Raw genomic sequence first — 67189 nt, forward strand, 5'->3', positions numbered from 1 at the left:
AAACATAAACATACACACACACACCAAACACACACACCAAACACATACATACACACCAAACATACACACACACATACATACACATATACACACCAAACATATACACACACACACACACACACGAGTTCTGCCTCCACTCCAGTCAGCAACCTGGGCTGGGCACAGGCAAGAGGGGCCGTCTCTGTGTGTGTGCTTGGGAGTGTCCCACACATATTTCACTGGGTGTGGGGAACAAGGTAACCTGGCCCCCTCAGCTCTGGGTGGGTCTGTGCCTGGCCCTGCTGACTTCTGCCCTGAGATGAAGCTGTAGACACAGCCTGTGGCATGTGTCTTCCTTGGGTCCCTGTTTGCACACCCAGCATCCCACCCAACCTGAAGAGAAGATGAAGAGGCCCAGTCAGCCCCCAAAATTTGGTGTTTCCAAGGTCGTTCAGGTGGACTGTGCAGCACCGCCCAAGGACTGCTAGGAGATGGAGTGTGGTGGAAATTCTGCACACCAGGGGGCTGGGAACCAAGTTCTGCTGTGGCCATAACCCTGTGGCCTTAATGACAAAGCACCTGCTAGGTGCCTCCCACGGCAGCAGGTGATCAGGCCAGAGGCACTGTTTGCCCACCAGGCCCTTTCTTCCACTTCTTCACGCCCAGCAGCCTAGAGACTACCTCCCATTTGGACTCCCCGGCCCTCAGGCTTTCAGGTGGCTTGGCCAATGGGATGGGCTGACAGGAGTCTGGGCAGTGGGGAGGAGCAAGAGGCCAGGGTAATTATTCCCCCAGCATCCTGCCTCTGAAGCTTCCGCCTTTAGCCACAGCCCCGCCGATCCTGAAGACTACTCTGTCCCTACCCCTAGAGCCCAGGACTGAAAACAGCTGTGCTTCACCACCCCTTGTTGGCGTTCTAGAACCCGCAGCTCTGTAAGTAGTCCCCTGGTTAAACTCTTCCAGCTGCAGCTTTCCCGGTGCATGCTGTCAGTTTCCTGCCAGGAGCTGAACTAATCTAGCACTTGACAAATGTTCCTTCATTAAATCCTGCCAGGTACCAGCTTGGGATCCGGCCGATGACACAGGGTGGCCCCTGCCACATGCCAGAATGTCCCTGCCCTTCTCTCCAGAGGCCCAGTCAGTGAGAGGAGGAGGAACTAGAGTCCAGGTCTCCTGCCTCCCAGAGCAGGGCTCCTGTCACTCCACTCCCTGGGGCTTCTTGGGCCTGCGATCTTGAGACAAGTCCGGTGGTGGAGAAGGCCTTGAGCAAGAGGGGCTTGAATCCTCTCTTCCTGGTGGCACCCATTCACTAGAGCAGCAGGTGTCCCAACAGCACCAACTAACCAGCGTGGGTGGAGGGGCCAGGACGGCAGGTTCCCAGGCACCTGCAGCATCGGTGAGTATGCAGCTCCTGGCTTCCCACGGGCGCCACCGTCAGCACTCGGGGGCTGTGTGTAACACTGCCTCCCCCTTTGCCAGCTTATAGGTGACAGAGGCTTCTGTAGTCACTCACCGCTGGGTAACTACTCCCTTTTTTGTCCTTCACACACTTTCGTAATCAATCCCTTATATTTAAATTCCTTCTATTGGAAACACCTAGAGTGGTTTCTCTTTTATTTTATTTTTTTTTGAGACAGGGTCTCTTTCTGCTGCCCAGGCCGGAGTGCAGTGGTGCAATTTCCAGCTCACTGAAACCTCCACCTCCCAGGTTCAAACAATTCTCCTGCCTCAGCCTCCCGAGCAGCTGGGATTACAGGTATGCACCACCACACCCAGCTAATTTTAGTATTTTTAGTAGAGATAAGCTGTTCTCGAACTCCTGACCTCAGTTGATCCACCTGCCTCAACCTCCCAAAGTGCTGGGATTACAGGCGTGAGCCACCAGGCCCAGCTGTTTTCGTTACTAGTCACTCACTGTTATCTCAACTCTGTCCTTAGACATAGCTCACTCTAAAACCAGAATGCATGTTAAAGACAAAGTAAGATTACTCACTACTGAATTCCATTGTTGTGATTTTTTTTTTTTTTTTTTTTTTTTTTGAGACAGAGTCTCCCTCTGTCGCCAGGCTGGAGTGCAGTGGCGTGATGTCAGCTCACTGCAACCTCTGCCTCCCAAGTTGAAGCAATTCTCCTGCCTCAGCCTCCTGAGTAGCTGGGACTACAGGTACATACCACTATTCCCGGCTTTTTGTATTTTTAGTAGCGATGGGGTTTCACTATATTGGCCAGGATGGTCTTGATCTCTTGACCTCGTGATCCTCCCTCCTCGGACTCCCAAAGTGCTGGGATTACAGGCATGGGCCACCACACCTGGCCTTTTTTTTTTTTTTTTTAAGAGACAGGGTCTCACTCTCACCCAGTCTGGAGTGGAGTGGCACAGTCTTTCACTGCAGCCTCAACCTCCTGGGCTCCAGCAATCCTCCCATGTCAGCCTCCCAAACAGCTGAGACTACAGGTGTGTGCCACCATGCCAAGCTAACTTTTTAAAGTTTTTTGTAAAGATGGGGTTTGGCCATGTTGCCCAGGCTTGCAATTTATAGAGCTCCAGCTGCTCTCATTTGTAGCGGCTTCTGATAAATTCCACACTATAGCCAGAAGATGGCAGCAAACCACCAGCTTCGCCCATTCACCTACAGCCCAGGACACCAGCCCAGGTTTCCAAAATCTGAGCTTCACATTCCTAGACCTGCAGAGGTACTCTTTGTGGTCACCTGGACAACTGGCAAACCATCCTATTTCTTTACACGTGCATATATCATCCAGATAACCCAAACTCTTACCAATAAAACCCCAACATCACAACCAGGGCATAAACTCTCTATCAAACATCATGGTGATATCCTTATCTTCAATTCTTGGTAAACATTTGGAATTGGATAAACTATCATCCCTAAGTAAGACAGAACACTTTTAAAGAGAGATCCATAAAACATCACCAGTCAGCTGACCTAGGCGGTTTGAGTGTATTTGTTCTTTGATGTGCCATCCTAAGGGAACCTGGTGGGGGAAACACATGCATCAGCAGCCAATGGTGCCCAGCAGAGCAGCCTACCACAGCCAGGTTCCCTGTAACCCCCAGCTCCACCCAGAGCCACCTGTTGGCACTGGCCAGTGGGATCCAGAGTCCTGACCATTTGCAAGGTTTCAGGCGGCTTCTAAGATTTCCAACATTCATCAGCATACATTCAGCTGTTATCTTAATTAGCACATGATTCTTTCAGTATCAGAAAATTAGTAAAAACACAGAACTCCTGGATCATCTAACCATTTGAATAATTACTCCAATTTTGAAGTTGGTGAAAGCGCTTTTAAATAAAGCAAATCACTCCATAAACGCCTTAAGGAGTCCCGGGTGGTAATGAGAAACAAAGGCCCTTTGTGTGTGAACAGGTTTGTGGAAAATGTAATAATGAAGGCACACTTTTGCAGTCTTGATTAAAAAAAATAGGAAAAGATTGATCAAACTGAATTACAAATGTTCTATGCTGAAATAGGGCCATGGCCCAGGTAAGTGATCACAAATTCTTGCTGGTTGAATCTCCATTCTTGGTTGTGGTTTGGAATGAAGACAGAATTTCCTCTTACTATGCCAGGTTTTTCTTCTTTATGTCTGTTATGATAACAATGTTCTGTGCCGGCCGAGCCATGACTCAGTGAGTGACTCAGAGCAGGTTCATTACTCACCCCTCCCATGGGCACGTGCCCAAGCATACAGGCACATGGCCTCCCTACCCCAGGAGGCTTCTGGAACAGAGGCATGGCTCTGTCGAGGTCTGTGATGTTGGCCAAGGCTGCTTCCCTCTGTGCCTGCTTGAATTCCACCCCAAACTGGATTTCCCATCTGCCCTGCTCCCTGAGATGGTCAAGATGGAGATCAATTCCACGGTTTGGCCAGAGCAGCCAATGGAGGAGAGTTAGGACCATTCTGGGTGGCTATGAAAACCTGGCCAGAGCATCCAAGCTCACATGCTCCCAAATGATGGCACCTGGCTGCTGACCTCACTGTGGTCCCCACATCCAGCAGAAATGGGAAAGGGACATTGGAGCCACTGCAAAGAATAGCAACTATGACCACCCCTGGCAGACAAGACCAACATGGCTCTTTAGGGACAAGGACCCTGTAGACAGCTTTATTTAGGGCCAAAAAGAGGCAGGGGATAGGAGTCCTCCTGGAATTCTATCAGTCTCTGCCTCTTAAACACTCATTGAAGACCCCTGAGGGGAGGACGGAGTGTGTGCCAGGTGGGAGGAAACACTGAGAGTCGCTGGGTTATGGAGAGTAAGCAGAGGGCCAAAGGGATGAGCCCTCTGAAGGCCTCAAGGCTGAAGGGCCCTCCTCTCATCTGCCAGGCATAGCTGCCACCCTATCTCATCTGTTCCATGGGGGGCTGGCCTTCTGCTGAGGCTGAGGGTGGTCTCGGTCAAGAGGATTATCAACCCCCTGCCCTACAGACCCAGCTAGCAACATGAGACCAGATAAGACAGTCTCCAAGCTTACCTCCAGCTACCAATTAGGAAAAACCATATAAGACAGCTTTCATGCAGGCAGTCAGTTTAGGAGCCGGCCCCAGGAGGCCCTGATTTGGAAATCAACACAGAAACCCTAAGTCCAGGAACAGGACTATGAAAAACGGTCCTTGAGACTCCCTCTGCCTACAGTTGCCTGTAATGATGTCATCCTTTCCTAGTCCCTTTCAAGACAAATAGAACATGAGCGGAGAAGTGAGGATACGCAAACTGCAGATAAAGTGGACCCCCTTGAAGAAACTGTAGACCCCTCTATCTCAGCCACCAACCCTGCCCCAGATGCGCTTCTTACTTCACAGAAGCTGTGACCCCCACAAGGCCCTGCTCAGGGGTCAAGGAGCGCCTCAGCCAGTCCTGCAGTCTGGGATATGATGGGGAGACCATGAGACTCTCCCAGGGTGCAGATACCACCTCCCCCTGGTACCTGCCAGGCATAGCTGCCACCCTCCTAGTAGCGAGGGGCTGGGCCAGGCTCACACATCAGATTCTGTGCAGTGTTTTGGCCTTTAATTAAGAGCTGGGTCAATGGAGCCACCACTCTCCCCAAGAGCCCCCTGCAGCAGATGGCCCTCACCATGGCTGTGAGGCAGGGCAGCCTGTGGCAGCCAGCCTTGCTGAGGGGTCCGTCTGCAGTGGCCTAGGAGAGGTGTTTATCTCTTAGACCTAGAATGTGGCAGCAGCAACAAGGCCAGAGGCAGCTCAACTGAGGTCAGGGATGGTAGAGGAGGCAGACAGGAAGCGTGGGGCGCTCCTCCTTCCTCTCTGAATCCCAGTGGGGCCAAGGCCAGTGTTCAGAAACAGTACAGTCTCCCCAGGGGCCTGGAGGCTCTTGCCACTCTCTGGAAGCCCTTAGTCCCCAACTCCCTGCAGACCGGTGTCACAGGGTTGCTGGGTTCGGGGAGCAGGCTGGGTACCACCCCATGAGCCTTGAGGCCCCGGGGCCTGGGAGGTGGGTCCAGCAGGCCTGAGGCCAGAGCCACCAGGAGACGGGGAGTCACCTTCCACTAACTCTGCTTGTCAGTCACTACAGGCACCTAAGAGGGTGGCCTCTCCCACAAGCTTCCAGGGCTGCCCCGGCCAGGCTGAGGCAATAGCAGGTTGTAGCTCCTGGGTCCCTATAGATCTGTGACCTTGTTTTCCACAGCAGCTGCGATCTGCTGGAGCCGATATCCCAGCTGCATCTTCTGGGCCGTACCATCCTCCTCCAGGGCAGTGATGATCTGAAACAGAGACAGATGCCATCAGGGGAGACTTCTCTGGCCAACATGTTTGCTGCAGAATTAAATAGGCCTCCTAAAACACTGTAGCACGAGTGGGGTAGTAGGCCAAAAAACCCAGCTAGTCGCTTCATGTACTTTCTGTGACCTTGGGGCCTCATCGGCGGGAGGGATAACAATATCAAAGCCACGTGGGGTTTCAGAATTAATAAGGTAGGAAATGAAGGACTTTACTCTGTGCCGAGCCCCTCAGAAGCCCTGCTGCAGCCATCCTGGCTCACCCCCCCACCAAGCAACAGCATTTCCCAAGTTCCTGTCTGCCAGGTGCCAGACGAGGGACAGAGACCCAAGAATGACCAGACACATGTGGTGGGAAAACAGACATTGATCAAACACGAATCACAAATTGGGGGCTACCACAAAGGGAACCGGTAGGAACTGGGAGGGCAGCAGCACTTGGGAAAACAGCCCTTGCCCACCATGTCTCCACAAAGGGACATGCCTGCATTATACCCTGCCTCCCCCACGCCCCATGCCATGGCCCACACCATGCCCAGGAAGGCTGTGGGCCCATGAGGCGGGTTCCTCATCTCTGAGCAGCAACAGCCATGTTACTGGTGCCACACAAACATCTAAGTGGACTATTCCAACAGGCACCCAGTAGGTTCACTGGCAGGTGCTCAGATCTTCAGGCCCAGCCCAAGGATCCTCCAAAAAGCTTCAGCACCTCCATGGTACCCTCACGGCCCTGGTCCTGTGCCTGGACTCTCCTCTTGGCAGCTCATGTGGCCAAGCCAGGCCTGCACCTGCATGTTGGCCATGCCCAACATGCTGCCAACTCAGCAGATACACACCTTCTCCAAGCCCTGGTAGGCCCCTCAGCCCCCACAACCATCAGCACTGTGCCTTGCCGCCCTGCTGGGGAACTGGAATAGGGAGTGGTGGGATGGGTGAGAGCACAGCCAATACCAGGAAGCCCACCTGGAGAACACTTCCCAAACCACAAGAGGCCCAGCCCTCCGCTATGCTGTCCCTGGGGGAGACCAAGGCCCCCACCGTGAGTCACAGGGCCAGGGCATGATTCTGCTCTGGTCTAACTCAAGCCTCCTGGGAGGCCTTGGGTCAGCCTCCCAGTTGGGGCCCAGGGCCTGCCCACCTGGTCATAGTATTTGTTGATGTACTTGTAGAGTTCATGCAGGGCCACTCGCGCCCCAAGGTCTCCGGAGTAGTTCTAAGGAAGAGGCCAAATGAGAGGTGAGAGAGATGAAGGCTGCAGCCAGCCACAGGAGGTGGCCCAGGACCCCAGGGAAGGGATGGGGGAGAAGGGGACCTCAGAGGTAGAGAAAGGGATGAGCCTTGCAGTGGGAAGCAGAGTCCCCTCCAAGGCCCAGGGACCCCGGGCCAGGCATTCCCAGCTGGGGACACAACAGGGCAGGGCAAGGGGGCCTCCTTACTAGGAAGACAGCCCAGGTCTACCTGCTTCAGCAAGGTCTGGGGTTTCTACTCTCACCCCCTCAAGGTTCTAGCCCAGGCTCTCTGCCACCAGGTGACTTCAGAGCCAAGTGGCACAGATGCTTCTTGCAGGCTGACAGCCTGGCATGATTCTACTCTGGTCTAACTCAAGCATTTCCTGAGGTCACTCTCAGGCCCCTCCGTGGGACCATCTCTGAGCCTCAACTTCCTCATCTGGTCGATGGAGTTGGTGTCACCTAACTTGTGGAGTTCTTGTGAGGATCAAATAAGACAATCAAAGCACCCCATGAAGGGCTTCACACACAACACCCCAAAAGCACAGCTGCTATGAGTATTGCGGTTGTCATCATCATCATTTCAGAAACATTGCTCATAAACTCCCTGCAGTTACACTTTTGGGCTGTTTTAGGAGTGGGAGGGGTAGAGGGGACACCTGTGCCACCAAGGGAGGCACAGCAGTGGGAAAATGCATGCAGGCATACCCAGGCAGGCCTGGGGCCAAATCCCAGCTACCTTGCAAGCGCCTGGCTGAGTCAGGGTACATGGCAGCTGCCAGAACAAGACACCTGCTTGCTCTGTGATGAGATGGTGGGGACCCTGGTCTTTCAGTGGCAGTTGGAACATTCTGCACTTATGTGTCCTGCCCCAACCAGCTCACAGGGCTGCTGAGGTTCCCAAGGGCTTCCCTGCAAAGGGGCAGTGTGAAGGGGGCAGGACCGTTGTGGCAGGAGGCCACACCTAAGAAGCAGAGGGAGGCCTTACCCAGGACAGCTCAGCCAGGACAGAGTTCATCTCTTGGTCGCTGGCTGGGACAGTCTGTCTGATGTCTGCATAGTACCTGCCAGAAAGCCAGGGCACAGCAGCTGCTGGGTAAACAAGCCCACCCCCCCCCGACCCCACCAAAGCCCACCCTCTGGGCCTCAGCTGCACACACCCTCCAACCTCTACCCATCTCGCCCTCCAGTACCTTTCCACCATCCGCTTGTACCGGGGGATGTCCCGTGCATACAGAAGTTTGTTGATCGGGGAGTCCTGGACACAGCAGGAGGACAGCAAAAGAGGAAGGAAGGAAGGAAGGAAGGATGAGGGCCCCTGTTCAGGTGACCAAGTGTCCTGGGTTTCTCAGCACTGCTTCCGTTCGGAAAATGAGGAAGCCCGAGTCCCAGAAAACCAGGACAGGTGGTCACCCTAGCCTACTTCCGTCCACAAGAGCCTCCTCTGCTCCCTCCCCTCCACCAATGTCCAGTCTCTGATGTCATTGGAAATCATTTCTCAGCTCCACATGACTCCGTCTAGATCCAGCAAAAGGTGAGTACGCAGGGCAAGAAGCATAAGGTTCACTCCCGGGATCATCATTTTAAAAATCAGCAAACTGAGACCCAGAACATTACCTACAGTATGGGAGTGAAATGGGTGGAGGGGACACCCGTGCCACCAAGAGAGGCACAGCAGTGGGAAGATGCAGCAGGCAGACCACCTTCCTTCCCGGTGGCTGAGCTCAGGTTTGAAGCAGGTCTGTCCAGTCAGTTCCCACCACTTTAACACACCCAGACACAGCCTCTACCACTGAACTGGGTTCAGTCCAGCAGCCATGGGCTCTGGGCAGCATACTTCTTTTTTCTGAGATGGAGTCTTGCTCTGTTGCCCAGGCCAGAGTGCAGTGGCACGATCTCGGCTCACTGCAATCTCCGCCTCCTAGGTTCGAGCGATTCTCCTGTCTCAGCCTCCTGAGTAACGGGGACTACAGGCGCCCACCACCACACCCGGCTAATATTTGTATTTTTAGTAGAGACGAGGTTTCACCATATTGGTTAAACTGGTCTCAAACTCCTAACCTCAGGTGATCTGCCTGCCTCGGCCTCCCAAAGTGCTGGGATTACAGGGCTTGAGCTGCTGCGCCCGGCTGGGCAGCATACTTCTATTCTCATGCCCTCTCTTCATCCTAGAGCTGCTGAGAAGGTGAGAAATATCTCGAGGTAACACTGTCCCCTGTGAGCAGGGACCCAAGACCAGTTCCTCCCATGACCTGAGTCAGGATTTTTGCCTTCTCGACAATTCCCCATGAGGGGACCCCTTGGCACTCCTGATTCAGGCTACTCCTGAGCTACCCAGGAGCCATTTGCTGTTCTGCTGGGAAAGGGTGGTACTGGGAAGATCTGGCAAAAGTTCCAGCCACCACATAGGGTCCAGCCTGGAGGTGGCCCTCCAGGTCCTGGTGTGGCACTTTGGTTCTTAGCTCATTATAGGCATAATGATGACAGCATGTGGAACAAAAATGGCTCCCAAAAGACAGTGCTTCCATTTTGGATAGAACTTTCCGTTTCTGTTTTTGGTTTGAGACAGGGTCTCGCGCTGTTACCCAGGCTGAAGTACAGTGAATGGCGCATTCATGGCTCACCGCAGCTTCAACCTCCCAGGCTCAAGCCATCCTCCTACCTCAGCCTCCCGAGTAGCTGGGACCACAGGTGCACACCACCACTCCTGGCTAATTTTCGTATTTTTTGTAGAGATGAGGTTTTGCCATGTGGCCCAGGCTGATCTCAAACTCCTGTGCTCCTCAGGTGGTCCACCCATCACAGCCTCCCAAAGTGCTGGGATTCTAGGCGTGAGCCACCGTACCCAGCTAATTTTGATTTTTCCCAGAGGGGTAAGGATGTATCTCTCAAGAGGTCCCAAGCCAACTGAGACCTGTGGGTCTAGGCTAAGCAGAGCCCCACTCACGGACCTGCAGAGTCACACGAGGGCCCTGCCCGCTGGGCGTCTGAGCAGACACCCTGGGGACCCCATATGTCAGGGGACTCCCGGCCTTGACTGCTATGACAACAGACTCCCAAACTCTGTGCTCCTGGATGGCTCAGACCACTCAGTCTCCTGTGCTTCCCAGCTCCCCTCCGCACACGTCCCTCAAACCATGACACCCCCTGGACTCTCTTCCCTACTTCCCCACTGGCAGGCAGACACCTCCAGCACCCTAAAAAATCAAACCCACCCAGCAGCCCGGAGCTGCTCCAGGATTGAATAATTCGTGTCTGTACCTGGAAACCCCACAAACACCAGACTCACCTCCTCCAAGTCTAAGCTTACCATAGCCAGAGGCCCAGGGATATGTGACCCCTTCTTCTTCCTCATCCCCCACATCCAACCTTCAGCTTCTGCCTGCCCTGCACCCTCCTGCTCAGCTTGAACCCAGCCACTGCTTGTCAGGAAGACAGCACAGCGCCCTCTCAGAACTCCCTCTCAGCTCATCCATGCACAGCAGCCACAACGTTCCACCAAACTCTCAGGCCTGTTCCCACACATTCTGTGGCTCCCACTGCCTCAGGAGTAATCCTGCCACAGCCAGCCACACCAGGCTGCACTTGCTGCCCACAACTTCACCTGTGAGTTGGCACACAATGCCCCCTCCTCTTGCTCATCCCTTAAGACTGAGGCATTGCCACCTTCCAGGGTGCCCCTAGGATGAAGCCTTGACCTGGGGATGTCAGACATCTCCCCCTTAACCTCTCCTTGAAATTCTCAGAAAAGCCTGGAATCTGAGTGCACACACAGCACTGTCCACCCTCACCCATCCCCCTCCGCGTCCATTCTAGACTCACTCACCCGGCCCAGCTTGTGGTCGGCCAGGGTGCAGGCGTCCATGAAGGTCTGTGCAATGACAAGGAGCACCGCATCCATGTTATCAGATGTCTGCACGTCGAACACAAACTGCGGGTTTTTTATTATATTGATCCAGAATCTCAGAGGCAAGCTGTGGGTAGGGCAAGCGTGGCCCATGAGTGTGCTGGGGAGGCAGAAGAGAAGACCCACACACACACCTCGAGCCCACCCGGCTCCACCCCACCTGTTGGTCTTCCAGATGTGGATGGTGTCCTGGTCGGAGATGCCATGCTGCTGGGCCTGCTCGTCCAGCAAGTCAAAGAAGTACTTAACAGCGAGCGGCACAGGTCGGCTGGTGCTGAGGATCACCTGGAACAGGTCATCCACGAACTTCTGCAGGGTGCCCTGCGGGAAGGGGAAGCAGGGAGGTGACATCAGCAAGGGGGCCTCAGCAGCAGCCCAGACTCAGACACCCCCAGTACTGTGCCTGCATGAGCCCCACACCACCCCCAAATCCCATGAGTGGCCCTGCTCCCCCTCAGCACAGGCCCCACCACCTTGGCAGCCCCCATCCCACCTTCATGGACAGCAGGCGGGTCAGGTAGATCTCAGGGATGGCCTTGGCGCGCTCACGCTCCCCACTCCGAAGGCTGCCCCTCCGAGGCCTGGGCGGCTCTGGCTCATCACTTGGCTTCACCAGGTGCCAGGGCCGGATGCCGCCCTCATCTACATCCTCCAGCATTGGGGTCCCTGTTCCAAGAGCCCACAGCTGTCACCCCTCCCCAGGTGCCACCTCCCCAGGCCCCCTGGATCTTGCCAGCTCTCCCAGGGGTGGGGGCACGTGGTTGAGGGCTTCCCTGGGCAAAAAGGAAATAGGCACAAGCCTGCCCTGAGGCCCAAAGGACCTTCCCCATGACTCAGGGCTGGGCACAGCAGGAGCAGAGGGCTGTGATGGGAGCGGTACTCACGCTCTCCAGGGACATAATCCTGGTTTTCCCGAAGCACATGCTTGGTGAGGCAGGGAACAAGGGCCACAGTTGCTCCATCTGGAACCTGCTGAGCACAGCTGGTGATCCCTCCACCAGTCCCTCCCCACAAGCCCCTCCTCCAGCTCCCACCCCTCCCACCTTGTAATGCTGCAGCGTGTTCAGGCGCCTCCACAGACCCTGGACCTCAGAAGTGACATCCTCGTCAGAAAGAATGAGGTGCCCGGCCACCCCAGACCGCCACTCTGCAAGGGCAAGGCAGGACTGGGTGCAAGGCTGGCAGGATACCCTTCCCACAGTGAAGCCCATCTCTTCCTCCACAAGAACACCAGTCCCTCCAACATGGGGCAGCCTTACTCAACCTCTCCAAAGACCAAGAGCAGGGACCCCTCCCCAGGTGAGAGGCTGTCCAACAAAGATGCTCCAGAGCCGGCTTCTGCCTGCCTCCCAGCGTCCTACCCACCCTGAGTGATGAGCTGTCCCTGCAGAGCAAGGCAATCCCAGGCCCAACACTGGCTCAGGTCCGCAGGGGCCCTCCATGCCCTCACCAACATCCAGGGTGCGAGGGTCTGGCCGCTGGGTGAGAGGCACTCCTTTATAAAGCTGGTCCAGCATCTTCTCCTTGGCCTGGGAGATGGTGTCACAGTCGAGGACCTTCACAGGCACGCCCTGGGCCTCTCCTGCCCCAGGTCCCACAGCCAATAGCGCATTCAAGGTCTATGCAGGACACACAGAAGCCGTCAGGATTCATGAACACTCAGGATGACCAAGACACAGGCCAAGGGCAGAGACAACTCACAGGAGTCACTGCCTCTGACCCCCACACACCACACATTCCCTCTCATCTCTTCACCTGCCTGCCTTCCCCAGGGACAGCAGCTTCTTCCCCATTGTGACCCCAGCACCTAGCACAGTGCACTTATAAATGACTACGGGGTAAATGGCAGAAAAAAATGAGTGAGCACCAGTCCCCAGGTTCCTGGCTGAATGGGTCAAGCTGCAGGAGCTTTGGGAAGCCTGCATGAGCAAATATTCCCACCCATCTGACAGGGGAGGGGCTCAGCAGGCCTGAATGTGGGTTTCCCATAGGAATCCTTGTGCATAACTAAGGGGAAAGCGAACCTGGAGAGAAGTGCTTGCCAGAGTGGGGCTGGCGTGGTAGGCAAGGCGCATCCCTGGTAGGGCCAGACAGACAGGGTCAGGCCCTGGCGCAGCTCCCATGTCCAGGGCAGGGCTGGCTCCTCCCAAACCCTGGTTGTGGCTACCTGGGTTTCATCCCTAGCCTGGGGCACCCAGAGCCGTTATCATCAATGTCTGCCCTAAGCTGCTATCCTGCTAAGCTAGTCTGACAGGCTCTCTCCAGCAGCCAGCCAGAGGTCAGCCCAGCTCTCCATCCAGGTACCCACATCAGAAGCTGGTGTTCAGACCCAACACACCCACATACCCTCAACCCTCACCCTCACCTCAGACTCACACTGCAGGCCACACACACGCACACCCTCACCAGGGGACAGTACTCCACACACACACGCACACCCTCACCAGGGGACGGTACTCCACACACACACGCACACCCTCACCAGGGGACGGTACTCTACGTCCTCTCTGAGCAGGCGGTTGTCATTCAGGGTGTATTTGGCCTTGCCAGTCACACTGTCCACTGGCCCCTTGTCCACTTGATGCTTAATCCCTCGGAAGAGCATGTACAGAGGCTCCCCTACAGAGTCCTGGAGGGGTGCAGGCAGTTAGGGGCCCCCCGGCAGGTGGCAGAGGTTATGCGACATGACACACACTGGGGAGCAGGACAGGACATGGGCATAAGGGGACTGAGGACAGGCTAAGCAGGAGTCTCTGCTCTGGCACAAGTGTCCAAGCTGCATGGTGGTTGAGGGCTTAGAGGTCTGGAGGGCCTGACCCTCCGTGGATGGGAGCCCTATCCACCTCTGCCCCTCACCCTCACAAAGGTGTAGAGACAGATGGACATCCAGTTGGTGAGCAGCTTCTCTACCACGGTCTCTGTCCTGGGATGACAGGAAAGGGGAGTGCCAGGGTCAGCAGGCGGGACTGCGGGCCTCTGTATCCTGCAGACCCCCAGCCCGAGGCCCTATCCCAGCTCCAGCCGTCCAGGGCCCACCCAGACCCAGCAGCCACACAAACCTGCGCAGCATCAGCTTGGGGTTCTTGGCCACATACTGGGCAACCAGGTCACTGAGCAGGGTGCGGAGGATGTCGGTGAAGTACTCAAGCTTCCCATGCAGCGCCACAGTGAGCAGAGATGCCACGTAGGCGCGGTCCCGAGCCGAGAAGGTGCGCTGGCTCTCCAGCGTGTGAATGAACTGCACTCAAAGAGAGGAACAGGAAAATAGGGTTAGGGGGACAGAGGGGCAGGCTCAGAAACCATGCCCTGGAAAAGGGGCAGGGCCAGGGGCGGACCAGGAGGGTGCAGGTGGGGGCACCTTGGTGAGGAAGAGCTTGCTGTTGAGCAGGTTAGAGAGTTGCCCCAGCCCTTGCTCCACGGTGGGCCGTCTGCTCTCAGGCACACCCAGGTCCCGGTGCAGGGGTGACTCGCGGTGCCCAGGGAAGAAGATCCTCTCCGCATACACCTTGTAGTCAAGAAAGGGGATGCCACTGCCCAGGAGGTCACTGGTGAGATCGGTCATCTCGGTCATGAGGTCTGTTAAGCAGAAGAGGCCAGATTTGGGCAACAATCCCATGCAATAGGAGCAGGTTTGGACAGAGCCTGGAGAGCAAGGCCCATTCTCCCGGCCACACCTGTGAATTCCTTCTTGCAGCGGTCACGCACACTGCTCTCCAGATTCTCCAGCTGGATCTGAACCTTCTTATAGTCCCTCAGGGCCTGCTTGCTCTTCCTCCTGCTCAGCACCAGGGTCAGGAGGGGACAGCCGGATGAGGCCAAGACCCTCACTGGGTCATACTGGCCCAGCCCTGCCTGACCTAGCCCCAGGCATACCCTGGCTACATCCAGCACAGTCCAACCCAGCCATGCCAGCCAAGCCTAAGCCTAGCTCGGTACAATTCAGCCTGTCCCCTCCCAAGCAAGTCACACACACCTATGCCCTGTCTAGCCCAGCAGATTGGCCTAGAGATCAGCCAACCACAACCGGGCGGAATCTGTCCCACAACCTCTTTTAATAAATAAAGGTTTGTTAGAATGCAGCCACGTCCGTGTGTTTACACGTCGCCCCAGCCACTTGTGTGCCACAGTAGCAAAGTTGAGTTGTTGAGCAAAGACCACTTGGCCTGCAAAGCCTAAAATATTTACTCTCGTCATTTACAGAGAAAGTTTGCGGACTTCTAGCCCTGTCTGTCCCTTCCCAGTCCAGCCAGATCCGATGACCTGCCCCAGCCCAGCCACATCTGGCTGTACCCACCTGTACATGAGGACAATGATGATGACACCCAGAGCCAGAAGAGAGGTGCCCAACCCCAAGCCCACCTGGGCTGCCACAGGAAAAGCCCCAGGGCTCTCGCCGTCATACTGCACGTGACCCAGGGAGAAGCGCAGGTTCCCCATCTGCACCTGTGTTGGGAGCCACCTGTGAGCGAGGGTTCAGCCCAGATCAATGCCCGCCCAGCCAGGGACCTGCCCACTGACCGTGAACTCAGGCAAAGCGTCAGGTGCCTCTCGGAGGGCATGGTGCCGTGGCAGGGGCTGCTCCATGGGGGGCTCACAGTACAGGTGGTGCCGGGTCAGTGTCTTCACCACACAGGGGCCGTCCCCTATCATGGCCACCACCTCCTCCTTGGACATTGCAAGGTCCAGGTTCTCCCCCTGGAACAGAGGGTCACCGATCAGTCACTCAGATCCTGTCCTCCCCAAATGTGGGAAGGACCCTGAGACCCACTCCCAGCAGCAGGGCTGAGCTGACAGCCTCTCAGCACCCTTCTCCTGTGTGCAGGCCAGTCACATGGTATCCTCCATGCTGATCCTTATCACCCTTCTCTGCCCTTCCCTATCCTTCCACCCCAGAATGAAAAATCCAGAGAACATAAAGCTGTCTCCCAAATCCTGCCCAGTTACCTAACAAAACCAGAGCCCCACTCTGTGTCTGATAGCTCACCAGCTAGGTAATGATGGTGTATCTACCTGTGGTCTGCCTGCATGCCCATCTGCTACCCACTGCGTATGTCCAAGACATGTGCCTAGCACACATCCATGTGAGCCAGGCTGCCAATGGGGTGTCAGCCCAGTGGCCTGCATGGACCACGCCACCCAGTTACTACACAGGCCGAACATATGAATGCAGTCGTTCCAGAGCCTGCCATGGAACGCATCAGGACCCCGGCCACCAGCCAAGCAGTCAAGGCCATGCCAGATGCTAAGCTAGGCAACCCACCGCTAGCCCCGTCTGCCCCACCACAGCAAGGACGAGGAGCCATGTCTATCCACCAGCCCCTGCTCTACTGTCTCGGCCTCTGCCACACACACCGGTGCTATCCAGCCAAGGGAAAGGTCTTGAGGCCCTGCCAGGTCCAAGTAGAAGCAGTACCTCCACGGAGAACACACTTCCAGGCTTGTGCCGGAACGGCATAGTGGGGTCCTCGGGGTTGAGTGGCTGCAGGGTAGGGTCGGCTTCATAGGAAAAAGGTGTAGGGTTCAGTGTTGCAAAGTCAAAGACCAGGTTGTCAAGGATAAACTCCACCCGGACCCAGGGGTCCTCCGGCAGGCCCGGGAGGGCGGGTGTGCGGCACGTGATGAGGTGGGAGGAGTTGATGTGGCACAGCTCCTCAAACTGGAAGGAAGACAGGCAGGTTGATGAGGGGACCAAGCAAACATGGAAAGAGCCTCCTCTGGCACCTGCTCTGGCTGTCCCCAGGGTGTGGGGTAAGGGGAGAGTGTGGAGGTACCCAAAGGTGTCCTACATGCTGGCCACTGCAGGAGGGTCCCAGGGAACACGCCGTTTCCGGGACCAAGCGGCGCCTCCGTCCAAGCCCCTGGCTGGGCTGCAGCATTCTTGAGACAACGGTCACTCGAATTCTTGGCGTCTGCACCACATCCAGATTCTGGCCATGGACCCGTATCTCACGCCCTCCACTGAAACAGACCATGAGCCACTGATGGCTTACGTGACCTGGACCTAAAGCACAGCCCAGCCCCAGCCCCAAACCACATGACCCTTCACCCCTACCAGCAGCATGGGATTCTCAGCACCCCAACATAAAGCCCTACAAACCCCCACAGAGTGGAGCTGCAAAGATCTCCCTGCCACCTGCCATGCAGCCTCGCCCTTGGCCCAGCACCTGAGGAAGCTCTTGGTGGGGCCAGCAGAGGTGATGTTGGGGTCGGAGGTGTACTTGAACTGGCCATGTTGAAGTCTCCGCTCCGTAGCCCCAAACCACACAGCTACAGGGAGCGTGGCAGGCGCAGGGTGTGGGCTGGTCTCACACCGCAGCTGTTCTGACTGCTGTTCCGACAACCTGGGAGGGGAGGTGGGAATGAATGGAGGGGTGCAGGCAGGGGAATCTCAGACCACTCAGGCCCCAGCTGTCCTTCCTCTAGCGCTGACTGCAGTCTCCACCAGGTGTCCCTGGAGGTGCACTCCCACGACAGCCAGCTAGGGAGGGTCTGGCCACTCTCAGAAGGAGCAGACTGGCCCTTTCCCCTTTCTGCTCTCCTCAGCATCCCAGCCCCCTCCATCTTCCCCCGGGAGGACATGGATTTTTGCAGGAAGAGGAAGTGGCCCTCACAAGTGACAAGGCTGGTCTCCAACCACCACTCGGATGTCCTCCAGCCGCCCAGTCAGGAGCTTGGAGCCATTCAGTGTAAGGCAGGTGCCACCAGCTCTGGGACCGCGGGCCGGGAAGATAGAATGGACCTTTGGGTCCTGTGGGAAGGGCAGGGAGAGAGATGAGCATCAGACCAGAAACAGGGAGGTGGGACCACCTGAAAGACAGGATGGCCCAGGGCTGGGAACCCCACCAAGCCATAGCCAGATGGGTTGAGAGGAGCCGCCAGAAGGGTGGTCCACTGGCAGCTGGGGGTGGCTCAGCAGTCAGGTACCTGGTAGGCAAAGTCGTGCTCTGACACGCCGCGTCCTCTTCCTGGCACCTCCACCGCTGTGGCTCCGGCCACCTCCTCCCCACTGGCCCCGGTGATGCACACGAGGCTGCGGGCACAGGGCAGGCTATGGGGTGCCAGGCTGCACCGAGGGCCCCCCTCAAGCTTACCTGGCAACCCCTCTGCCTGCCCCACTGTCAGGTGATCTTCCCCTCCCCATCCTCCACAAGATTAACAGAGACCCTCTCTCACTTTGAAGGGAATTCTTTATGACACATCAAAAGGCCTTGGTATCTGAGAATTAATATTTGTAGTTTTGATCATTTAAGTTCAACACCAGAGCCCCCCAGCAAGGAATAATTTATCTGTGGCACAAATTTACAAAGGGGCCCTGTCAGCCTGGTTGTGGGGCGAGCTGCTGAGCTAGTGAGTGGGCACAGCCAGCCGCCCACGTCCTCTGCCATGTCACATTCACAGTACCCACTCAAAGCATGGTAGAAACTTGATTTATTCAGGAAAAAGAGTCCCTGAAAGCCTCTAGTTAGACAGAGGAATACATGTGAAGGGAAGGTGAACTGTCTAAGAAAATGCTGGTTCTTAGCCAGAAAACAGAAGCTTGGGCAAATTAACTTCCAGAATGTTAAGCCTGCAGCAGCTCAACTCAGTGGCATTGTCACAGTTGTTTCGAACACTGGGAAGACAAGTGACGTAAGCCACGCAGGGGAGGCTCCGGACAGGATATATGCTAATTGCTCCATAAGTCACTTTAGCCTTATGGTTTTGGAGTGTTAACAGTCTAGATAGACACCTTCAGTTCTTGGTCATAACACATTCAAGGGAAACTCCATGCTTTAGCAGAGTGGTTCCTTGTTTCAAACACAGATCTGGGGTCCCACTGTGGGCTTCCTGAATCCAGATGTCTGAGGGGGGAGTTGGGATCTGGTCTGTTTGATCTGGTTTGGGGCAGGGTCTGCAGGTTACCCTGATAGCCAGGTTTGGGCCCTGCTGCTTGTGAGCATCTCCTTAGGAGTGTCCTGCACGTACAACTTTGGGGCCTGTAACCGCTGGCCAGGTTACCATAACCCAGAATCTCAGTGAGCAGTGAGCCCCAGGAAGGCAGCAGGGGCCCCCAGAGGTGACAGTGGAGCCTGGCCCTTGGCAGATATGCCCTAAGTTTACCCTTCTGAGGAGCCTGGCGGCCCAGGGCAATACCTGGGGAAGAAGAGGGAGCTGGTGAGAAGGCCAGCCCCGGAGCATATCTGTCTGATCTAAGGGCCGTGCTGCCACAGCTATTAATATATCCACAGTCCCTCAGAAGACGAGGGAAGCAGAGCCACCAGTCAGCTCGGGGCAGTGACAGGCCCAGGAAGGATTCCCCAGTAGCCCATGCCAAGAACCTACAGGTCTTGTGGGTGCTCGGGGGCTTCAGTGGCAATCCCAGCACTCCAGCATTATGGCCAGAATCAAGAAACAGGGAGAAAGGGGGTGGATGAGTGGTGGACGGGAGGCCCTGAGCAGCAAAGCCAACCACAAAGGTCCCAGGGAATGCCATGCTCCTTGCTGGGTGCAGCCAGCTCACCTGCTGGAGACCTCATACTGCTGCGTGTCCACAGCACAGGGCACTCCAGCCACCGTGACCATGCCCAGCACATCCTGCACATGCTGGCCCAGGTTGGAGCCCCTGATGGTGACACGGGTGCCTCCGTCTACAGGCCCAGTCAGTGGCTCCACCTGCTCCGGGACAAGGACTGCTCACTTCTACTCACCTGGAAAGGCAGCCCAACTTCCCACCTTTGGGCCCCCACACCCTCCCTCCAACAGCAGCAGTAAGGAAGGGATGGCCAGCCTTTCAACAAACCGAGTGGATGAGGGGCGCTGGGCACTGGGTGGCCACAGCCTCAGCCTCAGCCTCACCACAGGCCTCCCGGGTCACACAACGTGGACGCTCCCCCTCACACCACACACAGCCATACTGGGGCATGGCGGTTTGGCAGCGGCTGCAGTCTCCATGTCCCACGGAACAGTCATACAGTACCACTGGGGGTGGCAGAGATGCACCTGAGAGGCAGGCCTGGGAGGACCCTGCTACCACTGCAGCCCAGCAGCCCGCAGGTGGCTCACCATGCAGCCCTTCAGCACTGTCCACACGCAGACGGCCAGCCCGACGCAGAAACAGCCCCACACGGAGCTCTGGCTGCAGAGCCTCATAGCTGAACTGGAGAAATGGGAGTGGGGTCAGAGCCAAGCACTGGGGGAAGCATCAGGCCTGGGAAGGCGACAGTCAGAGAAAGGACTAAAACGACTAGTTAGGAGCATAGGGTCAGAGAGACCCCATGGGACCACAGGTTGGAAGGCAGAGGCAGAACTGGAGTATGCGAACCCCATGGTGTCTCAAGTTAGAGATCACAGCTGGGATGCAAGGACTCCCAGCTGATGCACGTGGTCAGAAGTCAGAAATGGGTGCGGAGACTCCCTCAGGGCCACAGGGTCAGAGCGTGGGCCTGGAAAATGTGGTGCAGCCAGCTATGGTTGGCAGCCAGGCTGTGGCCAGTGCAGTGCACCCACGCCCACCCAGGCGCTCGTGGTCTGCACCTGGTGCTGCTGGCAGGTGACACGGCACTGGGTATCTGGAGGCGGCTCACACTCGACCCGGGCCTCAACCACCACCTCGAGGCCCTCCAGCTCCATCACACACTCATTGTCTCCTGAGCCATCCTGAGGGCAGAGAACACAGCTGTTGGGCAGCTTCAGGAGCTGGACCCAGGGAGTCCTGCAGCTCCCCAAACAGATCCCCCAGCACAGCCTCTGGGTGGGGTTGGGCCCTGGGACTCTGCCCTCTTCCTACTCCCCAGGGCTTGTACAGAGTTTGTCAACAGCCAAGGAGGCTGCAAGAACAGTGGCAGGTAGGACACACTGACCTGAAAATGGTGCAGGTTCCTGCCTAGCAGTCGGATTTCCCGCTCCACATGGACCGGCATCAAAGTGGAGCCCTGAATGCTCTCCACACAGGGGCAGGAGCTTGCCCCCGAGGTCACCTCTTCCTGCAGGCACCAAGGGCAAGGCAGTCTATGGAGCCCACCCTGCCCAGCTCAGCCCTCTGCCTTACTGGGTTCCAGGGGCAAGGCTGGTGTGGGGCTGCAGACCCCACCCTGCCCCTCACTCCCTCCCAGTGCAGAATCACCAGACAAGCTAGGGCTGGCGTCTTCCCCACATCCCCACCCCTGAGGCCTCCTTCCTGGGCTGGGCCTCACCAGCTCCCAGAGCCCGGGGGTGTCATACTGGTAGTCGAGGCTGGACGGGAGGATGAGGGGGGCGGGAGGGCCCTCAAGCTCTGCTGAGTCTCCATCACCTGAGAGGAGGGTGGAAGTGGAGAAGGCGGGTGTGTCACCCCCCATCCACTCGTCCGCCTCGGGCAGCTCGCCGCCTTCTCTCGTGAGCCAGTCCAGGGCGGGCTTCATGGAGCCCATGGCCCCTGGGAAAGTGGTGGCAGGAACAGTGGCAGGGGGCGGGTCCAGGGGCACTGTGGGAGGAAGGGCCTTGGGGCCAGGGTCTGCAGGGGGCACTGCTGCTGCCTCTGAGGGTGACAGCGGGGAGGCCGAGAGGTCCTCAGGTATGTCTGTGGGTCTGAAGTCAGTGGGGGCAGGGAGAGCGGTTCCAGGCCCATTTGAGGGGCTAGGAGAGGGGGGCTCCTCATGGAGAGGTGACTCTGTGGAGGTGGGGGAAGGTATGGGGCCGGGATCTGTCCACGGGCCCCAGGGGCTGAGCATGGAAGGACTGGGCCCAGGTGAGATGTCCGAAGCTGTGGCAGTGGAGGGAGCCCCAGGCTCCACAGGAAGGGGGTCAGGAGCAGGGGTGACCAGGGCTTTAGAGGCTGTGGGTGGGGAGGGGCTGGGTCCGTCTCTTGCACGAGGGGCTGGGGAGACAAACGGGCTCTGAAGGGGGAGGCAGAGGAAGACAGGAAGGGCCACTCAGCAGGCAGGCGCGGGACAGGAGGCAGGCAGGAAGGCAGGCAGGCACAGGGTATGTTAAGAGGAAAGGAGACCAAGGAAAAGAAAAATAAAAACAGCCCATTAATTCTCCACAGGAGAACACTTCGGAAAAAGGCTCCGGGGTGTCTGTGCCGAGGTGGGCATGAAGGCCAGATCTCCCCTGCCTCTCAGCCACAAACGCCCTTTCCCAAAACAGGCGGGATGTATCAGCGGCTGTTCTCCAGGGAGTCCATCACACACAGCGACCCCAGTGCTCAGGACAGAGCCTCACACAGGCAGACAGGCCCCGAGCCATGAGAAAAACTCTCACACTGGGACCGCCCAACCCCCGTATGGCCCAGCCCAGAGTCACACTCACCTGACGGCTTGCCACCATGGGCCCGGAGTCACACAAGGCCTTGTGTGTGCACAGGTGCTGCCAAATGCACCAGTTACACCCCCAGCGGCTGCTCACACAGGCCTGGCACCTGCACAGAGCACAGCCATGGGGCAGGGGTCGCCATGGGGCAGCCCAGGCCTGGGGACAGGGCGAGGAACTCACTGCGCAGACGGATGGAGCTCAGTGACCGCCACACAGTCATAGAAGGAGAGGGAAGTTTTGGCGATCACAACGGTGCCAAACCTAAGCTCCACGCTCACGGAGACATGGTCTGCAGAGGAGGGAGAGAGGACCAGGGCTGAGCAGCTAAGAGGTGCGCTCAGACCCAGAGCCAACATCCTGAGCTCCCGGATGGGGAAGAGAACCGGGGGTGAGGGAACACAGTCCAAGGGCGCAGAATGGAGGCTTCAGGTGGTTGGGGAGTGGGAGGACTCAGAGAAAGGCATCCATTCATGGCTCTTTGCCTGGATTCACACCTTAGCCCCACCGAATCCCCTGGAGCAGGGGCTGGCCCATTCTCTCACCCACCGGCTCCTCTTGGCAGCACTGGGGCCTCACTAGGGTCTGGGGAGGGACACATCACACCAGAACCAGTCAGCAGGGCAGGACTCTGATGTTCCCCAAAGTGGCAGGAATACGACTCCCCTGGCCACAGGGGTGGCAAGTCTGGCACTGATAGGAAAACCTGCCAAGAGAGCCAGGGACACACTGTTGGGGCTAGTGGGCAGCAGACCAGGGCTCACATTTATGGGGCACCCAATGTGGGCAGGCACCAGCAGTCAACAGCCCTCAGGCCTCCCCACACACCCTCTGGCCTGAGTTAGAAACAGACAGGGAAACTGAGCTCCTAAAAGAAGTAACTTGTGTGAGGCCATGTGGTATCCGGCGTGTCTGACACCAGAATCCAAGATCTCTATCCAGACCTTAATGCCCAGAGCCCTCCCCACCAGGGCCCTGCCTATCTGATCATTCACCTCCCTCCTCTCCTCTCGGCTGATGTTGGCAGGACTCATGGCTGCCACCCGCAGGCAGCCCAGCTCAGGCTGGAAGCTCCACAGCCACTGCTCTGGGCCCTGGCCCCTCGAGCACTCAGAACGGCGACTGCACCTGAGCGAGAATGACCAGTGTCTATCTGTGACCCTCACAGGCCACTGGGAGTTCAGAGGGTAGGAACTCCTACAATCTGAAAGACCTGGGCAGGACCCTAGAGTGGGCATGATACAGGCTCCTGTGTCTGCCCTGGCAGGCCACTAATGCCTAGTGCAGAGGATGGGGGTAGGAAATCAGGGTGTCTGGGGATCAGGGGTTGAGAGTCAAGGGCCAAGGGTCAGGAATTCTGGACAGGACAATTATGTGGGAGCACTGTGGGCTTGAGGCTGGGGCTGGGATGGGGTCAGGAGTCAGTGGAACACTGACCTGCCAAGGAGTACGCACCACCCACAGTATGGGTCCCTGTGGGCAAGGCAAGATGCACAGTCCAGGCGCTGAGCACAGGAGGCCACGGGAACCCTCAGAAGCTGTGTCAACAAAGAGGATCTGAAGCCAGCAATCCAAACACCAGTGGCTCACCCACAAGTGGATCCATGGCCCCACCCAGAGGCCCCGCCCAGCAGCTATGCCTTGGATTGTGCCTGGCACTCACTGTGCTCTGGGTCATGACATAGAGGTGCTCAAAGGTCCCATCAAAGGTGAGGTCTCTGCTCACGGCAGACCCTTGCTGGATGCTCTGTGTGGAGTATGGGTGGCCATCGCTCCCTGGGCCCAAGTAGACCTGGGATCAGAGACCACAGGGTCTGGGACCCAAGTCCATGGCCAGAGGCCCAAAGCCCTCCCCTCCTCCACCCAGTCAAAGTAATTTACAGATAGAATTTCCTCCTGGGCAGGATGGAGGAAAGTCACAGGGAGACACCACCCAGCCCTGGGAAGAGGAGCTTGGGTCATCTCTCCTGGCCCAGGGATAGCTTAAACCAGGCTGGGTCCCTAGCAACCTGTTCCCTCCAGACTCTACGGCAGGGGCTAGTACTTCCTGTGGGCTCACCCTGTGCAGCTGCCCCTGACTATCACCCAGGAAGGCGATGTTGTGTCCATCTTCCATGGTGACTGCCACAGCTGTTAGCTGAATCCCTGGCCACTCCAGAATTGGTGTAGCTTCCAGTGGGACCCGGCTGGCCATGGGGCTGGGTGTGTGGTCTGAGCCACAGGGATAAGCATCCAGGGTATCCTATAGGCAACAAGAAGCATCAGGAAGGCGCTTCCTGGATAACCTCCTTGGCCCCATCCTCCCTAGACAACCTCATTCCCTCCCCTAGCCACTCTGGTAGCTCTCCCTAAACAACTGTGTCTTTTCTGCTGGCCCTCCTGGGACAACCTCATCCCTGCCCCCAGTCTCTCTGGGCCCTCCCTGACAACCCTTCCATGGACAACATCCCCCCAGGGACATACTTAGTCCTATCACAGTGGACCGATCTCCAGCACTGCTCCAGTCCTTAGACACTTTGCAGTGGCTCCTTCCCCTCTTTTGATCCCCACCATTGCCTGTGGCCCCACCTTCTCCCATCCCTGGCCTGGGAGCACTGCCACCAGTTTATGTGGTCAGCCTGCTACTGGACCACTTCTCCAAAGCCTCTGACAGCCTGCTTTCCAGCTCCAAGCCCATTCACCTGGGCCCTCTCCTGCCTCTCACTGACTCAGCCCCCTGCATGCAGCTTCTTCCCTTTTTATCCATCCTGAGGCTACAGCTCATCAATCCCAACCTCATCTCCCTCTCCCGCTCAAGAACCAAAGGTCTCATTCCACCATTCTAGGTCCCTGCCCCTACCCAAGAACCCCAAACACTCTCTTAGTCCACTGACACAAGTACCACTCCTCCAGCATCCTGGTCCAAGCCCATCTGGGCACTGCTCTCTGCCACCCGCAGGCCAGGCTTGTGGTAAGGTACCTTCCACTGCCCAGGCAACACAGGAAGCACTTAACATCTGCTGACCTGATCATCCTCCTGCTACCACCAGCTGCCCTCAGACTCTCTGGGCAGCTTGTTGGCTGCAAATGCTTGGCCAGCGGCCTCAGAGAGGGGGAAAGGTGAGGCAGTGCTGGAACTCACCACTGGCAGCTGTGCACAGTCAGAATTGACATCATACTCGATGTAAGCCACCTCGGTCTCATTCTCAGCACGGCCCTCCCGGGTATAGCAGGCATCTCGTGTGCGATTAGCAAGCCGGTCCACCTCATCCAGGGGGAAGGCACAGAGGGCAGAGGCTCCAGATGCCCCAGCAGCCACCGATGGGGGCCGGCCCACGGTGGGAGGTGCAGCTGAGGAGAAGGCTGCAAAGAGCACCTCCCCATGCGCCACCTCCTTGGACGTGGCCACAGCTGCAGCCTGGATCAGCCCATAGCGGCCACCCTGGCAGGCCAGAGGCAACTCCACATAGGAGTAGTAGTGCTGGTCCCGGAGGCACACTCGAGATACATAGGCACGAAAGGCTCTAGACTGAGCCTGCAGGTCCCGCCTCAGGAACAGGAAGTAGGCGCTGGCCCCACGCGCAAAGGCACTCACGAAGTGGTGGCTGTACTCAGAGAGGCGGCCCACTGCCAGCTTGGCTGTCTCCTCGTAGGAGAAGGCGGCTTGGGGGTCCAGTGGCGACAGGGCCCGGGTTGTGATGGGTGGAATGCCACCCCCCACACCCCTGCTGGTATATCCTCGCCCCACAAACAGAAGGGGTTCCCCCGTCAAGCCCTGGGCTACCAGCCCCACCGTGCTGACCGCAGGGTCATTGGCAGCCACATACTGGGTGTCCCCAGGCCGCTCTGGCCGCAGCAGCAGCTGCTCGAGCTGCCCCAAGCGGCGCTGCTCACAGACTCCCTGGTGTACACTCCCACACACCACCAGGGCCCCTGGGCTCACCAGGAGCAGCTGGTTCGGGTTGTTAGTAGCCTGGGCCTGGGGGCACTCATCAGGCATCACAGGTGGCAGGCAGTCCCTGCTGTCTAGCACAGGACCAGTGGACACTGTAGCCTCCAGCTGCAGCCCAGGGCTCAGCTGGAACAGGAAGTTGGTGGCCCCCAGGTAGAGGGTGCCTGAGGTGGGGTCCCTTGCCAGGTGCTGCAGATACGTGCCATTGGGAGTGAAAGCAGCTGGTGGATGAGGCTGGAGGGTGAGGACCCACCCGGCCCAGAGCACCTGGAGGAGAGCTGGGCCCAGGGCAGGCATGGTCACCTGGCAAGGAAAGAGGTTGAGAGAGTGGGGCTCACATGACCACCAGAGCACCGTGGGGCCACTGGTAAGGGCTAGGACTGTGGCATTACCATGATGCCCCTCCTAACCTAGACAGCGAGCAGAGGCGGACCAGGTTTCTTAGACGGGCACTATGTCCAGGATGACCCCAGGACCACACACAAGAACAAGGTAAGAAATAGGAGACACTCTCCCTAGACAACATTGCTCATTCTCCCCAAGTGCTATTCTCTCTGGAGACTTGCACCCCACTCACCATCCCCCCACATCAGAGGGTGAGGGGCTGCAGGGGCCATGCCCAGGAAGCAGGGTCTGGATGGGACAGGAGAGAAGGTAATGAGAAGGAGGGGCCCAGACCCCAAGAAAGGAGAAGCTCTACATGGATGATGGTTTCCCAGGCAGAAGGAGGAAGGAGGGGGAGGTCTCCTGAGCCAGCAGAATGTTAGAGGAAGGCAAGAGTTGGGTGCAGGGCCTTTCAGGCCAGGAATCCAAAAGGGTAATAACCACAGAACCAACAGGCCTGAGAGACAGTGGCAGTAGGGAGAGGCTCCAGCTGGCAGAGGTGGGGCCTGAAGGGCTGCACCCCACCTCCCAGAGCCCTCAGAATAGGCAGGAGTCATGCTGTTCCCAGTTATCTCAGTGTAAGGTCGGCTCACCTGGCAGGGCTGGCCGGATCAGGAGACAACAGCATGACCCGTGTGGGAGCCACCTAGCAGGGGGAAAGCAGAGTGTAAAGCCAGGGCCTGGGCTGCAGGCATGTGGGAGTCCTGGGCTCCCCACCAGGGAGGCAGCACAGAAGCACCCCCTCCCCACCGCCCAGCCTGCCAGTGGAGCTGGGCCCAGTCTGGCCCCCAGCCACCAAACACATTCCACAGAGGACGCCTCCTCAGAGCCCACACGAGGAGGGGGAGGGCAGCAGAGCCAGGCACCCGAGGGGCCTGGGAAAGGTCAGCTAGGAAGGAGCCCCATGGCTGGCAGGGCCCAGTCAGGCCCCCAGCATGGCCCTCTCCCTGTGAGGTCCCTCTCTCTGCTCAAACCATCCCGTCAAGGCACCCAGGCACACACCGTCTACACTGCCAGGGGCTGTCCCAGCCCAAATGGCCACCAGCACTTTGGCAGACAGGCACTCGAACTGCAAGATGCATACACACCACCCACCCTGCATGCATATGCGCGCGCGCGCGCGCGCACACACACACACACACACACACACACACACACAGGTGCAGATGCCATCTATACACACAGCACAGTGACACACACAGACACAGCCACCCATGTTCAGACACCGCATGAAGACATGTCCATATAGAGACAACCCCCCACACAGAAGCACACACTGCACGCACACACACTCCACACAGATATGTCACACTCACCCACCAGAGACATTCGCACAATCACTCACATTTAGACCTACACATGCACACTCACGCGCACTCCTCTCGTTGGAGAGTACTTGGCTCCAGCCCTACGTACTAGAGAGCTGTAGAAGTCAGGCCATCTCTTGCCATTTCCTCTCCTGCAGTTCAGAACGGTGCCAGGGCCCAAGATGTGAGGTAAGTGGGGTGTGTCCTGGAGGAAGGCGCCATACCTGGCTGTTCCCAGGCCCATCCCCAGGATGGAGTGCCTGTTCTCCACACAGACCCCTTCTTGGGCCCCAGCTGAGGCTCCTGAGTCCCTGAACCAAGAAACTATGGCAACACCACCTTCCCCAGTGGTCCCCAGCCAGGAGCAGCAAGGTTGGTGCAGTGCGGGGACAGACAATGCATCTCAGACTGGGAGACACTTCCCCTACTTGCCTGTGCCCAGGCCACGTTGCCCAGCCCCTCCCATCACCCAGCTGCCAAGCTGTCTGTGCAAAACATCCTAAGCGCTTGCTTCTCCTAGTCAGCTCATCCCAGCAGAGGCCAGAGCAGGGTACTCCTGAGGCTGCCCCGGAGTGAAGAGGGCTGGCCACAAGGCTCAGGGAGGGTCCAGCAGCCTGGTGGAAGCTGGGACACTGTGGCCATAGCCCGGTGGGAGCAGGGGGGCCATGGTCACAGCCTGGCTGGGCACTGCTCCCAAAATAGCTTGGGGGTTTCCATTTTTAGTGTGCAGAAAACAGGGCAGCTCTATGGGAGGAGGAACAAGGCTGCCTCTGTTTGCCACCCAAGGGGGCGGGAGGAAGGGGGCAGCAGGGAAAGTCTCGAACCCGGCCAGAATCCCAGGACCGTGGCAAGACCAGGCTGCCCAGGAGCCCCCTACCTAGTTTCCAGGGGATGTGGAAAGAAAGTGTCTTCCCCTGGGAAGACAGAGTTCACCTGAGGATGGGCAGAGGCCACCTCTTGCACTGGACTGCTGTTCAATTCTCCTGCCACCACATGCCAGGGATGGGCCTTGGGCACAGGGTCCTATAGTTAGACCAATATTCACTCCTACTTGCTTACAAATATTTGCTCAGAGCCTACTGCGTGCCAAAGTTCTCCAGCCCTCAAGGGGCAGCAACAAAACCACTCCCCAAATGTGAAATCAAAGCTGAATCGATGGATGACAGAGCCTTGGGAGATGAAAAATAAAAATAATAATAAAACACTGGATGAGGAGACAACAGGAAGAAACGGCGGGATCAGAACAGCTCCTGGCCAGGCCACATGGGAGGTCAGCCACTGACCCACTCCAGGGAGAGTGGCCAGGCTTCTACAATCACGGTTCCCCTGTGAAACAGGACCTAGCACCACTTGCTCCTCCCCACATACCACAGGTGGCAGAAGGAGGAGAGAAAGAAGAGCAGTGACATTTTCTCCTCCATTTCAGGCACAAGGATTTCACTTAATCTCTGCCACAGGCCACTGAGCAGCTCCCAGCTCCTCCAATCTAGCCTCCCCCAACTCCCAACCTCTCAGGACTTTCCTTGAGCAGAATTGGAGTACACCCCTCCCCCAAGAGCCTCTGGGGCACCCCAGAGCAGGAGGGATAAAGGCCCACCCCTCTAGTCCACACCTCTCCCACCCGATCCATGCCAGTGCTCCCCCACACATGCTCTTCGTTCCTGCCGGCCTGAACTGAACCGTAGGCTGCTTCCGCTCCTCCAGTGGCCGCACAGGCTCTTGCGCTGTCTGGAATGCCCACTCCCTCTCTGTCCCATTAACTCCTATGCCAAACATCATCTCGCTGGGGAGCCTCCCCTGTCCTCCCAGGCTCCTGAAGAGGCACTGCATGTGGTGGACAGAATGGACACACCTACCCAGCACGGACAGACACGGCCGCTCTGCCTCAGGCTCTCCGAGCCTCAGATTTCCTAGTTGTACAATGGGAGGCAAGATTGCTCTGACCATAAACCTGATGCAGTGTGTGCCTGGCATTAGTGACGCCAACCGGAGTCACTTTTCTCCCTGTTCCACCCTCCTACTCTGGACTTGAAGCTCCTTGAAGGAAGGGATATGGCTCTGATGTGGAGGCCCCAGCAACTTGCAGAGACAGCACAGAGCAGATGCTCCCTGCATGGCAAACAAACCCCAATTTCACAGCCAAGAAAACCCAACAAGTAGGGGAGATAGGGGCCCCACACCCCCTTTAAGCCACTTGATCTCTCAAAGTTAAGACGTTGGCTCCATTTTTATTAATGACCAGTCCAGGACAGACTGAAAAGGCTGATCTAGAACCAGACCTCACATACCCAACTTACACAGCCTGGATCTACTGCCCACTCCCAACATCTGAGGCCCTGCTCAGGCTCACGGCCAAAGCCTCACTCTGCCTGTGCCCAAGCCTGCCTGGAGTCTCTTCCAGGCCCACCCTGCGGGCCCACCCTTGGGACTTTTGAGCTGGCCCAAGACTGCCCAACTTCTGTCTGCAGAGCAGGCACCTCCCGGATCCCCGTGGAGCTGTCCTCGCCAACAAAAGGGGCTCACAAACTCCGCCATTCCGCACCTGCAGAGGGACCGTAGGACAGCCCACATTTGCTCTGCCTGCCAGTCAGTGGGAAACCAGCCTTCCCGTTTCGCCCTCCTGCTCAGCCCTCCTGCTCAGCTCCCAGGGTGCACCACAGAGGTGAGTTACTCATTGACAGTGCAGTGGCGTCCGCTGCCCGCCCTGTTTTCTGTGTGTTGAGGAGGGGTGGGGAGATCCACCATTTACCAGGCACCTGCGATGACCCAAGGCGCTCGTGGATCACCCACTGAATGTGTGTGTGTGTGGAGAGGAGGGCCCCCCTCTAGGGGCCGCGAGGCTCGAGGTCTGCCTTTGTCAGTCCCACCGGGAGCAGCCAGGAAGGGCTGTTGCTACTGAGGGGAAGCCCCGACCTCCCCACTCGGCTCGTCCTCGACCCTCCCCAGGCCCCGGACCCCGAGGCGAGGACCCCATCTGTGGCCCTGAGAGGGCGGGGAAGGGGCCGCCCGGTCCCCGGCGGCGGCGGCGAGGAGGGGGCGCGGAGGAGCAGCTCCACCTCCTCAATCTCCCAATCGCGTTCCGGGCGGAGCCGCCAGAGTTTCCCTTCGCGCGGAGAGTGTGGTCCCAACTTTCAGCACCGAAACCGCCCACCACTCGCCCGGGCCGCCCCTGCCCAGATGCATCGAGGCTCCGATCCTTTCCACCCCGGGAGCCCGGGTCTTCGCCGCCCCGGCCCCGAGTCCCGCACTCACCACCCGGCCGGGCCCCGCGGGATGTGCGCGCCGAGGCGGGCGCCGGCCGCTCCGGGTCAGGCTCTGCGCGCGGCGGCTTCCCCCCGGGTCTGGCGAAGCCGCAGCTGTTACCCGGAGACCGAGAGGCGGAAAACTGCGCCCGCTGCCCGCCCCTCCCGCGCCGCGCTGCCACCTCCGGGAACAAAGGAGACAAAGCCGCGTCGGCCGGGCCCGGCTCCGCTCCTTCCCCCTCGCCTGCCGGGCCACCCTCCCCCCGCCCGCCGCCCGGGCCAGGCCGGAAGCAGCCGGGAGAGCCGGGCGCGCGGCCCCGAGCCGCCCGGGACCCCGCATTCCAGCCCCGCGGGCTCCGCGTCGGCCAGGGCGGGGGACTCGACCCCTCCCGCACGGGGCAGGGCGGGGGGCAGACGGCACCCCAGCTGTCGCCATGGCAACGCGGGTCGCCTGGGGGGTGAGGAGGGAATCCCTGGAGCCAGGGCCGCCCCGCCCCGCCGGCCTCACCTGCCTGCCGCGTTGGAGCTGAAACTGGGAGCTTTCCCGGTTGCGAGGGGCCGAGGCGGGGGATCGCGCTCCGCACCCGCAAGTGCTGGTGGAACGGCGCCCCGGCCTCTTCCCGCCCAGCCAGAGCCAGGTCGCACCCGCGTCCCTCACCTGCCCGGCCCGTGCTGCCTGCGCCCAGAGCTCCCTTTCCCTTCCTTCCCCGGCTCCGATGGTCATACCCGTCAACTTTCTTTACCTGAACTCCCAGGCGCCTTGTTTCTTCCCTGCGCACCTGGCCCTGCCCACCAGACTCCCCAGCAGCCAATCCCTCCTTCCGGCCCCCACCTCTGGCTGTTTGAGAAGAGCATGGGCTTTGGACCTGGCTTGCGCCATCAACTAAGCCATGTAACCTGACACCAACTCCCACCCCAGCCTATTTGCTCACCAGCAAATGGGGGTGTTACCACCTCTAGCGGGTCTGTGCAGGCAGGGCACCTGGGCTGCAGAGGCGCACAAGCAAGGGCTCACTTCTTTCCTTTCTTCTCAGCCTCCCTGGACCCGGACCTGGACCCACCCCAAGCTGGGAAGCGTTGGGCAAGTCTGGGCTCCTTCACTGCCAAATATCTGGGCCTTCTGCAGAAGGAAACGCTGGCAGAAGGGTTCTCTCCTGGGGCCCATTTGTCCCCTGTGCAGGGCCCTTCACACCCTGGCATGCCTAAGGCTAACTCAGGATCCAGAACCTGGCCTATCCTATTAGGACTTTTGGAGGACTTTGGCTCAAGGCCATTGGCACAGCTTCCTGGGAGGCAAAACTGTCACACAGGCATCATCTGAAAACTGAGGTTCAGGTCATCCGCACTGGCTATTGCCCTGGAGCTACAGACACCCTCTTCCCATCTCCCACCTGCTAACAAGGGCCTCCCGTCACTCATCTTCCAGGCTCTGTGCCTTTCAAATTCTCCCTCCCCAACCCCTCAGGTCACCCCTTTTCCTCCACTCCCACTTCCAGCACTTGAGTTCAGGTGCTGGTCCAGTCCCCACCTGCAGCTCCTGCATACAGCTGCCTTAAGCTCTCAAAGGGGAGTGGGTTATCTGCAATTTGTGTCAGACCTGCAGTACTCCAACACCAGGACTGAATACCAGACCAAAGCTCCTGTTTACCAGGGCAAACAAAGCCACCCACGGCCATTTAGTCCAGGAGTTCAAGGGTCACTTTCCCTCTGAAAAGAGGTCATACGTATGCCCCACTTCACCTCCCACCTGTGGGAGACCCCTCCCTATCACTGCCTCCCACCACTGCTTAGCACCTTGTCTGCACCAGCATAGCAATGTCTCCCTGGATCCCTCATCCTTAGCCTCTGACCTCAGAGACTGCCCACCTGTACCCCGGACCCGCCACCTCATTCTGTGCAACTCCCCCACACCCATCACCACCCCAGCCAGGACAGTCTGCCCCAGTCCCTCACCCACTTTGGCTTTCCTGCCTCTGCAGTTTGTGGGAGCCCCCTCCACATGCACAGAATTCTTCCCTCCCCAAATCCATTCATCTACGTGCACACCCTTCAGGACCTACCTCACCCCAGAGGGAACTGGGACTTCCAAACCCCACAACCCCCTTCATCTGTACACAGATATGGGGCCTCCTGCCCTATGAGGAGTGTGGACACTTTAAGTGCAGGGGTCTTTGCATCCCATGCCATTCTGGGGAGCCATTACTCACCAAGGATAGAGTGATTGAGGGATCAAGTGCTGAGTACTGGGATGGGGGGCATTTAGCCCATGCTCACTGCCCAAGACTGAGCCCAGGCTCCAAGAAGGAAATGTGCCTTAAGGGAAACACTCCTGGCTCCACAGGTTCTGACACTTAGCTCTGCACAGGCACCAGTGAACAAGCCCCCACCTGCAGCCCCTGCATACAGCTGCCCCCTGAGCTTTCAAAGGGGAGTGGGTTATCTGCAATGTGTCAGACCTACAATACTCCAACACCAGGACTGAAAACCAGCCCAAAGCTCCTGTTTACCAGGGCAAAAAAAGCCACCCATGGCCATTTAGTCCAGGAGATCAAGTGTCATGGTTCCCCTCTGAAAAGGTCATACACATGCCCCACTGCACCTCCCACCTGTGGGAGACCCCTCCCTATCACTGCCTCTCCATTCACACCACTGGTGGCCTGAGCTCTGCCCATCGCTGTGGAAGTTATCCCCAGGCTGTGTGTGGGTGTGCACCCAGCCCTAGTGACACACCAGTGCTGCCCAAAGCACTCTCTGTGCCAGGGATCCAGATTGGCTACCAATCCCTATACTGAGGTCCCCAGCAACATTTATCAACATTCCTCCAATCTCTCTTCCCTTCTCTCCTCTGACCACTCCTCCAGTATTAACACCAGGAAGTTCTGCCCCACATGGTAGAGAAAATGATCCAGGAGATGGGAAGTAACCATGGTCACCAACGAGTAAGCAGCGGGCTAGGTTCCACTTGCTGGAACTCCCAGGCCATCTGACACAGGACAGTCAGGTTGTGGAGGGCAGGCCAGGAAATTCAAAATGAAAATCTAGGTCTCAGGAGTGCATCCAAAACAGTTCAGGAAAGAGGACAAAGAGGAGATGAGAGAGAAATTAAAGGGGTAACTACTCCAACTCCAGACCCAACCTTCAGGTCTTGGATCTTGATTCTCAATAAACAAAAAAACTCAGTCTGATTGTTTTAAATAATAAAACTCAGGACATTTTAATCGGACATTAGCACAGTTTTGATAATTAATGTAAATGAACCCTGCCTACAAAGCAAAGCGTGCCTACTGGTGAGCCACACAGATACTGCTCCTTCAGGCTGAGGTTGCGCACCCCCCCAAAGGCTTGCTTCATTGTCATTCTCTAACTAAATCCACAAGCACAGCTATTGCCTCAGACCCTCTGAAGGAGGGGCCAGGGATTAGCTGGCCCTGAATAGCATGTAGAGCACAGGCAGTGTGGCCACAAATGTCACACAGGTGACCAGGGTGCTGTAGATGGCGTTCCTGTTGACTTGGGCTTCTAGTCTCTGCTCCGTGTCCGACAGTGCCAAGATCATGCTCCCCTGCTCCAGCAGGGGGCTGGGCATAGCCCCGTCTGCTGGTTCCACCAGGCCTGGGTGTGCTGCAGCCTTTACAAGCTGAACCACCCCAGCCATTTGGCTACAAGTCTTTTCTAGGCCATCAAGCCGCTCTTGTAAACCTTCTAGACATGAATGGACCTGCCTGGAATGACGGAGCTGCTCTTTCAAGGCAGCTGAAAGGACATCTACATCTCTGTCTCTGGTTGGGGGAGTACCTGCCTGTGACCCAGAGCCCTGCCCTGCCCCAGCAGCATGTACCAGGCCCCTCAAGTCCACCATGAGATTGTGGAGGTCCCTCTGCTGGAGCGAGTAGCTAGATGCCTGTTCTCGAATGGCCTCCTGAAGACTCACAGGCCCCTTCTGTGCCTCCAAGAGTAAGGCCTTCAGCTCCTGTAGCCGGACACGGTTCACATAGGTGGAGCCAGCCACACCAATCAGGGCCCCCAGGACTGAGCCAATAAGGGACCAGTTCTTGGTCCTCTCAGCCCTTGTGCGCTCCTTGTCATGACTTTCCCGCACAGCCGCAGAGAAGAGGGAGAACTTCTCACGCTCAGAGTCTTCTGCACGCAGATAAGCCGTGCGAAGCCTCTTCTCCTCCTGCAGAAGCAAAGCCATGTTACTGGGTTACACGGGTACAAGGTGGCCCCGCAGCTATAGCCACCAGCAGATGGCTCACTACCTTGTGTCTGGCAGAGTACATGTTTCATAGACCAATGCTGAATGAATAAAGGTAGCACAAACCTGGCTGAGTCGGAAGAATTGGGAGTGATCAAAGTGAGTTGCATGATCGTCCCACCTGAGCAGTCCTGGGTTTGACCAGAGGTGCACTTATGTCTACAGGAAGGGAAGTGTCCAGCATTCCCTGGGCCAGCCCCTCCATGGTTCTCCCTCCTCAGCATTCTGGGTCCCAGGCTACACTGCCTTGAACAGTTGGCCCCAGTACTCCAGAAGGAAGTAAATGGATAGGCTCTAGAAGCCTGGGGCCCTGTCCCTCCATAGGAGCTTCGGTTCACCTCTGTACCAGGCCTCTGATCACAGACCAGTCAGGGTTGCCACCCAGCACCTCCATGATCTGCCAGGCAAGGGTCACTGTCCAGGTGCGAAAGGGCTGCCTCCTGAGGGGCCTACCTGCAGCATCCTGTGCTCGAGAGTGGCCAGTTCCAAGTACTGACTGTCCTCCCTGGAGACACGGTCCAAGCGATCCCTCACTTCCTTCAGCTTGGCCTGGTGAACTTCCAAGTCCTCCCGAGCCTCTCCGACAAGCCCTCGAGCCACCATGAACACTTTCTCTGCCTGCAGAGAGAAAACCAGAGGCCATCTGCACCTTCTCTCCACACCCACACAGGCTCAGCTGCATTCCCAGCGAGGCTGTGGCTAAGAAGAGGTCACTGGGGTGTGAGCTGCAAAGGGGAGAAACAGAATTCCTTAGACACTAATCCTGGCTCACCCAGTGGTGCTCAAAGTACAGCCTTGGGCCACGCCCATCAGAATCACGAGATGTAGCCATTCAAGCAGAAATAACATGCCCTGAAAAACCTGAAAACAGCTAACAATGCAAACAATTTGTGTTAATCAAACCTAGTCTATTCTTGCCTGATACAAACCACAGTAAGGAACCTGTGTTGGTAGGCTGTTTGCCGTGTGCTGCATAATTTATGCCTCACAACAGTGCCATGAAAGGCACTGCTGTGGCCTCCAGTTTATAGACCTGGAAACACCAGCTCAGCCAAGCTCACAATCTCCAAGGAAAGAGACGGCATCGTTTGTTTCAAAGCCCCAGCAGAACCCCAGGTTCTTCCCACCTCGCTACACTACTCCATGCCTAAGAATGAGTAGGAACAAAGATGGCAGAATGCATTTCTGCCACCACGAAGGACTTGACAACCACAGGCAGCTCTTTCCACATCGCAGTGTGACATTTCCCAGTGCCCTCCACCTTCACAATAGATGTTGTAATTACACACGGTAACAGTATCGCAGCAAGCCCCAGGTAACTCTCACCATCAACCCCCAAACAGTCCGTAAAGGAACTATTTTCTGGCTTCACAGAACAGATGTTAATGCCAGGGAACGTACTGGTACACAGTAACTGTTTTCAGGGAAAGTAGGTGGCACAGTTATGTGGAGACCTTCACCCATGTGAAGCATCAAGCCCAAGTTTTCACGTGAGAAATGAGGCCAAATACAAGTCTGGATGTCGCACCCAGCACCATATGGCTGGTTTGGCACATTTCCCAAGTCTAAGGGCAGGGCCAGCCACCCCGGCTCCCTTCCTCACCTCCGTCACCTTTCCCTGGGCCTCTCGAACCTCATTGAGTCCAACAAACTCTTCATATCTGTCCCACCAAGTCTTGGCTGTGGAGGTCACTCGTTGCTGAATACTGTGCCCCAGGGTTCTTCCCAGTGCTGGAAGGCGGTGATGCAGCCCAAGGGCCACCTCCTCAGGTCTTTTCTCTCCGGGCTGGCTGGGGCCTGGGCTGCAGAGAGTCCTGGTCATAAAGAGGTCCCTTCCAAGGAGGCCCCTCCGAACCAGTACGTGGGGCACACCCACGATGTGCTGCATGGCAAACCCAGGGCTGCGCCCCATCATCAGGAGATCTGTGAGGGGGAGGCCAGACAGGTCAGCTCACAGCTGAGAAAGGCTGGACATAAGTCAGTTTAGAGGCCTGGGGAGAGTTCTGAACAGACTCATCTCCACTAAAATCATCTAAACTGATCACCACCTTGTTGGGTCGAAACTTCAGTCCGTATCGCAAGAGGATGGTCTCCCCTGGGTGCTCTTGGACAATGGAACTCTTGAGAAAGAGCCTCTAGGATACCATGCCTTCCAGTGTCTACCACCATGCCTCATAAAGCAGACCCTTCCCTGCTACCCACCTCCTGCATTCCCCAGGTCTCTCTGCTATGACTTGAATGAGAATCCTGGTGCCCAGGTTTCTGATAGCAAAGACAGTTTTGAAACTGGAGTTGTACACATGCTGACAAAGCCCCACAAAGATGCATAAAGATTCCCCGCAATGTTGTAGAACTCAGGGGAATTCAGGAAGATTAAGATCCAGGATCATTTCCGTAAAACAGCCTCAAAACCAACTTCCCAGACTCTCCAAGAGCTGGCTCAGCACCAGGGAAGCAAGAGTTTCAATTCTGTGTGAGGACATAAGGACACAGGCCATTTGTGACCCAAGACAGAAAACGCTCAGCTCTCCTCTAAGACAATTCCAGGGGCAAAAACAACAACAACAACAACACTTTTTGCCACAGAGGACTTTTCTTAGGTTCACACCATCCAACTCCACCCTGACTTTCCAGACCCCAACTCTCAGTCTCACACTTCTCACCTTCCATAAGCTTTCTCTTTTCTCTCCAACCTGCCACTGCTCAATGGGTTAGGTTTCTTTTTTTTTATTTATTTATTTTTTTTTTTGAGACTGGGTCTCACTCTGTTGCCCAGGCTGGAGTGCAGTGGCGTGATCTCAGCTCACTGCAACCCCCAACTCCTGGGTTCAAGCAATTCTCTGCCTCAGTCTCCTGAGCAGCTGAGATTATAGGCGACTGCCACCATGCCTGGATAATTTTTGTATTTTTAGTAGGTTTCACCATCTTGGCCAGGCTGGTCTTGAACTCCTGACCTCATGATCCACCTGCCTCGGCCTCCCAAAGTGCTGGGATTACAGGCGTGAGCCACTGCACCCAGTGGGTTAGGTTTCTCTAATCTTTCCTTTTTGCATCTGCTTTGATGTTTGGGCCTGCTTTTCATTACCTGAACAGCAAGGAGTCTCCCATTATCCAGAATCAGGCCTCACCTGACCCCAAGAGTGGCAGTGATTCTGAGGACCCCCCTGCCCCCGAAAAAGGTGGCCAGGTGACCCATTTTCCTGGAAAAAGCTGAGCTAACAGCACCCTCCTCTGGCCAAACCACACCTCGAAGTCCTTAAGTGCTGATCCTGGCTGTGAGAGCGACACCTGGTGGCCAACAGAGCAGGCCAGAGAGAAAGGCAGAGAGAGCTGCAGACAGGAAGGGATTGAAGGAGCTCCAGATACAGAACAGAAAGGGGCTTCCTGATGGAAAATGATGTGAGACAGAGGCCGCCCACAGCATCCCAGCCTCCTCTTCATCATGCGGTGCTAAAAACGGTCTTTGGAGAAGCTCAGGCCCGTTGAAAACAGCTGGTTAGGTAGGAACATGGCTTCTGGGCAAAGTGGGCCTGAGCTGAGAGCCTCAGGAAGGAACATCACTGTGACAGTGGTCCCAAGCTGGTGCCACACCCAAACACCTGGGCCCCATTCATAAGGCTGGGTTCCATGCCCATGAGGCTACATACCATCCAGGCCCCAGCAGCCCAGTCAGACTCCCAGGCCTTAATGCCAGCACCCATGACACACAGGCTGGAACCCCGTAACAGCCCTGCAGGTGTATCCTTCATCAAAGCAAACAAAGCATGCAGCATCTGCCATGCCTGGCACCACTTTCAACACCCTCTTCCCAACATCACTGCCCCGCTTGGCTTCCTCCAGAACCTTCTCAGCCTCCTTTCCCAGCACCTCGTCTACTAGCTACCCACTCTTGGACCCCAGGAAGGTCACCTATTCCTGGCAGAGATGACAGCTACTGTCTCCTACGCAGTCTCGGCTTTCTCCCCTGCTCTCCCAACACCCAGGTTCTGCACATGGCAGCCCAAGGCTCTGTAACACGTAAATCAGATTATATCCCTCTGATCAAACCCCCCCAACAGCTCTCATTTCACCTGGCAATGGCCAAAAGCCCTGAGACCTCTCAGCCCTCATCTTCTTCCTTCTACTGCCATACTCTGCTCCAGCCTCTGTGCTCTTCCAGCTGGATGACTCTTCCACCACAAGTCTACTCGGCTCACCCTAACATCTTCGTCTTTGCCCAAATATCACCTCAGTAAGACTTCCTTGACCAATCCCTCCCCAACTACCTTCTCTGCTTCATTTTCCTCCTGATGGACACATTTCCTTGCTTACGTGTTGCCTATTCTCTCACTAGGACACAAGCTAGGTGGCAGCAGAGACTTCATAAAGGAATGTGGCAATAATTCCCAAGCTATTTCTCCACTCCGGTCCCTCCTTCTCCACCACCCCACCAGCCCCCAATCCTGGGCCCTGTTTCTCAACCCTGAGGATGTCACCACTTAGATGTTTCACAGGCCCTTCAACGAGCAAGGGGAAGATGTTCCTGGCAGAGGGAAAAGGTGGAAAGTGCCTGAGGTCACCCAAAACCTGAAAGGCAGTCAGTGCAGCTGGAAAGCAAAAGCAAAGAGTGGATGGAGAAGTTAGACAGGTGAAGCAGGGCCCTAAGAGTCAAGTTCAGAATTCTGCTCCTTCAGATCCATTCTCCTACTCTATGTAGATGGCTGTCTTCTTCCAACTGCCCTTTTCTCAAGCCTCTATTATCTGCTCCTCATCTTCACTTCCAGCTGATGGACTGCTTGCTTCATTTTACACTAAGAAAATAAAAAATTGGAGAACTTCCACAAACTCCCACCATACCTTCCCAACCACTAGTAACTGCCCCATTTCCACCTCATTTATTGACCCTCAGGATAAAAAAAAAAAAAAAAAAAAAAAAAAAAAACCATGCTTCAGGCCAGGCACAGTGGCTCATGCCTATAATCCCAGCACTTTAGGAGGCTGAGGCAGGTGGATCACCTGAAGGAGTTCAAGACCAGCCTGACCAACCCCATCTCTACTGAAAATACAAAAATTAGCCAGACATGGTGGTGGGTGCTTGTAATCCCAGGTACTTGGGAGGAGGCTGAGGCAGGAGAATCGCTATAACCCAGGAGGCAGAGGCTGCAGTGAGCCAAGATTGCGCCATTGCACTTCAGCCTGGAGGACAGGGTGAGGCTCCATCTCAAAAAAACAAAACAAAAAAAAAAACATCATGCTTCTAGGGAAGACCAGCCTGTGCCCCAGGTCCCAAATCCTCTCTCCTTCTGAGACATTGCTCAGTAATCAATCTGACACCCCCACCACCAACTGCCCCATTTCTCTGCTTCCCTTTATAACTAAACTCCTTGACAGACTGCCTGAATTCACTGTCTCTGCTCCTCTTCTCTGATTCCATCCAGCTCCCACTAATGCGGCCTCACTCCCTCCTCCCTCACATGCCATTTTCACTTGGTTTCCAGTCCCCACTGATCTGCCTAACCTCCGAACACTGTCCAGACTCTGTAGCACCCTAGCGCTCAGCACTCAGACTCCTCTCTTATCCAGTCCTGGGGCTTTAAAATTCATCTATAAAAATGGTCTAAAAAATTTATTTTGGTGACAGACATACAACTGTATGAATATACTAAAACCACTGAATTGTACATATTGTGTGAATTTTATGGTATGCAAGTTATATATCAATAAAGCTGTTATTTAAAAACAACAACAACAACAACAAAAAAAAAAAAAAACTGGCCAGGCACAGTGGCTCACTGTGGGAGGCCAGCATTTTGGGAGGCCAAGGCAGGTGGATCACGAGGTCAGGAATTTGAGACCAGCCTGGCCAAGATAGTGAAACCCTATCTCTGCTAAAAATATAAAACTTAGCCAGGCACAGTGGTGGGCACTTGTAATCCCAGCTACTTGGGAGGCTGAGGCAGGATAATCGCTTGAAGCCGGGAGGCTGAGGTTGTAGTAAGCCAAGATCATGCCACTGCACCCTAGCCTGGGCAACAGAACAAGACTCCATCTCAAACAAAACAAAACTACACTCTTGACTCCTCCAGCCCAGACCTCTCTCCCCAGGGTTCCAGGCTCATTTATCAAATTTCCCAACCCATATCTCTGCCTGAAAACCTAATGGGGATCTCATCTTCCTGTCCCAAACCTGTTTTTCCCACAGCCTTCTCCATCATGGATGAGGGCAATCCCAAGTTCAAATATTCAGGCCAACAACCTCGCATTACCTGCGATTCCCCACTTTTCTCTCCCACCTCACATCCCTCTATCTAGCAAATGCCACTGGCTTTCTAAATCCAGGATCCTTCCTCCTCTTACCTCTGCCACTGCTCCCAAATGGTCCCAATGACCTACATCTCTAGCCTGGATTACCCCAAGAGTCTCCTGACAGATGTCACCCTTCTTCTATTCCAGCCCCTGCAATTTATTGTCAACGGAGCAGTCAGTGCTCCTTTCCAAACACAGGTTGGGACCATGTCTCTCTGCTCAACCTCTACAACGGTTCCCCACTTCTCTCAAGGTAAAAGCCTGTCCTTTCCATGCCCTAAAGGGAATCTACCCACTGGCTCTCATTCGTCTCTGACCTCATCTCCCACTAGTCTCCCTTTCCTCGCTCCACTCCAAGCACATGGACCTTCTTGAAGTTACTGGAGCGCACCAGATTATCCCCACCTCAGGGCCTTCATGCCAGCTGCTATCTGTGCTACTTGCTCCTCACCTCTTCAAGTCCTGCTCACATAGTAGGCCCCTGGGAGGCCTTCCCCATACACCCTATCAGATATGGCCATCCCACTCCCACCCTGGCACTCTTGATCCACTTTCCCTGCTTTATTTTTTCCATGCACATATCCCATGACCTGAGATTACGTATTTCACTTACTTGGTTATAGTCCGTCTCACTTACTAGAATGTCAGCTTGGTACCTACATACAGTACATATGTACTGGATGAATAAACAGAATTCGCAAACTGCTGCACCCCTGACTATATTATAAAACAAACTCCTTACAGTTTGTACAGGGGCTTCCAAAGCTATAGGACCAGAAGATATAACTCCCGTCCACTTCTGCCACCTCCCCGCCTAATCTCCCTCCACCCAAGCTGTGCTTTCTTTGGTTCCAGGAACGCGCCGAGCTTCAAGGCCTTTTACACATGGACATGCCCTGCTGTCTACCTGCAGTGCTCTTCCCGTGCACAGCTACAGGCCTCGGGGCGGGGCGGGGGGCTTCCGATTAAGTACCCATTCTGCGGTTCCGGATTCTACCCTGGCAGGACCACCCTAGCTCCTCGTACCTGGCGCGGCCCGACAGAGCGTCTGCCACTCAACTGACCTCTGACCTGTTAGTGTCCGCCCCTGGCAGGCCGCATCCGGTAGCGAGAGTTCAACTTCCTGACTAGGAACCAATCAGCGGGGCTGCGTCCCTGCCTACGAAAGCGGGTAGGGGCAGGCGCTCCGTTTCCGGTGGCAGGGTCTGGGAAAGGGGCGGCAGGCGCCATGTCCGGCCGGGAAGGTAAGTGTTCCTGGACGGTGAGGACTACGGGGACGGCGGGGCGGGGACCAGGCGGCGGGGGCAGGCTGAACGTGCTCGTGTCGCCCACAGGTGGCAAGAAGAAGCCCCTGAAACAGCCCAAGAAGCAGGCCAAGGAGATGGACGAGGTGAGGGCGGGCGTGGAGGCGCGGGCGGGTGCGGAGGGGCTGGGAGACAGGTCTGAGTTGAACCCGCTTCTCTTCTCCCCAGGAAGATAAGGCTTTCAAGCAGAAACAAAAAGAAGAGCAGAAGAAACTCGAAGAGCTAAAAGCAAAGGCCGCGGGGAAGGGGCCCCTGGGTAAGTGGGGGCCGAATGGAGCTCACGCTGGCCAAACGCTATGAGGCACCTGTTGGGATGAGAGCGCGGGCATGTCTTTTTCCTGCCTCCTGAACTGCGAGCTCTCGGTTTCCGACGTCCGCTGCAGCGGATGGTCTCTAGCCAGTCATGGATTTGCAGCAGCAGTAAGGGGCGGGAGCTGAAAACGAAGTCTCCTGACTCCCAGGCAATCTGGGCTTCCATTTCTTAGGGAAGAGCTGCAGAAACGGAAACATTGAAATATTTTACCTCAGACACAGATTCATAGTTTAGTTTCCCGGTGTCTTCCGTAATCTCTTTCCCCAAATTCGTATTTTACTGTCTTCTTAGTGTTTGAACCTTACTTGACTTACAGCTTTTTTTCTTTTTGAGAAGGAGTCTCCCTCTGTCACCCAAGCTAGAGTGCAGCGGCGCGATCTCGGTTATGCCTTCCGGGTTCAAGCGATTCTCCTGCCTCAGCCTCCTAAGTAGCTGGGATTACAGGCACCTGCCACCTGGCTAATTGTCTTATATTTTTAGTAGATACGGTTTCACCATGTTGGTCAGCTTTCGAACTCCTGACCTCAAGTGATCCACCCGCCTTGGCCTCCCAAAGTGCTTGGATTACAGGGGTGAGCCACCGTGCTCAGCCACCTTTTTTTCTTTTTCCTGCTCATATTGCCTGTAATAAATGCTTTTGCTTCCTTAGTCTTTACTTCTGGATGTGCCAAATCCAGGCTCTTCGGTGTGCTGTTGCTCCATATGCTTTTCTTTTTTTTTTTTTTCTTTTTTTTTTTTGAGACGGAGTTTCACTCTTGTTACCCAGGCTGGAGTGCAATGGCGCAATCTCGGCTCACCGCAACCTCCGCGTCCTGGGTTCAGGCAATTCTTCTGCCTCAGCCTCCTGAGTAGCTGGGATTACAGGCATGCGCCACCATGCCCAGCTGATCTTTTGTATTTTTAGTAGAGACGGGGTTTCACCATGTTGACCAGGATGGTCTCGATCTCTTGACCTCGTGATCCACCCGCCTCGGCCTCCCAAAGTGCTGGGATTACAGGCGTGAGCCACCGCGCCCGGCCTCCATATGCTTTTCTAACCGAATCCTCCACCCTTTTACCTCTTTTATGTAAGAGGAATTCATTACATTTCAAAAGATTTTTCAGGCCCAGCAGTTTTAGTATTGTATGTACATCTTAAACATTATTTTACATTCATCGAACTAGTGATTATGTCCTCCACAGTTGTTTATGCCCAATTTGAGCACTGTGAGCCACGATAAGCATGATGGAGACAAGGAGGGTGAGAGTGTCATCCAAGACTTCTCCCGGTGGGTTTGATCCATTATTGTTTACCCACCCAGCACTGAGATTCTAGCTCTTGAGACTCCTTTTCAGAATGGTGTAAGGGGCCAGGCACAGTGGCTCAAGACCGTATTCCTAGTGCTTTGGGAGGCCTAAGCAGGAGGATTGCTTAAGGCTAGGAGTTCACAGCATCATAGGGAGACCCTGTCTCTACAGAAAAATTTAAAAATTAGCTGGGCATGGTGGTGGTACCTATTTCCTGTAATCCCAGCTATTTAAAAGGCTGAGGCAGCGTTGCTTAGCACAGGAGTTCAGGGTAAGAGGATTATTTGAGCACAGGAGTTCAGGTTGCAGTAAGCTGTGATTGTGTCACTGTATACCAGCCTGGGAGATAGAGTAAGGCCCTATCTTTAATAAAAAAAAAAAATTAAATTAAAAAAAAAGGCATCTTGCACCCTCTTTTAATCTGTAATTGTGTATAGGGAAAAGGTCAGTCCTTAGTGTAACTCTATCCTAGTTTCTCACTGAGCATCATCTAATTTTTTTTTTTTAAGTTTTATTTTGTCAAGCCCTTTTGGATCTCTTTCCTGTATTAGGCATACTTAATCTTACCCTGTTTCTTAAATTGCCTGCTGGGTTTCACACATATAGTCATTTGTAAATTGGTAGAGCATACCAGGTGCCAGGATCATAATGTGGAAGGTAGTGTAATGTGGCGGTTAAGAATGTGGACTTTGAAGTCAGACAACTCAGGTTAGAATCCAGGCTTGTCACATACCTTGAACAATACCTAACAATAAGGTTTCTTTTTTGGCTGGCACGGTGGCTCAACATCTGTAATCCCAACATTTTGGGAGGCTGAGGTGAGCAGATCACTTGAGGTCAGGAGTTCGAGACCAGCGTGGGCCAACATGGTAAAACCCTATGTACTAAAAATACCAAAATTAGCTGGGCATGGTGGCAGGCACCTGTAGTCCCAGCTACTCGGGATGGTAAGGCATGAAGAATGGCTTGAACCCAGCAGGTGGAGGCTGCAGTGGGCCGAGATCACACCACTGCAATCCAGCCTAGGTAACAATGCAACACTCCATCTCAAAAGCGGGGTGGGGGGGGCTTCTTTTTCTGTAAAATGGGTTGATATGGCATGAGGATTAAATAAGCCAATCTGTGAAGTATACAGCAGTATAGATCTAGACCACTGTGCAGCCAGCCATTGCTTGTACTCCATCTCATCCTCATTTTACCTTTACACAGAACAGACAATATCAGTGAAACTGCTATCCATGGGCACAGTGGCTCACGCCTATAATCCCAGCACTTTGGGAGGCCAAAGCAGGTGGATTATGAGGTCAAAAGATCGAGACCATCCTGGTCAACATGGTGAAACCTCGTCTCTACTAAAAATACAAAAACTAGCTGGGCATGATGGTGCGCGCCTGTAGTCCCAGCTACTCGGGAGGCTGAGGCAGGAGAATTGCTTAAACCCAGGAGGCAGAGGTTGCAGTGAGCCAAGATAGCGCCACTGCACTCCAGCCTGGGTAACAAAAGCAAAACTCCCATCTCAAAAAAAATAAATAAAATAAAAATAAATAAAATAAACTGCTATCCATGTTTGTGTTAAAGTGAATGCCTAGTACAAAAGCCAGGCTTTACTAAGGTCTACAGCAGGCCCATGGGGCTTCTAACATAAGAACTATTATTTTTCCCTGATTGTGACTATTTTTCTTTTGCAGCCACAGGTGGAATTAAGAAATCTGGCAAAAAGTAAGCTGTTCCTTGTCCCTGAGGAGATGGGGACCCTTTATTTCATCCGTATTTAAACATCTGTATTCCCTGCCATAGCATCTTTTGCCACCTGTAGCTGGAATTAAGTGTTGTCTTGGAGCTGTTGTACATTTAAGAATAAACTTTTGTATTTAAAAAAAAAAAAAAAACTTACAGTGGCTTATCATCTCTTTTGTTGTTTTCACTAAGTCATTCCTACCGTAACTGTGAATTTAAAGTAAAACCAGCTCAGAGTCTTGCCAGAGTCTGCTCTTTGGTCCTTGTTCTACCTTAAACTTTGTATCACCTGAAATTAAACCAACTGGTTTGAAAGGATGCTGTTCTTGTGTGGTTATACACCTGACAGAATATGTTACATGAGATTAGAAGAATTTGCACTTTTTTTTGGTGGGGGAGGGGGTAGAGTCTCACTCTGTCACCCAGGCTGGAGTGCAGTGGCATCATCTCTATAAAATGCAACCTCCACCTCCTGGGTTCAAGTTATTCTCCCACTTCAGCCTCCCGAGTAGCTGGGGCTACAGGCACCCACCACCATGCCCAGCTAATTTTTTGTATTTTTAGTGTTGGCCAGGCTAGTCTCAAACTCTTGACCTCAAGTGATCAACGTGCCTCGGCCTCTCAGAGTGCTAGGATTACAGGCATGAACCACTGTGCCCGACCAGAATTTGCATTTTGAAAAGAAAACCCCAACTTTTATGTTGTGACATCCAAATTGTCTTATGTTTTAATGGGACTTAGTCGTCTGTTCATGTAAGGAGTCTGCCATGTGCAGGCACTGGGGTATGTACCAGGGAGCAGTTCCTGTTGTCAAGGAACTTCTCTACCATGGAAGAGGCAGGGCAGGGCAAATGACATGCTCCAAGTTGATGGCAGTGAAGTCCCCCCGCACACCAAACGTCCAGGGCAGCAGCTGCAGGAAGCCCCAGCCCACTTGCTGGTAGATGGAGGGGGTGCAAGTGCCAAGTAAGGGGTTCGGGGCAAGGCAAAATGTGGGCTCACTCTGCCACCTGCTACCCAGCACTGGAGTCCTAGGCATACCTGCCACTTGCCCCTCACTAAATGCAAAAAGGACAGAGACCATCCATAATGTATGCTAAATATCTATTGAAGCACTTAGCTGGGTGTGGTGGTGCACTTCTGTAGTCCCAGCTATTTGGGAGGCTGAGGTGGGAGGATCCCTTGAGCCCAGGAGTTCAAGGCTGCAGTGAGCCAAGATCACACCACAGCACTCCAGCCTGAGAGACAGAACAAGACCCTGTATCCAAAAAAAAAAAAAAAAAAATGAATTCAGAGGCACAAGTATTTGGATTTCTCTTCCAGGCCCTTGATACAACTATGCTAATAATGCTAAGCTTTCTCTGAGAATGTATTTTCAAAGAGGAGCTCTGGAACCATTATGAGACTTTGCTAAATCAAAACTAGAAAAGGTTTTGGTATACTGAAAACTTTCATGATTACTGTACTAGATGTTAACACGGGAGGCGGGGGCAGGGGGAAGCCTGCGTTGGTCCTCTCCAGAAAGTTGCATAGCCAGTAGCACCCTTCTTTAGGCTTCAGGCATTCCCTATGGGGCCTTGCCAGCTAGCACACAGCCCTATGCTGCTAAAACAAACCTGAGCACCAGTGATTCACACTGTTGCTGAGAGCAAGTTACTTAGTGGAACCTACTCCTCTTTAACAAGTGAACAATCCTGTCTCTTTCCAAGACCAGAGAGAGCCCTGCAGCAACGAAGCATGCAATATTTGGGCAGCTGAGGAAGACTACCAGTTACTCCAAAAAACTTTAAACTCCTTAGACGTTGTAGACCCTGATAGCAATCTCCCTTTCATTTAATCTTCCTTTTATTTAATGCCTTCACAAACACTCCTAGGACACTCACAAGTAAAGTTTGGCACTGAGCAGGTAAGGTTGAAAGAGCCTTGCTCCTGTTACTCTACACCGCCAATTCTCTATTGCAGCTAACTGTTCTGCACACCACTGCTGCCCAGTAAAATTTGTCAGTCACGCAAACCCAGCTCAAATTGCTGCTCCTTTGTGAAATTTTACCTCTGTCTTCGCCACAGGTAACTCTTACCTGGCCTTTGTATGGCCTGCTTTTCAATGTAGAATTATTATCTCATGTGCCAGCCCTCTATCCTGCTAACTTCACTCAACCTATACAACAGCCCAGGTGCCATTTACATGGGGACTACTTTGACCTCCTGAGCCTCATTCCATACAACCAGAGCTTAGGGAAAAAACATTCCAGCACTCAGAGGAATTAATGTTAACAGCCTGAGCAGCTCCCACCCCCTCCCACACAGGAACATCTCCAAACATCACTCCTCCCTGGACTTTCCTCCTCCCTGGGCCTACCTCAAATGTAGACATATGAAACATTCACTATTCCCGAAGGTGTCTGCACACGGCAGCTCTATTCATAATCCTCACCCAACATATTCCACTCTCCTCAAGAAAGCCTGGGGGTTTGTGGGAGGTGGATCTGGCAGGAAAACGAAAGCGAGGTCTCGGAGACCACATCCCTGAATGCTGCCTGGCTCGACTGAAACGAAACACTCGTGAATGCTGGGCAAGCTGCTCCTGCGCGGCCCTCCTCCACGAAGTGCCAGGGAAGGAGCGCAAAGCCACCCGCGCGACGGAACTGGTGCGCCTCGGACCCGCCCGCCTCTCCGATAACGCGTCGCGCCGCACCTAAGTCTTCGTCGCAAACCTGCAGAATTTCGGCCCCTGGCCTCGGAGCAGCGAGCGGGGCGGGGCGCCACCGAGCCGCACCGGGCGTCGGCGGGGCGTGGCGGCGCACTCGGACGTTCGTCATTCTTCCGCGCCCCACCGCCTGCCAGCTGATTGGCCTCTGAGCCGGGGGCAGGGCACTCGCGGCTGAGGCTAGCGGTGGCGCGCGGGCGGTTGGTCCAGCTTTCGGGGCTCGCGACAGGCAAGTCAGGCTCGGCGCTGTCTGATACTTGGGGCTAGCGGTAGGCATGGCGGGGACCTCCGCGCCGGGCACCAGGAGGCGGAGCGAGCCCCTGGCGCCTCGCCCCGGACCGCCGCCCGGCACAGAGCATCCCCCGAGCAAGCGGGCCCGGGGCTTCTCCGCGGCCGCTGTCCCAGACCCTGACGACCCGTTTGGCGCGCATGGGGACTTCACCGCCGACGACCTGGAGGAGCTTGACACCCTCGCGTCACAGGCCCTGAGCCAATGTCCAGCCGCGGCTCGGGACGTGTCCAGTGAGTGCTCCTCGCGGCCTTTTTCCCGGAAGGAGTTGCAGACCGCTCCAAATCCCCTTGATGGCTGTGGCTTCGGAACCTCGGGGCCAGCACTTCCCTTTCCCCTTTTTAAAATATGGGAACACCCTGATTTAAGCAACGGCTGTCTTCCAAAAGGTCCTTTGATTTTAGGGGGAAATGCATCATCAAGGTCAAACAGCCGATTTGAAACACAGAAGCTAGGTTAACATTTTATTTTCTAAAGTTTAGGACACTTCATTCTTGATTCTAAGCAGAGATCCTTGGAACACACCTACCACCACCATCACCATCACTACCGATGCATGGGGACCCATTCTTGTGACAAGTTTGAGAGGCTTTAGATCTCATAAAGCCCACTGTCTCCCTTGGGCAGTGTGAGCGTGGGAGGAGCCTGACACAGGCAAGAGATGAAATAAATTTATTCTTTTATACAACCAGTAAACTGTGCTAGGTGCCCAAACGTTAGGAACTGCAGCTGACCTAACAATGAACAAAATACAAAAACTCTGCCCTTCCTGGAGCTTACATTCTAGTTGAGGAATGAGTGAAGTCTCAGGGACTCCCAGAAAGAGAAAGGTTTTGAGTGCACCTTGCATCTGTACTTGGGTGTCTCAAGGCATCTTAAACTCAACACAGTCATTTCCTGGAAACCCAGTCCTCCTTCAACATTTCTAGCATGGTGCCGGCAAAGCAGACATTCAGACCATGATGACCAGATATTCCAGAAGGAAGTAACCAGAACCAGTCTCCATCCAGTGGCGCAAGGCGACTCATCCCCTTTCCTTGACTCTACATCTAATTTCTTTGCAAAGCCTGTCAAGCTTACCTTCTTAATCCATCTCTGGAATCCATCCTGTTCACATCACTTCTGCCAACTGCCTGATGTATGCTACCATGAGTCCTCCCTTGAACAAATAGTCCGCTAAATTGTTTTCCCATTTCCAACCTTGACTCGCTACAAGTGAGGCTTCACATCACATTCTGAGTGATCTTTTCAAAACTCAAATCTGGCTGTATCTTACACAGATATACCTGAACACCCCTAATTTTATTTAGTTAGTTTTTTTTGAGATGGAGTCTCACTCTGTCACCCAGGCTAAAGTACAGTGGTGCCATTTCAGCTCACTGCGACCTCCACCTCCCGGATACAAGCAATTCTCCTGCCTTAGCCTCCCAAGTAGCCTCAGCCTCCCGAGTAGTCTCAGCCTCCTGAGTAGCTGGGATTGCATGTGCCCACCACCGCACCCAGCTAATTTTTATATTTTTAGTAGAGATAGGGCTTCGCCATGTTGGCGAGGCTGGTCTTGAACTCCGGACCTCAGGTGATCTGCCCACCTTGGCCTCCCAAAGTGCTGGGATTACAGGCATGAGCCACCGTGCCTGGCCATGAACACCCCTATTGAAAGCTCTTTAATGATTTCCCACTGCTTCTAGTATAACGACCAAAATCCTTATGGCCTGCAAGGTCCAGCCTGGTTTGGCCCTTTCTCACTCTCTGGGTTCTGGCTACACTAACATTTTTTCATTCTTTTAATTCTTTCTGCTTCCTTACTTTATACATTGCTTTCTTTGTACATTGAGTATACTTTCCATTCATTCATCTCCAGTCATCTGGTTAATTCCTGCTTGTCCTTCAGCTCCCAGCTCCTTCCAGTCTTCTTTAGGGAAATGTTCCAATCATCCCACTTAGGTCAGATTGCTGTCCCCATTACAGGCTTTCCTGTATTTGTTCTCTTTTACAGTTCTTATCACAGTTGTAATTTGACATTGATTTGTGTGATTATTTGTCGAATGTTCTTTAAGCTCTGTGAGTGTAAGGACAGTGTCAATTTTGCTCACCATTATACCTTTAGAGCCTAACATAATGTCTGGCATATTGTTTGTGGTCAGTAATTGTTGTTGATAATAAATAGATCACTGAGTTCTGGCCAGTGAAATCTCCACAGCACCTTTCAGGCTTTAGGTGAGACTCTTGGAATTGGGTGAGGAATAGGGAAATAGTGATAGGATCTGCTATTTTAGAAGATCGTTTATGAGTTTTGGCTGGGCATGGTGGCTCAAGCCTGTAATCCCAGCACTTTGGGAGGCCAAGGCAGGCTGATCACTTTAGGCCAGGAGTTTGAGACCAGACTGGCCAATATGGTGAAATTCCATCTCTACTATAAATATTAAAATTAGCCAGCCATAGTGGCACATGCCTGTAATCCCAGCTACTCAGGAGGGTAAGGCACAAGAATCGCTTGAAGCTGGAAGGCCGAGGTATCAGTGAGCCAAGATCGCGCCACTGTGCACCATCCAGCCTGGGCAACAGAGCGAGACTCCGCCTGAGGGAAAAAAAAAAAGATCAGTCTGGCCAACATGGTGAAATCCCGTCTCTACTAAAAATACAAAAATTAGCCAGTAATGGTGGTGGGCACCTGCAGTCCCAGCTACTCAGGTTGCTAAGGCGGGAGAATCATCTGAACCCAGGAGGTAGAGGTTGCAGTAAGCCAAGATTATGCCACTGCACTCCAGCCTGGGAGACAGCAATCGTTTATGAGTTTGAACCATGTTCTTAGGCTGGAAAATACCTATATTACTTACTAGATCTTTCTCTGCTTTGTTCGCAAGAGTAATTTTTCCCAGCACTTTGGGAGGCAAAGGCAGGAGAATTGCTTAAGCCCAAGAGTTCAAGACCAACCTGGGCAATATAAAGAGACCCTATCTCTACAAAACATTTAAAAATTAGCTAGGCATGGTGGCACACATCTGTAGTCCCAGCTACACAGGAGGTTAAGGCAAGAGGATCACTTGAACCCAGGGTTGAGGTGGCAGTAAGCAGTGATCGCACCACTGCACTGCAGCCTGGGTGACAGAGCAAGGTCCTATCTCAAAAAAAAAAAAAAAAAAAAAAAAAAAGAGTGGGTATTTAAAGTGGGAAAATGTTGGGTCCTGAAATGTATATGGAACTGTTTTTTACAGGTGATCATAAAGTCCACAGATTAGATGGCATGTCAAAAAATCCTGCAGGAAAAAACAGAGAAAGTGTTCCAATTAAAGATAATTTCGAATTTGAGGTACTTCAGGCACAATACAAAGAACTTAAAGAAAAGGTAAGTGACACTTAACTTGTGGTTTTTGTAGCTAACTCATTCACTTATTCATGTGTTTTAAAGCATTGTACAGTAAAATATACAAAAGTTGTAAAACAAGTGTCTACATTCATCACCATGACATGGGAAAAGACTAGGGAAAGACAGCCAGAAAGTTTAGGCTGAAAGGCAAGAAGAAAAACACTGTATACCAGATCCAAAAAGAGATACAAACTGTTAGGCCACTGAGATGATTTTATAGCATATATCTTCATGTGAAGAACACAACATCATAATGGTTGCTATTTTCATTAGCAGCTTTGCAAGAAAGCAGACACCCTTCGTATCACCATCTGTAGGTCCCTAAGAAAACCAGGAACATAATGTGAAATTTTAGTTCTGCAAAGTATGTGACCCAGATTTTTTTATTTTTTTTTATTTTATTATTTTTTTTTTTTGAGATAAAGTCTCTATGTTACCCAGGTTGGAATGCAGTGGCATGACCCCTGCGCACTGCAACCTCCGCCTCCTGGTTTTAAGTGAGTCTCATGCCTCAGCCTCCAGATTAGCTGCGACTACAGGTGTACACTACCATGCCCAGCTAATTCTTATATATATATTTTTTTTTTTGAGACGGAGTTTCGCTCTTGTTACCCAGGCTGGAGTGCAATGGCGCGATCTCGGCTCACCGCAACCTCCGCCTCCTGGGTTCAGGCAATTCTCCTGCCTCAGCCTCCTGAGTAGCTGGGATTACAGGCACACGCCACCATGCCCAGCTGAATTTTTGTATTTTTAGTAGAGACGGGGTTTCACCATGTTGACCAGGATGGCCCCGATCTCTTGACCTCGTGATCCACCCGCCTCGGCCTCCCAAAGTGCTGGGATTACAGGCGTGAGCCACCGCGCCCGGCAATTCTTGTATTTTTAGTAGAGACGGAGTTTCACTATGTTGGCCAGGCTGGTCTCAAACTCCTGGCCTCAGCCTCCCAGTGTTGGGATTACAGGCATACGCTACCACACCCAGCTGACCCAGATTGTTAATGCCTCTTAGAGCCTAAAGGATCTAGCCAGGCAAGGTGGCTTATGCCTGTAATCCCAGCACTTTGGGAGGCCAAGGTGGGAGAATCACTTGAACCCATCAGTTCAAGACCAGCCTGGACAATGCAATGAGACCCTGTCTCTACAGATAAAAGTAAATATTTGCCAGGCTACTGACACAAGCTTTGTAGTACTAGCTACTCGAGAGGTTGAGGCGAGAGGATCACTTGAGCCCAGGAGTTCGAGGTTACGTTGAGCTATGATTGTGCCACAGCACTCCAGCCTAGGCAACTCCATCTCCATCCTGGCAAAAACAGTCTGCATGTGTGAGTGACAGGTGTATCCTTAAGCTATCTTAATGAATATCACCTGTCCCATGAATAGGCCTAGCAGACCATGGTGACATCTGGTTGCTGTGGATATATTTTGAGTACTCATTGGTCTGTAGGACGTATTTTTCCTGTGCTTTCTTCATCTCCCCAGCTACATGTTAAAACAAAGTACATAAGTAATTTTCTCTTACAAACTTTTCACGAGATTAATTTGGGATTTACAGATGAAAGCAATGGAAGAAGAAGTTCTCATTAAGAATGGAGAAATTAAAATTTTACGAGACTCACTACATCAAACAGAATCCGTTCTAGAGGAACAGAGAAGATCACATTTTCTTCTTGAGCAAGAGAAAACCCAAGCACTCAGTGACAAAGAAAAGGAATTCTCCAAAAAGGTGACCCAGAGCATTTGTTTTGCACCAGCTTTGCCTGCTCACTGAGTTCCTTTGACCAGGGTTGCCTGTAAATCTTCCAGGGAGATTTCAACACTTGTTTGTCTTAAATACTTTCTGCTATCACCTAATTGCTATACACTCTTCTTCCAGGGTCTGGATATGGTTTGGAAAGGGATTTAGGTGAAACTCTACTGTGCTATGGTAGTTGGTCTTGGCAGAAATCAATAACTAGCTTAGAATTTCTAGAAATAGGCTTGTATTTGGGCACTTTTGGTAGATCAGAAACTCAACTGACCTAGCTTAGACTAAAAGGAAATGTATTGGCTTCCATATCCAACTCTGGGAAAAATGGTGTGCTAAGGCCTTGAATGTCTTAAATCTTGCCAGGACATTTTTATTCTCTATGCTATAAACAGACTCTATCCTTATGGTAGAGGATGTGTTCTCCAGAAGCTCCTGGGCTCATTTTATAACTACAGAGCAGAATTAAGACCTAGGGCCACGTGCAGTGGCTAACACCTGTAATCTAGCATTCTGCGGGGGCTAAAGTGAGAGGATCACTTGAGCCAGGAGTTCGAGACCAGCCTGGACAACACAGTGAGATCTCATCTCTACAAAAAAAATAAACAAAATTATCTAGGCATGGTAATATGCACCTGTAGTCGCAGCTACTCAGAAGGCTGAGGTGGGAGAATTGCTTGAGCCTGGAAGGTTGAGGCTACAGTGAGCCATGATCATGCCATCACACCCCAGCCTGGGCAACAGAGCGAGACTCTGTCTCAAAAAAAGACAGGCTCCCTCTTCTCAAGTTTTAAAATTCTGAGAAAGGCTCTGATTGGTCTAACTTGAGTCAAGTGTCTGTCTCTGGCCAATTGCTATTACCAAAAGCAACCAAAAGCAAAAAGATGACAGCTTCCATTCTAATCAAATAGTCAGAGGTAGGGAAATGATTTTTTTGTTTTGTTTTGTTTTGTTTTTTGAGACAGGGTCCAGGGTTTCACTCTATTGCCCAGGCTGGAGTGCAGTGGTGCAGTTATAGCTCACTGCAACCTTGACCTCCCAGGCTCAAGCAATCCTCTCACCTCAGCCTGCCAGGAAGCTGGAACTATAAGCACACACCACCAGGCACAGCTAATTTTTAAATTTTGGTACAGACCGGGTTTTGCTATGTTCCCCAGGCTGTCTCAAACCCCTGGGCTCAAGCAATCTTTCTATCTTGGCCTCCCAAACTGCTGGGATTACAGGCATGAGCCACTATGCTCAGTCTGTTTCTCATGGAGAGGAAAATGCCATTCTGGAAAGAAAAACAGTAGGTATCCAGTACATACTACAACTTTCCCTCAGCACGTCTCCATGCTTCAATCTCAAGGACCATGGGATATTATTCTCTCATTGTTTCATTCAGCAAACTTAGAAAACCTTAAATAAGCACTTACCTGTGCCCAACACTAACAGCAATAATTTCCTATATAAGTGATGAAAAGCAAGGAATTTGCAGTCAGACAAACCAGAGTTTGGATCCAGGCTTCATCACACATAAGTGGTGACCTCAAGGTAATAATTTAAGCTACATGGCTCATTTCCCTCATCTGTTCCAAAACATAACCACAAAGGTTGTTGGAAGACTCACACATTCTTGCACTTAGTGTCTGGTGCTGGGCCTGGCGCAGAGTGTGCTTGGGGAATGATGGTAGTTACTATCAGCTATAGCACCTGCAGGCCGGAGCGGCAGGTCTCTCCATACTGCACAGTGTCTTGATAAATATTCCAACTTCTCTGCCCAAACTTTGACAAAGACATGGAATTGTGCACCATTGCGTACATTAATAAAAAGTCAACATGTTACTGCTGAGATAGGGCACCTTACCAAGCTCTATGCTGGGTATTTTACATTCATCATTCTACTTAATCCTCCCAACTATGATGAAGATAGATGTTTTCTGTTACAAATAAGCTAAGATTCTCACGCCTGTAATCCAAGCGCTTTGGAGGCCAAGGCGGGCGGATCACCTGGGTTGGGAGTTCAAGACCAGCCTGACCAACATGGTGAAACCCTGTTTAAAAAAAAAAAAAAGTTAAAAAAATAAAAAATATATAAGCTAAGATTCAAAGAGGTTAAGTAAATAGTGGGCTAGTATTTAATTCTTTTTTTTTATTTTTTTATTGTTTTGTAGAGGCAAGGTCCCACTCTTTTGCCCAGGCTGGTCTCAAACTCCTGGGCTCAAACAATCCTCCTGCCTTAGCCTTCCAAAGTGCTTGGGATTACAGGCCTGAGCCACCACACCCGGCCAGGGCCAGTATTTGAACCCTCACAAGCTTCCTTTACAATAGAGCACAGTATCTTTTTAGAGTACTATATTATTATTATTATTATTTTTTTTTTTTTTTTTTTTTTTTTTGAGATGGAGTTTCGCTCTTGTTACCCAGGCTGGAGTGCAATGGCGCGATCTCGGCTCACCGCAACCTCCGCCTCCTGGGTTCAGGCAATTCTTCTGCCTCAGCCTCCTGAGTAGCTGGGATTACAGGCACGCACCACCATGCCCAGCTAATTTTTTGTATTTTTTAGTAGAGACGGGGTTTCACCGTGTTGACCAGGATGGTCTCGATCTCTCGACCTCGTGATCCACCCGCCTCGGCCTCCCAAAGTGCTGGGATTACAGGCTTGAGCCACCGCGCCCGGCCTAGAGTACTATATTATCTTTCAGAAAAGAAAGTTAATGTTTGATATTTTAGGACGTTTATATCACAGCAGACTTTCATATGTATTTTTCATTGTTTGTCTTTTACTGGCTTATGATTTTGAAGATCATAAGATCATGAGATATTTTAGTGTGTATGAGGGGGCCACTACAAGCATGTTTCTTTTGCCTTCCAGCTCCAATCATTGCAGTCTGAACTCCAGTTTAAAGATGCAGAGATGAATGAATTAAGGACAAAGCTCCAGAGCAGTGAACGAGGAAATAAACTGGCTGCTCCCTCTGTTTCCCATGTCAGGTAATGATGGTGCTGGAGGGATAATTCAGTTTTGCATTATTTAGTAAAAAACCTGCAAAACAATGTCAGGCTAGTCCTAAATGAAGGCCATTTAGACCCTGCCACCTGGGCAGAGATCCCCTTTTCCTGAAGGATTCAGAGGTGGTTTAGATGGAGCCTGCGTGGTTTGAGGCATCATAGCATAAAAGGCCCATACTCTAGAAATGGTGCCTCTGTATGGGACTCTATAAACATAATTCCTCTGGACTAGGATGACCAGAAAAATGATCTACAAATTTTAGGGTGGACCGGTCTTGACTTTTATGTAATTTGTTTAACTGATTTTGTTGCAAGCATGAGTATATTTTACTTCCAGCCACTTGGAATATTTTTTCTCATTTGCTGCCTGGGGACCCTTGTCCAACAGCCCAACAGCCCCATCCTTTGTGGCCAAGTGTGCTTTTTTTTTTTTTTTTTTTGAGACAGAGTCTTGCCCTGTCATCTAGGCCAGAGTGCAGTGGTGCAGTCTTGGCTCACCGCAGCCTCTACCTCCCAGATTCAAGCAATTCTCCTGCCTCAGCCTCCTGAGTAGCTGGGACAACAGGTACATACCACCATGCCTGGCTAATTTTTGTATTTTCAGTAGAGAGCAGTTTTACCATGTTGGCCAGGCTGGTCTTGAACTCCTGACCTCAGGTGATCCACCTACCTCCACCTCTCAAAGTTCTGAGATTAGAGGCGTGAGCCACCGCACCCAGCCTTGTTCTGTTTTTTCGTTTTTGTTTTGATGCCATGACTTAGATTGTTCTGTTTTTATACAGAGACAGGATCTCACTATGTTGCCCAAGCTCGTCTTGAACTCCTGGGCTCAAGCAATCCTCCCACCTCGGCCTCTCAAAGTGCTGAGTTACAGACATGAGCCACCATACCCGGCCTCAGCTTGTTAATGATCTGTCCTGCCCTATGCCTTCCAGAGATGTCTGGCACTATCAGTATCAGCCTTGAAATTTGGTGTGTGGTGGTGGTGGTGGTGTTGTTATTTTGAGATGGAGTCTCACTGTGTCAGGCAGGAGTGCAGTGGTGTGATCTCAGCTCACTGCTATCTCCACCTCCCAAGTTCAAGTGATTCTCCCGCCTCAGCCTCCCGAGTAGCTGGGATTACAGGTATGCACCACCATACCTGGCTAATTTTTGTATTTTTACAAAAATAGTAGAGACAGGATTTCGCTATGGCCAGGCTGGTCTTGAACCCCTGGTTTCAAATGATCCACCAGCCTGGGCCTCCCAAACTACTGGGATTACAAGCATGAGCCACCACTCCTGAACCAGCCTTGAAATTTGAACAGTGTCAGTCAAGGCATCTTCTCTGGTTTTGAACGTTCTGCCGCCTTTGCTCATAATGGGCAGAGTGTGAAACTAACTCTTCATGCCTTGCATTGTTCACATAAGACAAGAGAACTGAGGGGATCCTCTTCACACATCAGCAACAGAAAGGCCTCAGCAGTATATGATCAGATCAGAGGGTTAACACTGCTTCTCTGACATAAAGACATTGGCACTGAGAAGCTGTTCGGTTTCTAACACACCTAACAGGTTTATAAAATTTTTGATATTTATTTTGATAGCCCTTTTTCTATGTAAACTCTTTGCATTTAAATTCTATTGGAAATCTTATGACTGTTAAAGAAAAATTTGTTCCACATTGGCCGGGTGCAGTGGCTTACACCTGTAATCCCAACATTTTGGGAGACTGAGGCAGGCAGATCATTTGAGGTCAGGAGTTCGAGACCAGCTTGGCCAAATGGTGAAACCCCATCTCTACTAAAATACAAAAATTAAGCCAGGTGCGGTGGCTCACGTCTGTAATCCCAGCACTTTGGGAGGCTGAGGTGGACTGATCACCTGAGGTTGGGAGTTCAAGACCAGCCTGACCAACATGGAGAAACCCCATCTCTACTAAAAATACAAAATTAGGGGGGTGGTGGCACATGCCTGTAATCCCAGCTACACAGGAGGCTGAGGCAGGAGAATTGCTTGAACCTTGGAGGCAGAGGTTGCGCTGAGCCGAGATCACGCCATTGCACTCCAGCCTGGGCAACAAGAGTGAAACTACGTCTCAAAAGAAAAAAAGGAAAAATTAGCCAGGATTGGTGGCAGGTGCTTGTAATCCCAGCTACTTGGGAGGCTAAGGCTGGAGAATCACTTGAACCCAGGAGGTGGAGGTTGCAGTGAGCCAAGATTGCACCATTGCACTCCACCTTGGCCAACAGAGCAAGACTCCATTTCAAGAAGAAAAAAAAAAAAAATGCCAGGCACCGTGGCTCACGCCTGTAATCCCAGCACTCTGGGAGGCTGAGGCAGCAGATTGCCTGAGCTCAGGAGTTCAAAACCAGTCTGGGCAACATGGTGAAACCCTGTCTCTACTAAAAATACAAAAAAATTATCTGGGCGTGGTGGCAGGCACCTGTAATCCCAGCTACTTGGGAGGCTGCAGCAGGGGAATTGCTTGAACTCAGGAGGCAGAGGTTGCAGTGCACCGAGATTGTGCCACTGCACTCCAGCGTGGATGACAGAGCAAGACTCTGTCCCAAAAAAAGGAAAAAAAAAATGCCTAGTATTTTGCACTGCTTCCCTGACAAAGAATGGTAGACATATATAGATAAAACCTTTGGTTAAAACAACTAGACATGAAAAGTTTAAAGTTTGTTAGAAATTTTGTAACCAGGTATTTTGAATGGTTTTAACAGAATCATTACTTTGCTTTCATAGTCAACTTTTTCCAGTCCTAGGAAAAACCCTTCTGTGGTTATAAAGCCAGAAGCATGTTCACCACAATTTGGAAAAACATCTTTTCCTACAAAGGAGTCTTTTAGTGCTAACATGTCCCTTCCCCACACCTGCCAGACAGAGCCAGGATGCAAGCCTCCGGTGGGCAGAGAGGGTAAGTCCATTAGTCATCTATTGTTGTATAACAAACTGCCCAAATTTGTGGCTTAAAACAACAATTATTATTTATTTTCTCCCAGTTTCCGTGATCAGCAGTTCTGACAGGGCACAGTGGGGACAATCTCTGCAGGGACTGGAATCACTGAAAGCTTATCTTAAGCTGGAGGACCTGTTTCAAGGTGGCTCACTCACATGGCTGGCAGTGTAATTCCTTGCCACATAGGCCTCTGCACATGGATAGAGTGTCCTTATAATCTGGTAGTGGCTTCTTCTAAAGATAGCAAATCCAGAGACAGAACCAGGGAGAAGCTATCCTTCTATGGCCTGGCTTCAGAAGTCACACAGCATCACCTCTGCCTCATTCTTTTTTTTTGAGACGGAGTTTCACTCCTGTTACCCAGGCTGGAGTGCAATGGCGCAATCTCGGCTCACCACAACCCCCACCTCCTGGGTTGAGGCAATTCTCCTGCCTCAGCCTCCTGAGTAGCTGGGATTACAGGCACGCGCCACCATGCCCAGCTAATGTTTTGTATTTTTAGTAGAGACAGGGTTTCACCATGTTGACCAGAATGGTCTCGATCTCTTGACCTCATGATCCACCCTCCTTGGCCCCCCAAAGTGCTGGGATTACAGGCGTGAGCCACTGCGCCTGGCCTTTTATTTATTTATTTATTTATTTATTTTGAGACAGTTTCACTCTAGTTGCCCAAGCTGGAGTGCAATGGCATGATCCCGGCTCACTGCAACCTCTGCCTCCTGGGTTCAAGTGATTCTCCTGCCTCAGCCTCCCTGTAGCTGGGATTACAGGTGCCCACCACCACGCTCAGCTAATTTTTGTATTTTTAGTAGAGACAGAGTTTCACTATGTTGGCCAGGCTGGTCTTGAACTCCCGACCTCAGGTGATCCACCCGCCTCAGCTTCCCAAAGTGCTGGGATTACAAGTGTGAGCCACCACGCCCAGCCCACCTCTGCGACATTCTGTTTGTTAGAAGCAAGTCACTGTGTCTGGGCTTCGTTCAGGGAAGAGGAAACCAAGCTATACCTTTTGAAGGGAGGTATGTCAAAGCATGTGTGGGCATATTTTTAAAACATAATAGCATCAATTGGCCATGCCAAAAACATAGCTAGTATGAAGGGACATGTTTTCCTTTTGTAGTCCAGCTTTTGAGTTTTTATAACTCAGTTCAGATTGAGGGGATGCTGCTGTTTTCTAGAGAGAGACAATCTAACATCAGTAGGTTTTCAGACTGCTATACCAGTGTATCTTATAAATCAGATACATTGAGCCGTTTCTCACCATCAGCCTTTCAAATCCTTGGCCATCATACACTTCTGAGAAACTGCAGCCCACTTACATTTTTGGCATCTAACAACTAAAGGGGCAGTAGTGTTACAAGCAGGCAATTGGGCCTAGTAGCCTAGGTGTAAGTCCCAGTAATGCTACTTACTGACTTACATGATTTGGCCAAGTCCTTTAGTCTCTGTGCCTCAGTTTCCCTATGTAAAACAGAGCTAATGATAACTCCTTATAGAGTCACCGAGGAACAAATGGGCTGATGTGTGTAAAGCTCTTAGAACAGTGTCCAGCACATACCGAGCACCATGTCAATGTTAGTGGTTACTGTTTTATCTAATTGCCTTATTTTTAGTGAGGCAAACAGCTTGATTTTCTTTTCCTTTCCTTGTGTGATTTCCTATTTTACATGAGGAAGGTAAAAGATGCAAGGGCTCTTGAGCTACTTTGGCTCTTTCTTTGATCCAAGGTCAAAGAAGTAGAACAACTTGTGTTTTAAACTCATTACATGCAAAAGTTTCTGATATGCCTGTGCTTTAGTGCTCAAGTTTTGATTTACATTTTATCTCATTTCAGACAGTAAGACCCACAGTCTGAGAGGTGACTCCATAAAGCAAGAAAAGGCCCAGAAAACCTTTGTTGACAGCTGGAGGCAGAGATCAGACACTCAAGGTACCAGAATCCTGCTTCTCCTGCAGGGGGCTGCATGGCTCTGAGTGATATGCAGAAGAATTGCCCAGGCCTCTGAGAACCGGCGCCCCAGGCAGTCCTTCAGAGAGTCCAGGGAAGTCAAAGTATGTGCTTAAGCAGAAGACTTTATAAAGTGGAAAGGGCCAAGGGCAGGTAGGTCCCAGAGCCTTCCATACCAATAGGCATCTTCCTGGGCTTAGTGGCAGCTTAGAGGACAGTTGGCATCCAAAGAATCCTTACTGTTTCCTTCTGAGGCCACAGAAAAGATGTCCCATGTCAGAACCTTCTAGAGCTGCCTTGTCTTCTGCAGGTTCCATTTTGATAAACCTGCTCCTGAAGCAGCCTTTGATCCCAGGGTCATCCCTAAGTCTTTGCCACCTCCTGAGTAGTTGTTCTGAGTCTCCTGCTGGCACCTCCCTGCAGCCACCAGGGTTTGGCAGGTAAGCATAAGACTCCTGGAAAGCTTGTTTGGGAAGGAGTTTCCTGGAAAGAAGTTCCTTTCTGGCCCTGGCCAGCCTGGGAAGTCTGGGGGATGGGCAGGGACATGGGAGAACGTGGCAGGCAGGCTGTTGGGGGCCCTCGACCTTATCTCCATCCCACACTTACTTATTTTTCTTTTGTGTTTGTTGCCAGTACCTTGGCTGGAACGTTAGGCCTCAGGACCACAGGTTCTCATGATGGGTCATTTTCCCTCTCAGCCCTGAGAGAAGCACAGAACCTGGCATTCACTGGACTGAATCTGGTTGCCAGGAATGAATGCTCACATGATGGAGACGCAGCAGAGGGAGGCAGAAGGGCCTTCCCACTCTGCCAGCTTCCTGGGGCCGTGCATTTCCTCCCCCTTGTACAGTTCTTCATCGGCTTACATTGCCAGGCCCTGCAGGACTTGGCAGCTGCTAAGAGAAGCGGAGCACCTGGGGACTCACCGACACATTCCTCCTGCGTGAGCTCTGGGGTAGAGACCAACCCTGAGGACTCAATGTGCATCCTGGAAGGCTTCTCTGTGACTGCACTTAGCATTCTTCAGCACCTGGTGTGCCATAGCAGAGCAGTCATCTGCCTATTACTGTCAGGAGTGGGGGCAGATTCTGCTGCTGGGGAAGGAAACAAGAGCCTGGTTCACAGGCATTGTAATGGAGATATGACCTCAGCCCCAGTGGGGGTTGCTGATGACCAAGGACAGCACCCACTGTTGAAGATGCTTCTTCAGCTGTTGGCTTTCTCTTCTGCAGCAGCAGGTCACCTTCAAGCCAGTGTCCTGAGCCAGTGCCTTAAGGTTTTGGTGAAATTAGCCGAAAACACTTCCTCTGATTTCTTGCCCAGGTATAAAGCAGCACAGGAGTCATGATGCTTTGTGGGTCTCACCTGACCTCTTAAGGTGTAACCTGTGGCCCTTGTACTTTGCTCACATCTTGGCTTATCTACACTAGTTAGTTTTAAGGCTTGGTTCGGGGAGTTCTGAAGTGATGGGAAGTGGGGTCAACCGTTGGGAGAACCAAAGAATTGGTTTATTTGGTTTAATTCTGCCTCTGAACAACAGATAAGCAAAAGGCACACATGATTAAAGGAGGCTGCTAACCCCTGTGGAGGAGGGTCCTGCCCCAGGGCAAGGGCTGAGACAAGTGGCCTCTGAACCTGAGAAGTGGGTCAGGTGAAGACCACATATCACAAACACATTGAAGTTTAGTGAGTTCCGGAAGCAGAGGATGTAGGAAGGGTTCCCTAAGGAATCCTAAGCAGAGGATTTAGTGGGTTCCCTAAGGAAGCAGAGGCCCACAGGCTGACCTTGTGGGGAGTGTCTGCTTGATATTGTGCCCATGTTTAGCATGTGTCTGGGGTGGCCTGTTCCTCTTAAGGCTTGTGGGAAGTAGTAGCACAGTGAACCTAGGGAATGAACACTGTGATCATAAATTCCTCCCTTGGGATTCCAGAGCCACAAGACTGGGAGAACTGTGAACACAGCCAGCCCACCCCCTCATCCAGTAATCCAGTCTCCCTCTCAGCATTCCACCAAGAGGCCAGTTTCTATGTTGGAATAAGTCTACTGGCTGGATATATCTTAAATCATCTTGTCTCTGAGCTCAGCACTGCTGTTTCCTAGATCCCAGTTTTCACCCAAATTTTGGTCTGGCCTATGCTAAAAGTGCTCAGAGCTGGACAGCACCACAGTGTAATGTGGGCAGTGGGGTCGGGCAGACCCAGCACTCAAGTGCCCATCAGGGGACCAGCTTATAGTGGCTGGTTTTGTTGTTTTTTGAGATGAAGTTTCACTCTTGTTGCCCAGGATGGAGTGCAGTGGCGTGATCTCAGCTCACTGCAACCTTCACCTCCCAAGTTCAAGCAATTATACTGCCTCAGCCTCTCAAGAACCTGGGATTACAGGTGCCTACCACCATTCCCGGCTAATTTTATGCATTTTTAATAAAGACAGGGTTTCACCATGTTGGCCAGGCTGGTCTTGAATGCCTGACCTCAGGTTATCCACCCACCTTGGCCTCCCAAAGTGCTGGGATTATACGCATGAGCCACCTCGCCCAGCCTTGGTTGTTTAATGTTTGTTAAATGAATGAATCCCAAGCTGGGCACAGTGGCTCCTGCTTGTAATCCCAGCATTTTGGGAGGCCAAGGCAGGGAGGATCACTTGAGCCCAGGAGTTTGAGACCAGCGTGGGCAAAAAAGCAAGACTCCATCTTTACAGTTTTTTTTTATTAGCCAGGCATGGTGGCAGTGAGCTCTGACCTGCATAAAATTTTATTTAGATCAGGCGCAGTGGCTCATGCCTGTAATCTCAGCACTTTGAGATGCCAAGGCAGGTGGATCACGAGGTCAGGAGTTCAAGACCAGCCTGGCCAACATGGTAAAACCCCGTGTCTACTAAGAAAAAAAAAAAAAAATCACCAAGACTACATATCAAAACAAAAACATTTTTTTTTCATTTAAAAAGGTTCTTAGCCGGGCGTGGTGACTCAAGCCTGTAATCCCAGCACTTTGGGAGGCCGAGGCGGGTGGATCACGAGGTCAAGAGATTGAGACCATCCTGGTCAACATGGTGAAACCCCATCTCTACTAAAAATACAAAAAATTAGCTGGGCATGGTGGCACGTGCCTGTAATCCCAGCTACTCAGGAGGCTGAGGCAGGAGAATTGCCTGAACCCAGGAGACGGAGGTTGCAGTGAGCCGAGATCGCACCATTGCACTCCAGCCTGGGTAACAAGAGCAAGACTTCGTCTCAAAAAAAAAAAAAAGGTTCTTATGCTATCCAAAAATACCTTGGAAACCACTGTGTTATATATAAGGGTAGATTTTCCTTGCAGATACCCTCTGCAAGTGGCAGATATTGGGCCTCTTACAGCCCAATAATGAAACCATGTAACCACCAGGTTAAATTCCAGTTTTTCACAAAGGTCTGCACACCCTGGCAACTAAAAAGCATTGAACTTTTTGTCTGCTATGCAGGATTTGCTCTAAAGTGAGTTCACCCCACACAGTGAGACCTTGCTTCCTAAGGACATACTGAGGGATATCTTTACCTTATGTGCTCAAAAACTGTGGATGTCTGAAGGGGTACACACCTGGCCAGACCCCATAGAATTGCCCTTCGCCCCACCCACAAGGCCAGTCCATCATGCTCCTCCAGGCTATGTGAGTTGGGCAAACAGCAGCAGTTGCCTTGCGGCCTGGCTTCTTGGGAATAGTTTTCCCTTTGTCCCTGAGACATGGGGCAGTGTGTCCGGAACCCCTCCCTCCTGCACAGCCCACAGTAGGCACATTCTCCCACTGGCAGCAGATGTGCTTTCTAACAGGTAGGAAAAAAATGGTCTTCCTTGCTTGTAAGAGTTCTCATAAGATCCAGCTATAGCCAAGGCCATGTTTGTCACTCCTGGAGCCTTGGCTGGTCATTCTGTGGGCACAGAACATTTCTCTCACACCTAAGTTAGGACCTGCATCCCTGTTTGGGAACATGTGAACGCCAGGCAGCCAAGGTTCAGGAAGTCATCCCACTTCCTGGGCGATGCTACGCCAGATGAGGGCCTGTCCTGCAGTGAGACTGCCCACTTGTTACATGAAACAAGTTTCATAGCAAGTAAGCGGGGTCAGGCCAGCACTGAAACCCAAGTCTATCTGCACCAACTCTCCTCTTCCTACTGCCTTGCTCAATTTCCTGCTACCTCTGGTGGAATGTGAGGGGAGGTTATGCTCTAAAGTGAGTTGGGGTTGGGGAGTGTCACATCTCTCTGGGTCCCCATCTTTTAGGTTCCAATGTGTGTTCAAAGTGCTGCCAAAGTGCCTCAGCCCAGAAACACCTCTACCTAGCGTGCTGCTAGCTGTTGAGCTCCTTTCCCTGCTGGCGGACCATGAAGAACTGGTGCCTCAGCTCTGTTCCCATTCAGGTAAAGCATGGTGGGGTGGGCATCTGGACTGCTCCTGCAGATCAGGGGAGGGGTTGGGGACAGGTTCAAGGGCCTTGGAGGGCTTCTGCAGCAGGTAGCCCAGCCTCTGCATGAGAAAGGGCACCCTGAGAGAAAGGCGGGCTGTCCTTTTCAGAAGGCTGCCTCCTGCTGCTGCTGTACCTGTACATCACATCACGGCCTGACAGAGTGGCCTCGGAGACACAGTGGCTCGAACTAGAACAAGAGGTAAAAACTTCAGAGCCCCTTCTGGACGCTGTCACCCACCCCATCCCATCCTAAGAACCGACAGAATCTCCTTTCTTTCCTCTGGGGAGAAAAGGAGCTTTAATTCGTTTTAGTAACAAGATCAAGCAGCAAAAGAGGTAAACTCAGTTTGGGGTCTGTGTACTACACAGATGCAATCTAGGCGGGACTTGGCAGAGTTGCCTGATGACTGATCCTGTCTGGCTTTGGGGGCTGGGGGCAGGTGGGTTGCTGGTGAGACATGGGTGCCCATCCTGAGTGTGGCCTGGGAAGGTCCCACACCACTTCTTGGACCCCATTTGTGCAGACAAGCAGTTGCTGAAGCAATTGAATTCTTGAAGAAGCTTGAGAAA

The 67189-nt window shown here is 53.1% G+C and overlaps 4 protein-coding genes and 1 long non-coding RNA gene across 28 annotated transcripts in view; 3 read left to right on the top strand and 2 right to left on the bottom strand.

The window, feature by feature from the left end:
* Window positions 1-3566: 3566 nt before the first annotated feature.
* Window positions 3567-32186, bottom strand: PLXNB1 (plexin B1). 10 transcript variants are annotated; one of them, XR_004272394.1, is made up of 39 exons: window positions 31020-31184; window positions 27054-27106; window positions 25267-26379; window positions 24205-24387; window positions 23809-23937; window positions 23583-23683; window positions 23141-23273; window positions 22695-22851; window positions 22329-22437; window positions 22146-22254; window positions 21050-21730; window positions 20717-20839; window positions 20391-20513; window positions 19920-20013; window positions 19657-19835; window positions 19378-19529; window positions 17802-17907; window positions 17489-17625; window positions 17042-17218; window positions 16649-16835; window positions 16291-16533; window positions 15396-15572; window positions 15172-15320; window positions 14552-14652; window positions 14236-14453; window positions 13937-14115; window positions 13734-13800; window positions 13360-13506; window positions 12328-12496; window positions 11921-12024; window positions 11762-11846; window positions 11371-11543; window positions 11038-11198; window positions 10797-10944; window positions 8164-8228; window positions 7959-8034; window positions 7710-7882; window positions 6880-6954; window positions 3567-5726 (listed from the first exon to the last, which is right to left on the bottom strand). XR_004272394.1 is itself a non-coding variant. In XM_032289695.1 (38 exons), exons 3-38 carry the CDS (start codon window positions 26371-26373, stop codon window positions 5622-5624), a joined length of 6414 nt encoding a protein of 2137 aa, XP_032145586.1. In that variant the 5' UTR covers window positions 26374-26379; window positions 27054-27106; window positions 31020-31230; the 3' UTR covers window positions 4997-5621. The 10 variants fall into 10 exon arrangements, 8 of the variants coding, with proteins under 8 accessions (XP_032145582.1, XP_032145580.1, XP_032145579.1 ...); XR_004272393.1 differs by having other exon boundaries at window positions 10797-11198; window positions 31020-31189; XM_032289695.1 differs by lacking the exon at window positions 7710-7882 and having other exon boundaries at window positions 4997-5726; window positions 16664-16835; window positions 31020-31230.
* Window positions 32187-34194: 2008 nt separating this feature from the next.
* CCDC51 (coiled-coil domain containing 51) lies at window positions 34195-48999 on the bottom strand. 14 transcript variants are annotated; one of them, XM_032289699.1, is made up of 5 exons: window positions 48625-48998; window positions 43159-43345; window positions 36868-37066; window positions 35718-35882; window positions 34195-35186 (listed from the first exon to the last, which is right to left on the bottom strand). In XM_032289699.1, exons 2-5 carry the CDS (start codon window positions 43329-43331, stop codon window positions 34428-34430), a joined length of 1296 nt encoding a protein of 431 aa, XP_032145590.1. In that variant the 5' UTR covers window positions 43332-43345; window positions 48625-48998; the 3' UTR covers window positions 34195-34427. The 14 variants fall into 14 exon arrangements, with proteins under 14 accessions (XP_032145590.1, XP_032145592.1, XP_032145598.1 ...); XM_032289701.1 differs by having other exon boundaries at window positions 48550-48998; XM_032289707.1 differs by lacking the exon at window positions 36868-37066 and having other exon boundaries at window positions 48550-48999.
* TMA7 (translation machinery associated 7 homolog) lies at window positions 42692-46508 on the top strand. The gene is made up of 4 exons (XM_032289719.1): window positions 42692-42793; window positions 42884-42939; window positions 43022-43109; window positions 46142-46508. The coding sequence occupies exons 1-4, from the start codon at window positions 42778-42780 to the stop codon at window positions 46174-46176; spliced, it is 195 nt and encodes a 64-aa protein (XP_032145610.1). The 5' UTR covers window positions 42692-42777; the 3' UTR covers window positions 46177-46508.
* Window positions 49000-49048: 49 nt separating the features above from the next.
* Window positions 49049-67189, top strand: part of ATRIP (ATR interacting protein) — a 19248-nt gene continuing 1107 nt past the window's right edge. The window contains exons 1-10 of one of the 2 annotated variants that reach the window (XM_032289697.1): window positions 49049-49419; window positions 52402-52532; window positions 54106-54276; window positions 57152-57270; window positions 60033-60190; window positions 62067-62162; window positions 62491-62620; window positions 62814-63503; window positions 66436-66572; window positions 66727-66818. In XM_032289697.1, coding sequence (XP_032145588.1) covers window positions 49173-49419; window positions 52402-52532; window positions 54106-54276; window positions 57152-57270; window positions 60033-60190; window positions 62067-62162; window positions 62491-62620; window positions 62814-63503; window positions 66436-66572; window positions 66727-66818 — 1971 coding nt within the window. In that variant the 5' untranslated portion in view covers window positions 49049-49172. The remainder of the gene's footprint in view (window positions 49420-52401; window positions 52533-54105; window positions 54277-57151; window positions 57271-60032; window positions 60191-62066; window positions 62163-62490; window positions 62621-62813; window positions 63504-66435; window positions 66573-66726; window positions 66819-67189) is intronic. The other variant, XM_032289698.1, reaches the window with a different exon arrangement.
* LOC116559244 lies at window positions 65089-65988 on the top strand. Its single transcript, XR_004272395.1, has 2 exons — window positions 65089-65124; window positions 65428-65988. It is a non-coding gene; the product is annotated as an uncharacterized LOC116559244 (long non-coding RNA).

This window comes from Sapajus apella, unplaced genomic scaffold (genome assembly GCF_009761245.1).
Source record: "Sapajus apella isolate SASKATOON/1434 unplaced genomic scaffold, GSC_monkey_1.0 scaffold23, whole genome shotgun sequence".
Taxonomy (NCBI): domain Eukaryota; kingdom Metazoa; phylum Chordata; class Mammalia; order Primates; family Cebidae; genus Sapajus; species Sapajus apella.

Bases quoted from the DNA above. Each gene is read 5' to 3' on its own strand.
- PLXNB1 (XM_032289691.1), bottom strand. From the start codon at position 26,373: ATGCCTGCCCTGGGCCCAGCTCTCCTCCAGGTGCTCTGGGCCGGGTGG. The intron at 17,219-17,488 runs GTGAGGGCCACT...CTCCCCTCCCAG, and splicing joins GGAGACCAGCCTTGTCACTT to GTTGTCGGAACAGCAGTCAG. The intron at 11,199-11,370 runs GTGGGATGGGGG...CCCTTCCCGCAG, and splicing joins CCCGCCTGCTGTCCATGAAG to GGCACCCTGCAGAAGTTCGT.
- TMA7 (XM_032289719.1), top strand. The intron at 42,940-43,021 runs GTGAGGGCGGGC...TCTTCTCCCCAG, and splicing joins AGGCCAAGGAGATGGACGAG to GAAGATAAGGCTTTCAAGCA. The intron at 43,110-46,141 runs GTAAGTGGGGGC...TTTCTTTTGCAG, and splicing joins CGCGGGGAAGGGGCCCCTGG to CCACAGGTGGAATTAAGAAA.
- CCDC51 (XM_032289699.1), bottom strand. From the start codon at position 43,331: ATGGAAGCCCAGATTGCCTGGGAGTCAGGAGACTTCGTTTTCAGCTCC. The intron at 37,067-43,158 runs GTGCCTCATAGC...GACTCTCTGCAG, and splicing joins CCGCGCTCTCATCCCAACAG to CCCAGGCCCCAGCCAGCCCG. The intron at 35,883-36,867 runs GTGAGGAAGGGA...TTCTCTCTGCAG, and splicing joins CCCAGGGAAAGGTGACGGAG to GCAGAGAAAGTGTTCATGGT.